This window comes from Astatotilapia calliptera, chromosome 3, assembly GCF_964374335.1.
Source record: "Astatotilapia calliptera chromosome 3, fAstCal68.1, whole genome shotgun sequence".
NCBI lineage: Eukaryota > Metazoa > Chordata > Actinopteri > Cichliformes > Cichlidae > Astatotilapia > Astatotilapia calliptera.
In genome coordinates, this window is record NC_137424.1 from 63,120,341 (window position 1) to 63,192,429 (window position 72,089).

General features: G+C 38.7%; 3 protein-coding genes and 2 long non-coding RNA genes across 6 annotated transcripts in view; 4 read left to right on the forward strand and 1 right to left on the reverse strand.

The window, feature by feature from the left end:
- The first annotated feature begins 2,704 nt into the window (after positions 1-2,704).
- On the forward strand, positions 2,705-3,420 carry LOC145422302 (uncharacterized). The gene is made up of 2 exons (XR_013903595.1): positions 2,705-2,845; positions 2,926-3,420. It is a non-coding gene; the product is annotated as an uncharacterized LOC145422302 (long non-coding RNA).
- A 27,249-nt stretch (positions 3,421-30,669) lies between these two features.
- LOC113015433 (uncharacterized) lies at positions 30,670-33,632 on the forward strand. The gene is made up of 5 exons (XM_080293631.1): positions 30,670-30,903; positions 31,160-31,330; positions 32,379-32,444; positions 32,600-32,678; positions 32,938-33,632. The coding sequence occupies exons 1-5, from the start codon at positions 30,699-30,701 to the stop codon at positions 32,960-32,962; spliced, it is 546 nt and encodes a 181-aa protein (XP_080149757.1). The 5' UTR covers positions 30,670-30,698; the 3' UTR covers positions 32,963-33,632.
- Positions 33,633-49,193: 15,561 nt separating this feature from the next.
- On the forward strand, positions 49,194-54,631 carry LOC113017452 (uncharacterized). Of its 2 annotated transcripts, XM_080293639.1 has the most exons (7): positions 49,194-49,336; positions 49,903-49,968; positions 51,820-51,882; positions 52,153-52,209; positions 52,298-52,363; positions 52,501-52,583; positions 54,439-54,631. In XM_080293639.1, the coding sequence occupies exons 1-7, from the start codon at positions 49,312-49,314 to the stop codon at positions 54,448-54,450; spliced, it is 372 nt and encodes a 123-aa protein (XP_080149765.1). In that variant the 5' UTR covers positions 49,194-49,311; the 3' UTR covers positions 54,451-54,631. The 2 variants fall into 2 exon arrangements, with proteins under 2 accessions (XP_080149765.1, XP_080149761.1); XM_080293635.1 differs by lacking the exon at positions 54,439-54,631 and having other exon boundaries at positions 52,501-52,971.
- An 8,136-nt stretch (positions 54,632-62,767) lies between these two features.
- On the reverse strand, positions 62,768-63,718 carry LOC145422363 (uncharacterized). Its single transcript, XR_013903645.1, has 2 exons — positions 63,596-63,718; positions 62,768-63,016 (listed from the first exon to the last, which is right to left on the reverse strand). It is a non-coding gene; the product is annotated as an uncharacterized LOC145422363 (long non-coding RNA).
- A 3,161-nt stretch (positions 63,719-66,879) lies between these two features.
- LOC113015458 (uncharacterized) overlaps positions 66,880-72,089 on the forward strand; it is a 6,842-nt gene continuing 1,632 nt past the window's right edge. The window contains exons 1-5 of the mRNA XM_080293499.1: positions 66,880-67,252; positions 67,340-67,585; positions 67,997-68,146; positions 68,330-68,370; positions 69,942-70,039. Coding sequence (XP_080149625.1) covers positions 66,928-67,252; positions 67,340-67,585; positions 67,997-68,146; positions 68,330-68,370; positions 69,942-70,007 — 828 coding nt within the window. The 5' untranslated portion in view covers positions 66,880-66,927 and the 3' untranslated portion in view covers positions 70,008-70,039. The remainder of the gene's footprint in view (positions 67,253-67,339; positions 67,586-67,996; positions 68,147-68,329; positions 68,371-69,941; positions 70,040-72,089) is intronic.

Below are 72,089 nucleotides of genomic sequence, written 5' to 3' on the forward strand. Positions count from 1 at the left end.
AGAGGCTGCACGTGACACGGCAGGATGACATCATCACCATGAATGGCCACGACTGGCTGAGATGAACCAATCACCTGAAGATAACCTGAGACACAGAGAGGAAGGGTGAAATATAAAATACTGTGTTTTTAGAACAGGGTGAAGCACAAATATTCACATATTCACTGAGCCTTCTGGCAGAGTCAAAGAGTCCTGCTACACATGTTCAAACACTCCTGCATATTTCATGTCATAGTGAAAATCTTCGTAACAAAGCATTAGAGGAGGTCATCACACGAAGAAAAAGCAGACAGAGAGTGTTTTCAGAGTTCATCTAAGACACCAACAAACTGTCTGGTGATCCATTTCCACTCTGCAGTAATCCTTTCTGTTCTCCACTACGATATCACTATTATTTTGGATCACCAAACAGGACAAGAACAGACAACAGCAGACAGTGAGGTCTGCAGAAAACACCACTGCTGCTGAACTGACCTCAGATCAGGAAACAAGCAAGGAACATCACTGCAGAGCCATCATACCCTTAACACTGTAACAGCTCCTAACCTCTGGCCAAAAATGGTAGCACTTTCTATTACAGCGCAGTAATAAGGGGTAATAGTAGGGTAACAAGCAGGAAACAAGATGGTAAGAGTGTGGTTACTTATTACTATGCAATTACCAAAGGAAAAACCAGGTAATATCCAGGTAATATCATAGTAGCAATAGTGGTTACAATTGAGTAATATTATGCTGGAATTAATGTAATTGGATAACAAAGGTCCCAAAACTGGGGGTAACAATGTGAAAATAGAGCTCTGTCATAAAGTGGGAACACGGAAGAAACAAGACCGTAATAATGTGGTAATTTCTAAGTTATTATACCTGTGGTAGTTTGTGTAATAAGCACAATAAAAACTGCAAAATGCAAAACAGTCTAGTTCTATTTAATAGCATATTAATAAACTATTAAAGCAAACTTAAAAACTGTGTGATTATTGCCTGGAAAAACCTGTGGTAGGTTCTGTATAATAAGCATAAATAGAAACAGCCTGCAACAAGCTGGCAGCCAGTCGGTGGCAGACTGCTGCCAACTGGGAGTCTGCACTTTCAATTTTATCCGTGGATAATGTGACTTTAGCTAACATTTGCCTCTTTTTTGGCTTGCCCTGTAGAGCCATGCTTGCATAAACCAATGAATTATAACAATACATTTGGAATCAAGTCCATATTATAGGTTCTGCTGTAGGACTGCAGGATAAGTAAAACCTTTTTTTATTTTTTAGTTGTATTTAGGACCATGTGTCTTGTAGTTTTTTTGTTTTCTTTAAAAATAACTCTCACTGAACCACCACAGTCAATCTGTCAACATGTTTGTACTCTCTTCTCAAATTGCCTTCATATTATTATTATTATTATTTTTTTGCTTTTTAAAGAACTTATTTTAACATTGCACTCATCAACAAACAAATCGTCCCTAACAAAAAAAAGTAACTTCAAGGACCAAATTAAATTATATTCATATTTTATTACATGTCATTTATTACATTTATTACAGGCCACAAGTAGGGGTGACATGGGCCTAAAGAGAGAAAGAGTTTGAGACACCTGCTTTAATTAGATGATCACATGACACAGATATAAAATGGTAGAATATGTTCTCAATTATAATTTACCATAAATGTATTGCTCAGGAATAGAACAACTTAAAAGACTACAAAGGCTGAACAGCTAAGTCCTACTTATTATTTCTCCATTATTCACTTTTAGTGTTGTTCCAGCGTACATGGTTCATGTCACAGTCCTGGTTTTGGTGACCTGGGCCCTGGTTCAGGAAGCCGGTTTAGTGGAAAAACTGAGTAAGTATACCCTGAGTTAACGAAAACTCTGGGTTTTCGGTTTCACAAAGCGAGTTCAGATGAAGCCTCAGTGAGTCACTATGACGACACACTCCGTGAAGCTAACCTGCCCCCTAGCAGGTTTACTACAACTAACCCTGACTGTCTCCGCCCCTTTGTCGGAAACCTGACAGTAGGAAGTGTCGGACATGGCGTGCCCCTTCCTTGAAGAGCCAGTAGATGTTGAAGCCCAAATTCTCCGCAGAGCTCTCCGCCGGGAGAGAGTGATTAGAGCGCGTTTGGACATTTTATCATTTCCTGATGATTTTCTGTGCGAACGTTACCGTTTCTCAGCACAATCTATAAGGTATTTGGATAACATCCTCAGGCCATATATTGCTCATGTGACACATCGTGGACATTCTCTCAGTTCTGTACATATTCTTTGTATTGCACTTCGGTTTTTTGCAAACGGGAGCTTTCTGTATAATATTGGTGACGCTGAGCACGTTTCCAAGGCTACCGTCTGTCGGGCAGTCAGGAATGTTACAGTTGCACTGAAACGTCTCCTGTACTCGTCTGTGGTGTTCCCCGGTCACAGACCCACAAGATTTATCAAAGAGAGATGCCACAAAATTGCAGGTATCAGGATGACCAAAACTTAATTTATGATGTGGTGATACTTGGACTACTACTTAAATTTTACATTTATTTTCAGGGTTCCCAGGCGTGATTGGCTGTATAGATGGCACTCACATTCCAATCATTGCTCCTTCAGTAAATGAAGGAGACTATGTGAACAGGAAGTCTTTCCACAGCATTAATGTGCAGGTACATAGTTCCCTGTAGCATTTCAAACTAACAAATTATTTCATTATAGTAATGGATGCTAATTTGTGTTCTCTGCACTGTGAAGATCATATATGATGCTGCCAACATTATCACAAATGTGGAAGCCAAGTGGCCAGGCTCTGTCCATGACTCACAAATATTCCGTGAATGTACACTGAGCACAAAATTTGGACATGGTGAGTTGAGAATACTTTAAAATATATAAAGACCAATTGCTTCAGGGACATTTGAACTGAAGTGTATCCTTCTGTCTTAGGAGAGTTCACTGGCTACTTGCTTGGTGATAGGGGGTATCCATGTTTACCCTATTTGCTTACCCCTTACTCTGACCCTGAACCGGGCCCACAGCAGCGATATAATCTGGCTAATTGCAGGACAAGAGCCAGAATTGAAATGACTATCGGAATGCTTAAGGCCCGGTTCCAGTGCCTGCAAAGACTCAGGGTCACCCCAGAAAGGGCATGTGACATTATTGTGGCATGTGTGATTCTTCACAACATTGCCACAATTAGAGGAGAACACTGTCCTTCTGAACCAAACATCAGCAGTGATCCAAACCATGAACATCCTGACCCTCCCACGGACATACAAGATGGAAGCGCAGTCAGAGACACCATATGTCACAATCATTTCTTTTGACCCATCACCTCAACATGTTGAAAGAAGAATAAACAGATTTTTTGTTCAACTGGCTTTATTGGTCGCCTGTATTTCCTGTACACAAAGTATTAAAAGATGTAAACCTCATAAAGTGTCTCTGTTGCTTCCTCCTCTGTAACAGCTGTCAATGTTTCTTCATTATTTTCCTAAAGAAATAAACAACATTGCTGTTCTACTGTAAACTCATATAATCTGTGGAGTATTACTCACAACTGCATGTTGGTCTGGCTCAACAGGAGGCTGCACCAGATGCAGTACACCACCACCATCAACTGATAGAATATGAGGTTTATACAGGTCACTTATAACTTACAAGGGACCAAATGGCAATTAACAAACATACCAATCACCTTACACTTCATTGTCATTATGCTCTCAAAGACAACCAAGACTGAGGGAAGGCAAAGTCAGTAGGAAAATAACTTCACTACAAAATAATCCATTATGGTAAAGAGTTTATCAAATGAATGAGTAGCACTGCGAAGGTGACTGTGAAGAAAGGATGTATGCACATCATGTATTATTTTGAATTTACCCCCTATGTAGGCACTTGTGTCTTGCGGGGTTATTGACTCAGAGGATGTCCCCGCAGACATGCCTTCGGCCACAGGGCGCCCACTGTTTTGGCTGAGGGCCAACTGCTCAGCCTCTGTGAGTGGTGGTGGTGGAGGACCCCCACCTGTCTTTCGGGCCTCCGCTTTTTTTCTGTTGGCTATAACAGGCCACATTTGAGCATACAGAGTAAGCAAATATGTACTTGTATGTGCTCAGATAATTTCAATAAGTGCTTACAGAAAGAAAATTAATGTAGCCTCTAACTGCAATTGATTTACATGGGACAAACAGACCAAGCACTATGGCTCATTACACCTTACCTGTTTGGACTATATTTTTATATTTCATTTTTACTTGCTGCCAGGAACGTTTGGGGCCTGTTGGGTTGCACCTGCGCTCACATCACATCACAACATAAAATGTATAAAATAACAAATAAAATAACATATGATAAAATAACGTGTTAAATGGGTGGAAATCCCTAGATCAATGTTTATATTAACACTCACGCATTGACTCTGTCGGCTATGTTTTGCCATGCATGCTCCCTGTCTTTTGCAGCTGTGGCTGTGTTACTTTTTTTTCCGCAAAATTTGCATGTTATAATAATAATAATGGATACTTTATTGATCCCCATGGGGAAATTACTTGTTTTTCTCTGCATTTGACCCATTCACTCAGTGAAGCAGTGGGCAGCCCACTAAGCAGGTGCCCAGGGAGCAGTGTGTAGGGACGGTACCTTGCTCAGGGGTACCTCAGGGTAGCCGTTAAGTGGATTCGAACCGCCGACCTTCCGATCATGGGACGACCACTTTACCTACTGAGCTATCCCTGCTGAGCTATCCCTACCTACTGAGCTATCCCTGCCCATTATCGGCATATGCTGCCATCAGAATTTCGGCGTCAAGCGCTGTAAAATACATTGACCGTGCCTTCTTTCCCTCCGTCTCCATGGTGACTCGCTTAATCTGTGCTCCGCTTATCAGGGCTTTATGTATCCTCGTCCGCGCGCTTCACTTGGGGTTAAAGCAACTCCGCGTTGACTGAACTACTTGTTATCAGCCTTTCTGAAACCGAATATTCCGAGTTGGACAGTTCGGGGTTACTAAACCCTGCGTATCGTTTTTCACTCTGAGTTTTCTAAACCGGCTTCCTGAAACAGGGCCCTGTAGTGTTTTGTGTATTGTTATTGTTTTTTTTTATGATTTCTTTGTGGTTTGTGATTTCTAGTGTTTTGTAGTGGTTTAGTTCTGTGCCTGTGTGTCTCCTGTTTTACTTTGAAGGTCCGTGTCTCATGTTAATGTTTCTGGTTTTGCTCCCTTGTCTCGTTAGATCGGATTTGTCCCAGCTGTGTTGCCCTCCTGTCTGTCATTCCCTGATTGCTCCATCTGTGTATTTAATCCCTGCGTTTCTCTTTGTCAGTGTCGTGTCGTACCCTTGTTCTGGCCTTTGTGTTTTGTTTCCAGTTCAGTTTCCAGCCCTCGTAGTTTTGTTCTGTTTTTTGACTAATTCCTGCAATAAAGCAGTGGAGTTAGAGTTTAAATTCTGCCTCCACGAGTCTGCATATTGGGTTCTTTTTCCTGCCTGGCTGCACACAGCCATAACAGTTCACACAGTCAGCTTGATATACTGTTGATAAAGAAATTCCCTCTCACAATGGGAGTACCTGTAATCATAACTCTATGATAGAATGCCAAAAATACATAATAATTTCTTGTAATACTGTGTGGTATGTGCCATATTTATGTAATGTTGATACTTCATTTGTAAAATATCACGTCACATATAAGATGTACCAATGAGAAAATACATAAATTATGTCAATACTCATATCTTAAATACACATTTATATAATTTTTTTGTGGTCTACTTTTCCCTAGCTCTCCAGTCACATGATCATATGACACATGACTTCAAGTACTCTTCCACCCTTTTGTATCCTCCTGTCAAGGTCTGTGTGCGATAGGCAGGAAGGGAGGAAACAAAAACTCCAGGATGCGCCTCTGTCAGTGTGCCCCGGGCAGCTGTGGCTACAATGTAGTTGCCATCACCAGTGTGTGAATGTGTGAATGACTGAATGTAGTGCAAAACGCTTTGGGCTCCTTAGGGACTAAATAAAGCGAGGCCATTTACTTAAACTCAAAAAAACCTCAGCTTTATTGCACGAGTTAAAACTAAACTAAACTAAACTAAACTGGAAAAAGTGAACAGAACACACAGGCAAGTAAAAGGATGTGACGCAACACTGAACAGAGGAAAACGCAGACAATAAATTAAAGGAGTAAATGAGGGCCAGGAGGGAAACACAGCTGACACTAATTAAACAAGAGACGCAACACTATAAACACAGACAGCTAAGGGAGCACAGAGACAGGAGTAACTTGAAACACGACTGACTGGGGAAGAATATAAACATAAAGACTGAACTAAACCTACACTAAACACGAGGAGACAGGAACAAAGCCTTGTATTTACAAAGTAAAGAAGAACTAGAGAACGGAAAATACAAAACAGAAAGAAAAACACAAGTAATCATAAACCACGATGAAATCACAGATTAATAATAAAACTAAAGTCAAAACACTGAGTCACCAGTGATTAAAGTGATTAAAGTTTTAGACATAATTTTTTTTTTTTTGGAGTGCCAAATACTACTACTACTACTACTACTTTCCCTTGTATAAAAATGCCCCATTCACTTCCACTAAAACCACATTTTTTTAATCTCTCTGCCATTGTAGTATAAAAACATGCTTTATTTAATTTCATTTTGAAGAAAAGTTGTGATATTTGACATTTTTACTTTACTTCACCAGATTTAACCATTTTGCCATTCTAGGCCAATTGAAAACATTTATTTTGGAAACTCCAACAACACCAAAAACTTAAACAACATAAGAACACCACTGAACATATGCAATGTGGAAAAATTTAAAATAATAATAATAATAATAATAATAATAATAATGGATTGCATTCATATAGCGCTTTTTGAGACCCTCAAAGTGCTTTATAATTCCACTATTCATTCACTCTCACATTCACACACTGGTGGAGGCAACTACAGTTGTAGCCACAGCTGCCCTGGGGCAGACTGACAGAAGGGAGGCTGCCATATTGCACCATCAGCCCCTCTGGCCAACACCAGTAGGTGGTAGGTGAAGTGTCTTGCCCAAGGACACAACGACCAGGACAGAGAGAGCAAGGGGATCAAACCGGCAACCTTCCGGTTACAGATGAGCTTCCCAATCCCCTGAGCCACGGTCGCCCCAAAATGAAAACATCCAGGCTTTGAATGAGAAAAAGTGTGTGTGTGTGTGTGTGTGTGGGGGGGGGGGGAGAGAGAGAGAGAGAGAGAGAGAGAGAGAGAGAGAGAGAGAGAGAGAGGATTTTATGGCAGATTTTATACACAAAGGTGTTAAAACAGAGTATGGATGGCATGTGAAAGACCCTAGATTTCAAAACTTGGACTGAAAAGAAGATTTCCTACTAAAATCTGTGCCACAAGCTATAACACAGCCAAAATGATCGCCAAATCAAAAGAAAAAAAGTTTTTAAAAAATGCACGTAACAATGCCTTCAGATCCGGAGACGCTCAGGCCTACAGTACGTTACAGGGGGGCATCAAAGAGGCCAAGCACAGCTACAAGCTGAAGGTGGAGGAACACTTTGTCCACACTGACCCACGATGCATGTGCCTGCGCATCCAGGTCATCTCTGGCCACAAGCCTAGCAATTCCAAGGAAAAGCAAAGCAACAAGGAAAAGTCTGCCTAAACCCTCCCCTTGATGACTGCCATAACGTCATTCTCACCACAATGCACGTCCATAACGCACTGAGCAGTATCAACCCTTGCAAAGCTGCTGGCCCTGACAGATTTAAACCCAATGGGAGTATCCCCCCCAAAGAGGGACAAAAGGACCCACTGACGATCCTCTAATCACCTGAGCCAAGGTGTGAAAGCGGGTGTGGGTCCCAATCAGCCAGGGTTTCAGGTGAATCCCTGGAAACAAGACAAGACAGTGGAATGCTAGACAGAATAGGAAAATACACACAAGAGCAAAAGTAACTTGGTGTGTGTTTGTGTGTGTGTATATGAGTGTGAGATACTGCAGATAAGTGCTTGGAAGTGACGTGTATGAAGGTGTGTGCGTGCGTGTGTCAGTCTAGTCACTCACTGACAAACACTTAATAAACAGGAGAAAACGTACACCAATATATAGCCAGTTCATCCCTTCTGCTTTATTGCTGTTTAAAAATGGTCACAACGATTTAAAATACTGTACACAAAGCCTAGGATTCTTAGATCAAACAAACAAACACACACACACACACGATTAAGCACTACAAGTTGGGAGGCTGAGGCTTCAGCAAACAGCCTGATTTAAAAATGATTTAAAAATTAAAAACATTTACATTGACAGGGCTCTAAAGAGTCTTCCATTAACGGAAGAACTTAAGCAACAAATTTGTGTTGAGGATTTTTCATACAGTTATTATAACTATAAATTGACTATTAATTGCTTTCACATCAATTCTTGATGTTTCTTTTGTGCCAACAAGAAAACAGTTTATTTTTCATTATGCATTCATTTGTTTGGATATCTTATTTAATATTGGGTTAATTTGGTACATAGTTTACAATCTGTATAGTCTACAGATTGTAAACTATGAACAAGATTAATATTTAAGTTTTTTTTCTTGTATTTCTGTAATGATACAACCATCAGTTACATTATTTTTGTATTAGTATGACAAAAGTCAAAGTAACAATGCGAGCATGGGAAACATGAACCAGCCTGCTAGTTGTGTCAGATGCAGCAAAAGTCTGAAGTGGTTACTTGTTCCACCCACTGATATGAACGTAATCACAGAGGCTTAAATTACCACAAGAGAAAATCGGTCTCAGTGGAAACTACTTTCGTAAAACTACTTCGTAGCATTGCAACATTTGATATTAAAACTGTTTGAGGACACTGCCGTAACACTTTAGTCTTCAGCAAAACAATATGGATATCAGAGCTCTCGATATCAGACTGTGTGAGTAATTTCCACATTTGAAAAAAATACATAGAAATAAATTAGATAAATAAATGCATAATTTACTTAAATTAATCTTGTAAAAAAAAGTATCAATGTTATTCATGTTTTGCTGCAAAGGACTGCATTTTTATGAAATGGTTATGAGATGTCAACTTTGTCACATATCTTTGTTCCACATTACAAAAAGGTTATAAAGTTAAAAATTTTTTAAAAAGTTAAAAATGTTGTCTAAAATATGTTTATTTCTGTTTGTTTTACTTAAAGACAAAGTAGCCTAGAGCATACGTGGGTCACGTATGATGAATTCATATATTAGTACCTGTAAGAGTCAGCAGATACCTTCATAAATCTGCCTTTATCTCTTCAGCGATGACCATTATGATTCTGCTGGGTGTTCAGGGTGAGAGAGTTGGTGAGTACCAGCGATGTTCTTGTTTATATAAATTTCATTTCATTTTTTCATTTCTGAGTAGCAAACAATTCAAGAAAGAAATGTAGGTAGCAGGTTCTTTGTCCTTGTCTTAATGATCATAGGTGTAATGATATATTTTGTGTTTAGCCTTTTATTTCTTGCAGTGATATTCTTTCATCAATGAATTTTGTTTTATTTATCTACAAATTTATGTATTTTAATGGCTGATATTAACTGAAACATGCACACAAAATGTCCCAGAGTGTTTTTTTAAAAGGCTTTTAAAACTGTTGGGTATTTTATCTTCCTCTTTCATTTGAACTCTTTTTACATATTCATTATTTAATCCAGACTGTTTTGAAGAGGCGGGCCTTTTCTCTTCTGATGGTACACCTTGGGTCATTGTCATTGTTTTATGGAGCGCTCTGGTGCTGTCGTTTGGAATCTACTTTGGCAACAATTGCTGGGACAGAGGTGAAGAACATGATGTTTTGCACACAACTTTGTGTTGATCACTTTTACTTTGTCACATGCTCTCATCATGCACATCAGCACGTAATTCAAGCTTAGCCAGGAGTCAGAACACGAATGTTGTTTGTTAATTGTTGTACTATGAAATACTATAATATTATATAACAAATTGGACAAAAGAAACAGAAATTTTGTGAATGTTCTGTTTTTGTTTTAATTGTAATGGGTGTAAGTTAAATGGCTTAAACTAAGAAATAGACTTTAGCTGTTTAGTGTGCTTCTCTTATCGTTATTTTATTATTTCTCTTGTTTTTTTAATTTCATCTTGTAAATTTGTTTATTTTCAGTCTTAACAGAAAATATGCAGAGCACTCCAAGAAAAGACATGAAGTAGAAAGAGATTTAATCAGTTCTTTTCAGTAATAATACAAAACAGGTTAAAAAGCAAGAGATAAATACATTTACTAAACACAATGTGCTGTTTTTCTGGTATCTGTAAACATGGATAAGGAAAGAGTAGGTGCTGGTGATAATACACTATGAGCTTTCTACACTTCTGCTTCAAATAAAAATAGTTTCATCATACAGATCAAAACTGTGGCCTGAAGTGCAACTTCTATTGTTCCATTTAGAATAAGCTTAGCTTAGCAGAATGCCCAAGAAACGCAATATTTTCAGCTTCATCTACAACCAGCCCGTTGCTATCACCTGTAATAAAGAAAAAAGCTTTGAAAAGCTGGTCAGAGCACTCCTAACCCACAGTTTTGACAACCAACATTGTGCTTACAGAGCAATTAGATCTACAGAGGACACCATAGACACAGGCACACTTAGAGCAACAGTGGAGCTGTGTGCAGATGCTCTTGGTTGACTTTAGCTCTGTATTTAATGCCACCCTTCCCCACAAACTGGCAGAAAAACTAAGACTTGGGTCTTTCACACGCCACTATAATGTGGGTCAGCAGCTTCTTGTCCAGCACCGGAGAGTGGGAAACCACACATTTTTGGGCCCAAGTCTTAGCATTGGCTCCCCACAGGGGAGACCCCCATATACCTACGACTCCACCTGTTCCCACAGGACAGCATGTCTGTGTCTATCATGTGTGAGCGTGATCGTCTTATTTTATTAATATTACTGCCAATTTTATATTTTTTTTTACCTAGTGTGCACTATTCTAGTGTAAAGTCTAGTGTACTTATTACAATGACAATAATAATAATAATAATAAATTTTATTTATGAGCACCTTTCAAGTCACCCAAGGACACTTTACAATAGGATAAAACACTTAGTAAAACAATGGCAGAATAAGAACAATAAAACAAAAGCACAAGATAAAATATACAAACAGTGGATTCACAGAGAATATGCAGATTTTAACAGAACAGAATTTGAGCAGAACTGGTAGTGGTTAACAGGTCAGAAAGGTAAGGAGCAGCGAGGTTATGAATGGGCTTGAAGGTGAGCAGAAGAAGTTTGAAAATTATCCGGAATTTCACAGGGAGCCAGTGAAGTTCCTGAAGAACAGGGTGATGTGCTGGTAGGAGGGGGTTCTGGTGATAATGCGAGCAGCAGAGTTCTGAACCAGTTGAAGCTTATGGAGGGATTTTTGGGGGAGACCATGCAGAACAGAATTGCAGTAGTCAATACGGGAGGTAACCAGACTGTGGACAAGAATGGACGTAGACTGGGTGGAAAGAGAAGGAATAAAGCTGTTCTATTCTATTCTATTCTAAAAATCAAGAAGCTCATCAGAACAGCTGACACTTTTGTCATCAAAATAAAACTGTCAGACTACAGTGAATAGCAAATAGTATTCTGATGTTACTGTGGATATCTGTCCTCTCACTCCTGCTGTATCTCTCCATTAGATGACAACATATTGTCTTCTACCGCCATTTACTACACCCTAAGCCTGGGTGAGACTGAACTTAAAGGTGAGATTAATGATTCCATATGTGCTCCATTTATTATGATTTGTTCTAAATATTAATTAAAAGCTTTATTAGGAAAGGGAAAACCACGCTTGACTAGCTATGCTAACAAACTATTAGGTACAAATCAAAAAGCTTTTTAGAGCAGCTGATGTTTATGTCATTAAGATGAAACTGCAGAAAAATAAGAATGACATTAATTTTTTCTGATTGACAAGATTTAAAATTAGATCTGATGAATACAGTAAATAGAAAATATTGTACATCATCACTGATGTCACTGTGGTCGTCTGTCCTCTCACTCCAGCTGTATCTCTCCATTAGATGATGACATGTTATCTTCTACTACATCTTACACCCAGGTGAAACTAAACTCAAAGGTGAGAGTAACTTTGACGAATGACTCCTTATGTATTGCATTCAGATAATATGTAATTTGTTATGGGTGGTAAATATTAAATACAAAATATAATATTAAGAAAACTAATGCTTCATGGCAAAATGTTCATAGTTGTTTTAGTAGCTGTCCTGTGAAGTTAATATTGGTATGTAATACAAACAATAGCATTTTTTCTTTTCCACCCAAAAAATACTGTTTTAGTTCTTTACTATTTGTATATTTGACAGGTCGCAGAAAGAGAGCTGACTAAAGACAAAATCACATCTGAGTGAAAATAAAGTCAATGAAGTAATCCACATTTATCACATATTGTTATTGCAATTGTAGAAGTTGTATATCATCTGCTGGGTTTGGTGTGAATGTCAGTGTGTAAAATGTCATGTCTAATGTATATTCAAAAATAGCTAGCTGTCAGATGTAGCTGATCGTAAGTACTCATAAAGTTCACATGCAAACAAACACTTCTGTCAGTTATTTAGATGTTTAATTTAAAGCACGTGTTGCTTTTCGTATTTTGCTTGTGCATGAATGGTGTTCAAAAGAAAAAAGCTGCTGCAGCTCATTTCTTCTAAACAGTAGGTACTCACTGTGGTCAACCACAAATGTAAATGTGTCGCTTTTTTTCCCCTCCAAAACAGATGAAGAAAATTTGTGGTAAGCAGTGAACTATAACTGCAAAGTTTGGTACTGAGCATGGCTCTGCATAAAATGTTATATAGTGCACAGACTGAATACAGTGGGGCAAAAAAGTATTTAGTCAGCCACCGATTGTGCAAGTTCCCCCACTTAAAATGATGACAGAGGTCAGTAATTTGCACCAGAGGTACACTTCAACTGTGAGAGACAGAATGTGAAAAAAAAATCCATGAATTCACATGGTAGGATTTGTAAAGAATTTTACGTCATTTACGTCCACTGTGAGCGACCATCTGTGAACAGAGGCAGTGGTTTACGACACCAACTATAATCCAGTTTTGAGATCCCTCCCCAGATGCCTTAACGCCCACTCACATCCTGGGCCATCTGACCTCAGGAAATCACATGATAGGGTGGGGCCAGGTTTCACAATGAGCTCACCTGAAACCCTGGCTGATTGTGACCCACACCCGCTTTCACACCTTGGCTCATGTGATTAGGAAGAGGATCATCAGGGGGTCCTTTTGTCCCTCTTTGGGGGGAAACTCCCACTAGGTTTATATCTGGGACTCTCCACCATTTGACCTTAGAACTGAAGAAGCTTCTCGGATGAGAGGTGAAACGTCTTCAAGCAACTCAAAGAAGTCCAGACGCTTTTCTTTCCGAGCTCCTTAGATCTCTTTATCTACTTATCAGATTATCACTAAAATTATATAAATATTGTAACTATTGATGGCTTTCATATATTCTTCAACAATGTTTCTCTTGTGCCTGCAAGAAAATTGTGTTCTTTTTTTATTATTTGTTTATAATTGTGTTGAAATATCTTAATAAATATAAATTTGGTGAATATTTTATACTCAATGAACTTTGAAGAAGATTTGAGTTTATCTTGTTTTTCAGCAACAATATTACTGTACCATCAGTTAAGTCATTACAAGCTAGTTATGAACATCAAAGTAACAATGCGAGTGTGGGAAACATGAACCAGCCTTCTAATTGTGTCAGATGCAGCAAAAGTCTGAGTGGTTTCTTGTTCCACCCACTGACAGTGAACTTGACTATCAGTGACGCTCGACTTGTCACAAAAGCAAATCGGTCTCACTGGAAACTACTTTCATTAAACTACTTTGTTGCATTGCATGAAGTTTTAAAATTATTGGATACTCAAAAGGTTTGAGCAGCAGAAAGACCCATGCTCACTGCCGTAACACCTCAGTCTTCAGTTTGCAGCAAAAAAACATGGATGCCGGAGCTCTCGGCATCAGACTGTGTGAGTAATTTCTCATTTTCATTAGAAAAAAAATAATTATATATATAAACAAATAAGATAAATACACATAAATAATAGATACATTTAATATATAATAGATAAAATTGGTAAATATAATTTACAATAAATAAATGCATTTTGATTTATCTCGATAAATGTATCAGTTTTGTTTTTTGTTCAGTCCTTTGTAACAGAAAGGACTGTATCTTTATGAAACATGAGATGTCATCTTTGTCATATCTTTATTCCATCTTAAAAAAGGTTAAAGCTATAAATTATGTCTAAAATGGAATGATTTAGTTTGTTTTACTTTAAAATGAAGTAGCTCATAGCCTAGTGGGCAAGTTATGATATGTAACAAAATGTTTTATTATTACCTGCAAAAGTCAGCAACTCTTTTATCTCTTCAGTGATGACCACTATGATTCTGCTGGGAGTTCAAGCTGAGAGAGTTGGTGAGTACCAGCTATGTTCTTGTGTATATAAACTTAATTTTTCCTTTTTGGAGGAGTAAATAATTCAATTAAATTTTTTTTTGTATTTTATTTAGCATTTCATTTATTTCATCAATCAAATACAGTCCAGAGTTTTCAGTAGTAAAATACTTTTTTCTGGTAATGGTTGATATAAGTAAGTTAATCAGATGCATAAAATATCCAAGATTTTTTATTTAAAAGCTTGTGTAATCTTCAAGTATTTTATCTTCACTCTTATCTTTTAAATTTTTTCCACATTCAACATTTAATCAAAACTGTTTCAAAGATGCAGACCTTTTCCCTTCTGAGGATGCACCATGGATCCTTGCCATTGCTTTATTGAGTGCTCTGGTGCTGTTGCTTGGAATGTATTTTGGCAACGATTGCTGGTACAGAAATAAAGGTAATATTTTGTAAACTAAGATACATGAAACTTTGTGTTCATTAATGTTGAAAAAAAATGTTATGTTGATTTATTTTTCATGGTCATATATATACACACACATGTATGAATAAATTACGTTTTAAACAAATACAATAAAAGCATAAAAACAGTCTTCTTTCTGGTGTTGTTTTTCCTACATTTTTAAAATGTGTACACAGTGGCGTGAATGTTCCATTCTAAATAATTTTAATAAAACTATTTAATTAGCCCAAGAGGCTCAAGAGACAAAATATCTAAAAACTATTTAAAAATTTTAGTATTGAGAAATAATATATATATTTTTTGCAATATAATTTTGTATTTCTGAGTTCTGCCAGGAAAGCAACACTGAAGCTTGACTAGCAGTGTTAATGAAATGTAGGATAAAAATCAAGAAGCTGTTTAGAGCATCAGATAATTATTTCATTAAGATGAAACTGCCAAAAAATAATGTTCGGATGTAAGAATACTATTATTTTCTTCTGATTGTCAAGAAAATTAAAATTAAAAATTAAAATTAGATCTAATGAATACAGAAAATAGTTTTCATCATCAGTGATGTTACTGTGATCGTCTGTCCTCTCACTCCGTCTGCATCTCTCCACTAGATGATGAGACGTTATCTTCTAGAGCCATTTACTATACCTTATGCCCGGTCAAGACTGAACTGAAAGGTAAGATTAACTTTGATTAGTGATTCTTTATGTATTGCATTCAGATAATACGTAATATGTGATGCGTGGTAAATATTAAATACTAGCAATAATAATAAAACTTTTGTTCATGGCAAAAAAATTACTGTTTTTTTAAGTAGCTGCTATATGGAGTTTATTTCTGGTGTGTGACACAAACAATAGCATTTTTTATCCTTTAAAGAAAATAAATACATGTTTTGTTCTGTACTTCTTTTTTATATGACAGGTCTCAAAAAAAGAGCTGATTGAAGACAAAATCACATCTGAGTGGAATTGAAGACGATGAAGTATCACATATTGTTATTGCGATTTAAGAAGCTGTACATGGTCTGCTGGGTATATAACTAAACAATAAAGAACTATAAGTACCAATAAAGTTCACATACTAACAAACGCTGTTATGTAGACTTTTAAATTAAACCACTTGTTGCATCTTCTCTTTTTGCTTGTGCATGAATGCTGTTCAAAACAAAAAAGCTGCTGCAGCTCATTTCTTGTAAACAGCAGGTTCTCACTGTGGTCAACCACTAATATAAATGTGCCGCATTGCTTTGTTTTCCAAAACAGATGAAACATATTTTTGGTAGGCAGTGAAATACACCTGCAAAGTTTGCTACTGAGCATGCCTTTATGTGTGGTCTAGTGCACAGGCTTGTTTCATGCTGCAGCAGAAACTGTTCAGTCGAGTCAAAGAATACAGGCTAATTTTGTAGGTCAAACTGTGTCTCTTGAGAAGTGAGAAGTAGATATGACTAAGATGCTGAGAGGTGGTGTTCAGCTGTTTTCTGCTTCAATATTTATAGTAAGCTTATAATTAATAGGCCAAATATCAGTTTAAGGATAAAAACCTTCGACATGCTTCATGATGAAGTGCAATATGGATTTTAACAATGTGCCAGCCTTAGGCTGTACCGAAATGGTAAATGGACTGGTTCTTATATAGTGGTTTTCTACGCTCTCATTCACTCATTCACACAAACACTTCCTTCTATACTTAAGTGCAATCTAAGCATTCACACTCTGATGGACTGAGAGCAACTTGGGGTTAGTATCTTGCCCGAGGATACTTGGCATGCAATCTGGGGAAGCCAAGGACTGAACCACCAACCTTCCAGTCAGTAGCTGAGCTGCTCTACCACCTGAACCACAGCCACCCAGAAGTACAAACTGGTAAGGCAGGCATTCAGACATATGCTGAGGCATTCGAAGCCATAGCTTCATCACATTAATTATTTATTTTGTATTATTTATGACTTAATTTATCTGTAGTATTCTTCTTATTCTTCCTAGATTATGCATTGCATTGCATACTTGAACCAGATGAGTTAAAGCCTGAACTTTCTCTGCCATCAGTGACTGTTGGCACTGAACAAGGAGCTGTTTTCAAAATAAACTTTTATAGAATAAATACTTAAATACTAAGCCTGCAAAGCATAATGAGATATCTTACTGTCAGGCTGATCACCACTTAATCTCCTGCTTTGAAATAGAAAAGAGAAAAAGATTCAATACATGTGTCCCAGGGCCAAGTAACAATATACAGCAGTTCATGTGAGGTAGAGGCTGACATGACACTGATTAATTTTTAACTCTTTTCTTTGGTATGTATATCAATTGGAATTGGGGTGAAGTAAACATGTGAAGAGTTTATGTAAACAGTTATGGCTGTACTGATACACCAGCATTGGTTGAGTATTAAAAATATGAACATTGAATACAATACTAATGCAGTTTCTTTAGCGCTTTTGGTGATGACTGATAATCTGTGGAAGAGCACTCATTATTATGTAATGAAGGGAAAACCTTTCCACTGCTGCAATCTAGTGGTTACTGTTGGTATTACAACGTGCTGCAGACTTATTAAACTCTGACAGTTTTCTGACTGATTCTGCTTCTTTTGGCGTCTGTCTGTTTGATTACTTATATGTTTTCACATACAGTTTCTCTTTGTTCTAAAAGCAAATAAAAATTGCATTTTTAAAAAAAAGAAATGAACTGTTGATGAAATGATCTGCTGTTTCTACAAATACAGTGGAACCTCGACTTCTGAAATTAATTTGTTCCTGACAGTCTTTCGTAAGTCGAAAAGTTTCATAACCCACACAGTGTGGTCTGTAAAGGTCAGTGGAAACTCAACTTGACGTAATGGGACTCCCAACTTAAAACCATCTGTCAGTCCAACTCATGGGCGTAGATTTGGCATGGACGGCAGGGACATGTCCCCACCAATATCCAGGGTTTATTGAATTGCCCCCACCAATAATTTGATCTCTTCGAGTAAAGAAAAAAAACCCGATAGAAAGAAAAAAAAAGATCTATCAGCGTCAGAGATGGGCAGTAACACGTTACTGTAATCTGATTACTTTGTCCAAGTAACGAGTAAAGTAAGGGATTACTATTGCAAAAACGGTAATTAGTTACTTTCCCACAGGAACGCTGCGTTACTGCGTTACTAAAACAGTGATCTTAATGCGAGAATGTCTCACAACAGTGACGTAAGCGAGTGTGACGTTTGTGACAACAGCTGTGTGCAGATCAACAATGGATAATATATCGAGTGCAGGAGAGAGTATGAGCGTGCAGCGTTTAAAGTGTGGAAGTACTGACCTTACTTTGAGTTTGATTCCATAAAAAGTGACAGTTAGTTACTGATTACTTTTTTCAAGTTACTTGACCAACACTGGTCAGCGTCTCATTCACCCAGCGGTGCAGAAACAGTTAAATTACTTCTGTACTGGAGTCCTACATCATGTGACATATATGGCCAATGTGATTGGCTGTGCCTTTCAGGGAGCTCTGTTTAGTTTTAGCAGCGGCAAACCTGCGCTGTGAGGAGGAGAGGAGGATGGCAGCAAAAAGGAAGAACCTGGATACAAGAAAGTATTTTTCAAAGAAACCTGTAAGTCTTTTAAAGCCAAATTAACTCATAAAATGTGTCCGTCATAATAACGTTACAGGCTATGCTAGGCTTTGGCCCACATCAGTCTAAAATTGTATGTAACCATGAATAATGTGTTTTGGAAACTAACTGCACAAGAGGCAGCACTATTAGTTATCTCAGTCTCCCAGAGTAGCATTTCTAATTTTGATTGAAACTTTCAGAGACAACGGCATTTTTGAGCAAGCCAGGATATTAGTTTACAGAGGCTGTTAAAATTATATGTCTAACGTTAAATGTTGGTGACACAATAATTTCATCCTAACGGCACTGACATATTCATAGGGTTAATTTTTGAGACAAAATATCATGAGGTAGTCATGATTTTGCAAATATCCACCTTGTAGTGCAGTTTGCACAACTTGTTTTAAAAATGCACTCAGCCTACAAACATTACTGAGTGACTCATCAGTAATGTTTGTATGGTGTCTAAAATGTTGCATAATTTTGCTGAGAGATCTTTTACTTTTGTGGTAATCTTAGATCAGTAGTTTTATGGTGTTAGATTATAATATTATTTTATGCCATGCTATACCCCTAATTAAAGATTGTGAATTATTATGTAGTTTTAGTTTGCATTATTCTCCTGAATTAGAAGAAGCTGATAACTATTGCATTAGTTAAACTGATTTGCATTATATTAAACTGTTGACTTATTGTGAATGAATGATATTGTTTTATGATGCATTATACTGCTGAGTTATAAGAAATACTGTTTGCAGAAAGTCATCGCCTTATTTGTCTGATTAGAAGAGAACAGAACATACTGGAGTTTTCTGCCCCATCTCAGCAGGAGCAGATAAACGGGGAGCCAAGGTCGTAGCTTAGGCGCTGTGTGAGAGAGAGCATGTGAATGTTTAGGTTTTATGATAAGGTGGAGACACCAGAGGCTATAAAAGTTTGAGCAATGCTCCACCATTTTGAGATCAGAGACTGTCTGCATCAGTGTCCATCTCCCACATGTGTGTGATCATTAAAAATCATCGTTTGACTCGACCCGACCGGACCAGTGTTGTTATTGTGGTTTTTCTCTTGTCTCCACCCCCAATAATTTTGGTAAATGGTAAATGGTAAATGGCCTGCATTTGTATAGCGCTTTTCTAGTCCATAGGACCCCAAAGCGCTTTACACTACATTCAGTCATTCACCCATTCACACACACATTCACACACTGGCGATAGCAAGCTACATTGTAGCCACAGCTGCCCTGGGGCGCACTGACAGAGGCGAGGCTGCCGGACACAGGCGCCACCGGGCCCTCTGACCACCACCAGTTTTGAACCTTAACAATGGACAAAACCCACTAGGTCATTCAGTGTTCCCTTAGTGCTAATGTATCAGAGATGTTGGTGTACTATAACTGAAGTAATGTTGTTAAGTCTTGCTGGACTTTATTGGACGCCCTGAAGCCTTCTTAACAAGAATTGAATCTCTTTCCTGGAAGTTCTCGATGATCCTATAAATTGTTGATTTAGGTGCAATCTTAGTAGCCACAATATCCTTGCCTGTGAAGCCATTTTTATGCAACGCAGTGATGGCTGCACGCGTTTCTTTGCAGGTCACCATGGTTAACAATGGAAGAACAATGATTTCAAGCATCACCCTCCTTTTAACATGTCAGCTCTGCCATTCTAACCCAATCAACCTGACATAATGATCTCCAGCCTTGTGCTCGTCAACATTCTCACCTGAGTTAACAAAAAGATTACTGAAATGGTCTCAGCAGGTCCTTTAATGACAGCAATGAAATGCAGTGCAAAGGGTTTTTTTTGGGATTAAGTTAATTTTCATGGCAAAGAAGGACTTTGCAATTCATCTGATCACTCTTCTTAACATTCTGGAGTATATGCAAATTGCTATTATGAAAAATTAAGCAGCAACTTTTCCAATTTCCAATATTTATGTGATTCTCAAAACTTTCTTCAGGATCTGAAGTTCTTATCTTACATTTCTTCAGTTCTATGGCTCTGCTGACATATGAGCTTTTTATAAAAAACAGAAAAAAAGTCTTATATACACTAACAGATTTTCCAATATAATATTTACCTCCCAAAAGTTCAACTTTGGTCTTGTCTGACCAGATCATCTTCTTCCACCTGTTTGCCATGTCCCCTACATGTGAACTAATTTTTTCACAACTTTTAGTTTGTGTCAGAAGACGAGCATTCTGGACCAACTGCAGTCTTGCAAGGCAGGTCGGACTAACTCCAACATATAAAGAGTGTCATGGAATTGCTATGTGGAGGCAAGAAAAGAACCAAGTGCAGACTCACGGAAAGATAACTAAACTCAAAAATCACTGCTTTATTGCAGGCCTAACGGCGAAACAGAATATCACACTAAACTAGGGAATGATAAACTGAGACACGAGGAAACACGGGGAAAATCACACAGCTCCAGGGATGAGACAGTGACGACATGACATGACACTAAGCACGGAGAACACAGGGCCTTAAATACAAAAGACAGTAAAGACACAGAGACCGAGGGAAACAGAACAGAATACATTAAACCGAGACATGGACCTTCAAAGTAAAACAGGAAATGCACAGACTGAACTTACAGACACAGACTCGGGGGGAAACACAGAGACATGGGACCAGGCCAGGCACAGAGAGACAGAACAGAAGGAGCTCAAAAATATAACCAAAACCCTACCGCAAAGAACATGTAAACAAGAATTAACCTGAAACATAAGATAATAATAACCGAAACCAAAAACCACTGAGTCAAAGACTCAGTACCATGACAAGGGGTTACAATTGTCGAACTGGGATATAATACCATATTTTTCGGACCATAAGGCACACCGGATTATAAGGCACATTAAGCAAAACAAAATAGTCAAATAAGCCGAACTTTACTCAACTCATTCTTCTTGCGTCCTCTTCTTCAGTACCATTGATTCATTAATGTTGAATTCTCTCGCAGCTGCTCTATTTCCATATTGTTGCAGTATATTACGACTACCAAAGTCGTACTTTGACAGATTTTTGAGATTTTTGCGCCTTCTTCACTGTTTTGTACACACAAACAAAACAGTGAAGAAGGCGCAGCAGCGCCTCTTCTTTCTCAGGAGACTGAAAAGATTCGGCATGAGCCCCCGCATCCTCAGGACCTTCTATCACTGTGCCATTGAGAGCATCCTCACTGGATGCATCACCACCTGGTTTGGCAACAGCACCGCCTACAACTACAAAGCTCTCCAGCGAGTAGTGCGGTGCTCTGAACGGATAATTGGAGGTGAGCTTCCCTCCCTCCAAGACATCTACAGGAAGCGGTGCCTGAGGAAAGCGGGGAGGATCATCAAGGACTCCAGTCACCCCAGCCATAAACTGTTAAGACTGCTTCCATCAGGAAGGAGGTTCTGCAGCATCCGGTCCCGTACCAGCAGACTGAGAGACAGCTTTTTCCATCAGGCCATCAGACTGATGAACACGTCATAGACACCTCAGCTTCACTACGGGAACTTCAACACTATGCACTCCACACTGTATATAAATGCCACTTGTTTTGCACATATTCAACTCTGTATATTTTTATATATTTTATTTATTATTTTTTTTACTATTTAATTTGTAAAATGTGTATACACACACACACACACACACACACACACACGTAGGATAATATTTAGTATACACATCCAGAAATGCATACACTATTATATATTGTACATATATTTATTAGTTTCAGATGTAGCCATTCTTGTATTTGCTGGTTTGTGTTGTTGTGTTTGCACATCTCTGTTGCTTGTGGGGCTCGCACACAAGAATTTCACTCGCATGTGCTGTGCCAGTGTGCCTGCACATGCGATGTGACAATAAAAGTGATTTGATTTGATTTGATTTGATAAAATCAGTTAGTAACCACAACCAGAATTCATACTTAAGGTGGACTGTGCATTTTTGATAAAATTAAAGTATTTTAAGTGTGCCTTATAGTGCGAAAAATATGGTCAAAGCATGTTCAAAGATAAAAATGATTTCACCTTAGATAAAAGCTTCAGTCTGAAAAAGGACCGCTGTACAACTGAGCTAATATGTTTTTCAAAGGTAATATTACTGTCAAATATAACTCCCAACAGGTGTTGATCAATGGGCAAGACCAAAACAAGTGGAAGTGTTTTATTCCTTGGGCCCCACAGTTTCTGCAGCAGCTAGAGTGATTAGAGTAGTGTTTACTTTGTGCAGGTGTAATAACAAACCTACAGAGACTCTTCCAACCAAAACATCTCCATATATTAGAAATTTTCCACTGAAAGGCACACACTGCTGATACCAGTTATCATTTGAAATTGCTATATTTGTTTCCCTTTCCCATTTTTGTTTAATGTAGATAGTGTTCAACTTCTTAACCTCTTGTAAACCCTTATACAATCTAGAAATCACCTTGAGGCCAGGATCTACATGGTAAGCCTTGACAAATATATTCAAAATGGGAAGAGAGAAAAGATCTGTTCTCTTAGGTATAAAGTTATGTAGATAATGCCTGATTTGAAGAAACATGAAAAAATCCATATTGCTTAACTGGTATTGATCTTTTACTGATTTGAAGTCCCTAAGAGTTCCCTTATCATAAAACATACAATATGCCATTAAGCCTTGCCCTGCCCATTTTTTTTATGTTCGTCTAACTCACAGGTGTCGAACTCCAGGCCTCGAGGGCCGGTGTCCTGCAGGTTTTAGATGTGTCCTTGAACCAACACAGCTGATTGAAATGGCTAAATGACCTCCTCAACATGTCTTGAAGTTCTCCAGAGACTGGTAATGAAATAATCATTTGATTCAGGTGCGGTGACCCAGGGTGAGATCTAAAAGTTGCAGGACACCGGCCCTCGAGGCCTGGAGTTCGACACCCCTGGTCTAACTTATTGGGTAAAAAATCAAGATCATAACCATCCTAAGATCCTGGCCTCTTCATTCCAATCATTCTTATTAAGACATTATAACCAGAGTTTTAAAGGCAAGTTAATCCATTGGTTTCCTTGATTAATTTGTTTTTTTAATAAGTGTCACGTCCCCTAAGCTTGCCTGAATCGGAAAATCTCTTGAGACAACTGTTTCTATTTCTTTCCATCTTGCTTGGTAGTCTACATTGCACCAACACACTAGGATCCTCAGTTGAGCTGAAATATAGTAATCTTTCAAACATGGAAACCCCAACCCCACTTTATCTTTAGCCAACTGGATAGTTTGGTACGTAATCCGTGGTCTTTTCCCCTGCCATATGAACCTAGAGATTATTTTATCCCACTCCTGAAATTGTTTATCAGTTATTTCAACTGGGAGTGTTAGGAACAGATAAAGCATCCTGGGCAAAATATTCACTTTGAAATTTAAAAATATGTATTAAGTTCCATCTTTTAATATCCTCATTTATTTTATAACACAAAGGTTTAAAATTTACATGATATATTTTAGACAGATCTTTAGTGATATTTACTCCAGGTTTGCTGTTTAGTTTTAGTTTTTCCCAGTTCAGGTTATCTTTAGTTCTGTTTTTGCCATCCCTGCCTTGTTTTCTGTTAATTACAATAAACCTCCCTCATGTCTCAGTAAGTGCCTGCATTCCTCCTTTTTCTTACACATCACATCAATGAAATCTTGATTATGGTGACCACAGAAGGATCAACAGACTGAAAAACTGCGAAGATGCAGGTAAAATGTCAAGAGTTTCACTGGGTCAAATAATTTTACAAGTAAAGAAACAGGTGAACAACCTTCTGATGGATAATACTACTTGTTACAATGCTGCTTTTTTCCCCTACAAAATATTAACAATCTATATTTGAAAAATTGTGATAGCAGGTGAGGCAGTCGTGATAGAATTAGAATTAAAAATTAATTAAAAATTAAAAGGGCAGCTCTCCGATCTTTAATTAAATTACCGGTAAACATTAATAATACGATTTTTAAATGATCTGCAGTAAATAATGAAGTAAGTCAATATTACATTTTTTTCTTTTTTCAGTTTTGATAAAGAGTTTAATGTTATTAAATGTATGTTAACATGCTAGTACATCAAAGTATGTATAAAAATACAGACTGCTTTCAGTGCAACTTGCACGTTGCACTGAAAGCAGTCTGTATTTTTCTCCTGATCTGTGGGTAACTTGAATGCAATGCAGCTTCTTTGAAAACTATTTTTGTTTAGCATCGCTTTAGCTGCAGAAAGAAACCACACAGTAGAATCCCCCATGCTCACTGTCAGTTGTCCACACAGTCAGCAGCAGAGCATCATGGATGTCACAGCTCCGTGCATCAGACTGTGTAAGTGTCTATTTCCACATGAAAAATAAGCTTCAGCTTATTTATTAATCATTATAGCCACCATTAAATAACAGTAATTATTAAATGCCAAATATTTAATAATTCATTTGTCTTTACAAATTTGTTGTACAACTTATAAGATGTTAAAATACATTTATCAGCAGCTGTAGGACTCAATAGAATATTTGTAACCTGTGGCTCTTTGGTCTCTTCAGTGATGAACCTCATGATCCTGCTGTGTGCACATGATCAAAAAGTTGGTGAGTGTCATAAGTTTCCTCATTGATCTGAACACTGTTCGTGGTTTTGTGTTTGTCGGAGCAGACAACGTATGAATGTATGAATAGTAGGAAAAAAGTATTTTTAGTGAACATGTAATTTTGCTCAAGTGATGTTTTTTCATTGTTTAACAAACAGTACTTTTATTACAAGTCTGAAACTTTCTTTTTTTTCTTTTTCTCAGATGCAGTTTCTCTTCGTATCGCTCCAAACAGATTGCAGTTCTTTGAATATGAATCAGTGATATTTTACTGTGAGGATGCTGTTTATTGGGAAGTTGTGCATAATTCCAAAGGGAAAATAAACTCATGCAGTCACAACAACCAGGGAAAAGCAGGATCATTGTGCATAATAAAAAGTGTGTATCCAGATGACGGTGGAGAGCGCTGGTGTGAGACTAAAGGAGCAAACAGAAGCGACAGCATCAACATTACTGTTACTGGTAAGTTTGCACCGGGACAACATTTTGTTTCAAACTTAGTTTAAATAAATTTCAATAAATCTCAGATTCTTGTCATTCAGCTGGATCTGTGGTCCTGGAGAGTCCTGCTGTTCCTGTGATGCAGGGTGAAGCTGTGACTCTTCGCTGCAGAAACAAAACTGCTTCCTCCAACTTCACCTCTAATTTTTATAAAGATGGAGCTCATGTTCACAGCAGCTCCACAGGATACATGATAATCCACAGAGTTTCAAAGTCAGATGAGGGACTTTACAAGTGCAACATCTCAGGAGGTGGACAGTCACCGGAGAGCTGGCTCAGTGTCACAGGTGACAAACAGCAATGTTTAATGTCCATATGACACAAAAATTCCATCAATACAGTAAAAATTCAAGATCTATAGATGCTGTCAGACAAACTCATGGTAAAAACCATGTTACCAACAATTTATCTTTAAACAGGGGTGAAAATCTTGGTTCACTGATGTCAAATTGTATTTTGTAACCATTCATTTTTATTCATGTGACAAAATCTGCATAATTACATTTGATTAACAATTGCTATAGTGCAAAAGTGTAAGCGGACAGGACACATTTACACAGACTATATTTTAAAGATGGTCTCAGATTCTGTGATTTTAAGGTTAATGTACGACTCTTGTAAAGCAACAAGTCTGGGATTTTGGCTGTCTCTGCCACCTTAACTAGATTAGTCTTTTGTTTAAATAATCATATGTCATATATATCATATATGATATATTATAAATGAGGATAGTACATAATTAGCCAGAAGAAGAAAGAAGTCACTTGGATGAGTGACAAAACATTTCTCCCATTTAAAACGTCCAGATGAACACAATCAACCTTTTGGGATATTTAACCAGAGCAGAGACAGTCATATTCAATCAGTCAGTCAATTCAGCAACAGTGTATTGAATATTGTTTCCAAACTGTTATACAAAATGCATTTAACACATTGAAAGTTCACTGTGTCTCACAAAGTAATTTCTGTCATCTCTGCATCCCATCACACAGCAACTGTAACCAACCACTCCTCAGAGCCCAGCTGTCATATTTACCTCATCTTACGAAATGTCTTCACTCTGATGATGGTGGCTCTGCTGCTGCTTTTTGTGGGACTTCTTCACTTTAGGAAACTCTGAGCTACAGCTAACTAATGGTTGCCCAACTATAAATGTCACTGTGACACAAGAGAAAATGATTCAGCTACTGAAGAAAAATAGAAACATCAAAGCTAAAGAGTTAACATCACATCATGATTCATCTGGATACTCAATGAAGAATTTTGCATGCTGTATTTTTAAGCTTTTAGCAGCAGGTGTATGATGTGCTGTGACATCTTTAAGAAGTTAAAACAATAAAAAACAAAATAAAAGTCATATATGTAGAAACATTTTTAAGACAACCACCATAATTCTGACAAACATCTGCAAAATTACTGCAATATTGCTACTTGTCTAGTAAGATACTTTCATATGTGTTTGTTTTTGTGGACACAAGTGAGAAGTTTTATGTACTAATACGTGTCTCACTTTTATCTGATTGTATTTTATATGCTAAAAATAATAAATACATTAAACAAAGATTTGGTCATATACTTAATTAATTGCTTTTGCAATGCAAGGCATGTTGGGCTGGACAGTAGATAACTTTAAAACATGCCTTTCAGGTGTTTTTTTTTTTTTTAATTCTTTTAAATTGGCTGTTATGCATTAATTTTAATGGTACAGTTAACTTGAGATCAAGTTGAGGTTGTGAGTGATTTTGATCCACAAACTACAATTTGTAAATGTTTCACAATAAATTTTAGCAAACAGCAAACCTTGCTGTTTTCAGAGGGAGAGTGCAATTGTTGTATTTCAGTGATTTATCTTCGGTTATACTGTCATACACCAGCATATGTGATCAAAGGTACAAACCAGAAGCATGAAAATGCCCATTGAAAGACAAAGGCCCACACTGCTTTCTGCTCTGAAGAACGTATTTGCATTTGGAGAGCTGCTTCCTCTGTCTCACATGCTTGCAAACAGTTATAAAAATCTCATTATTTTTACTTATAGGTGTCACGGCTGCAGTTATTTGTTCACTCAAACATAAACGTGAAATGTAAAGTTAAAGTTAAAAAACTAAGAGTAACAGTGAACTTTTAAATCTATGGTCAAGTGCTTTAACTGTGAAAGTTCTTAATAATTATTTATGAAATTGTCATCATCTTTTTATTTGAGGTTGCCAGAGAAAGAACTTTTGAAGAACCTGGTAGATCTGAAAAGATCTTAGCGTAATGGTGCAGGGGAGCATTTCTATGCACACTTTGCCCCCATTAGTACCAACTGAGAATATTTAAAAAATCACAGCCTACCTGAGTGTTGTTGCTGGTGTCCACCACTTTACGATCACAGTGTACCCATGTTGTGATGGTTTCTTACAAGAGCTCAAATCATCTCGCACTGGTTTCTTCAATATGAAGATGAATTAACTGTATATAAATGGTCTTCATAGTCGCCAGATCTCAGTCCAATAGAACACCTTTCAGATGTGGTGGAAGAGGAGAGTAATATCCCAAAGATGAATAAACATAACAATAATAATAACATTAAGGAGAAGAAAAAATAACTTTATTTATCAAAGGAAAGTCTGATACAGCTCATCCGCTATTTGTATGAGAACTAAAAAGCCTGATGGCTGCAGGGCCGAATGATTTTCTGCGTCTCTCTGTTTTAAATCAGAGAAAGAGAGGAGGATTCCAGTACTGATGTGTTTGTTGTTGTTTTCGTTCCATAAAGATATTATAAAGTAGTTCATCTGTATTCAGGGACCAGTCTAGTTTGTTTTTTAGGTCTCCAACCCACAAATTTGGGGATTGTGGATCTGTAGCTAATATGTCTGTTCAAAAGTTATACTACATTAAAGTGATGTTTTCAATGGTCATTGCCATAGGAACAACAAATCTTAAACAGATGTGTATTGAACATGCACAGATCCAGAATAGCATTTATTTATCTATAGCAATATTAAATGCCCTGTGACTGAGTGGCTTCAATGATTTTGGTGATTTTCTGAGTGCCTGGGCTAACCCTCAAAGAGGCTTAAAATGTTCACTATTTTTGTGATGCGTTTCTGCACAGTTCACCAAACTGAGCACAGGAAACAGGAACCAGTCTACAAGCTGCATCAAACACAGCATTAGTCTGAACTGGTTTGTTGTTCCACCCACTGACAGTGAACTGAAACAGTGAGGCTTGACTTGACACAAAAGACACTCAGCTTCTTTGGAAACAGCTTTTGTAAAACTAGATAATTGCACTAATCCCTAAAACATTATAATTAATATTAAAATACTTTTAGTAGGACAAACACACCCCTGCTCAGTACTGTTACGCTTCAGCAAGACAACATGGAGGTCAGAGCTCTCTGCATCAGACTGTGTGAGTATTTTCTCTATTTCCACAATACCAAAAGCTTTAAGTTATTCATGGTGATTAATAATATGACAGTTTTATATATTTTATATAGAAAATTAGGCTGTTGTATTTTTGTGGACTAGTTATGAGATTAGATTTTCACGATTCTGATTCCATTTTCGATTCTTTATCGATTCTCCGATCGATTCTTGTTTTTAAAAAAGGAGAACACTGAGGTCGATTAGCTTAGAACTTTGTTATATTTTTTCTTTTTAAACAAGATAGAAATTTAGGAGTAACATGGCCTTACAAACCCAACAGTGAGATCTTAAGAGATCCACAGCCTATGGCTCTTCAATAGGGTGTCACAGGGTCCCCACGAAAGAAATTGTAAATGTAAAACATTAATAAAATAAATATTCTTCTGTAGCAATAACAAAGTATAACATAAATTATTCTGTAGCAATTACACAAGAATATCCAGTAATGTCCCTGCCTACAATTAAACACATTCACTTACCGAAAATTGGGGCATCTGCTGTGGCAAATGGGTGCAAGCCTTTGACCACAAACTTAGTCACTGCTCGGTGACAGTCGTCTATCCTGCCAGCATCTGAGCCAGCCAGACTCTGTCTGTCTCTCTCATCATGATCACCTAAATGCACAGTAATGGCAGGTTTTGTAATAAGGCAGATCGCGCTAACATAATATGCACTGTTAGTTGATTTTTTACCTGCCGCATTAACGGGAGAGGACGTGCAGACGTTACCGCTGCTGCTGGGTTGAGATTCACGAGTCCGGAGCAGAATTAAAAACACGACATTTATTTAAGGTCATCGCGTGTTTTGTGAGCAAATGCTTTTGCATATTCGTAGTGTTTCCATCATTGCAAAAATGACAAGCAATTCCAATTAATTGAAACAGTGAGCACCGGTTCTCAACAAGAACTGGTTTTCAATTCCCAACGCTATATGAGATGTAATATTTTTTAGCATTACTTTCATATTTTTAGTATATTTAGTAATTATATGTGTCTTAATAACTCTGTAGCTTTTACATCTCTTTTCAGCAATCACTGTCATGATTCTGCTGCATGTGCAGGATCAGGAAGTTGGTGAGTGAGTTTTCTCTTCTATATCAACATTAGTTCACATTTTGGAGGAACAAGAATTTTTTTGAAAGAAAAATTTGGTTGTCATATTTTTAATGGGATTATTTACTTTTTTAATCTTTTACTGTTGACGTGCAGTATACCCATTTTAGCAGTAAAACTCTAAACTGAGTCTTTGATTTTTCTTTGTTTCAGATGCAGTTTCTCTTCGTGTTGTTCCAAACAGATTGCAGTTCTTTGAATATGAATCACTAACATTTCACTGTGAAGGAGTCGATTATTGTGCAGTTGTGCATAAATTCAAAGGGAAAGTAGAATCATGTAGTAAAGCTAACAAGAGGACACCAACAGGATCATCCTGCACCTTTAAAACTGTTTATACAGACGACAGCGGAGAGTACTGGTATGAGTCTGAGGAAGGAAAAGGAAGTAACATTATCAACCTCTCTGTCACTGGTACTTTTGAAAAAAAAAACCAACAGATTTTTTATAATAAATTGTAATTAAATGTAATTTCATGTATTTAATTATCAAATGTATTTCATTTAGCTGGTCCTGTGATCCTGGAGAGTCCTGCTGTTCCTGTGTTAATGGAAGGAACTGTGACTCTGAGCTGCAGAAGCAAAACAGCTTCCTCCAACTTCAAAGCTGATTTCTACAAAGATGGAGGTCAGATCCATAGAAGCTCCACAGGAAACATGACCATCCACAGAGTTTCAGAATCAGATGAAGGAGTTTACAAGTGTAGCATCTCAGGAGTTGGAGAATCACCAGAGAGCTGGCTGAAAGTCACAAGTGAGACACTGAGATGTTTTAAATGAAGGTGATCTGAATGACAGCTGATGCTTTTCAATGCTGGTATCTCTTTGTATTAGCATTTTTGAATGCTAAAACTAAATTGCAGATTACACCCATAATTTTGACAATAAAGGGCTATTCTATTCTATTCTATTCTATTTTTTTTTGGCAAGATTCTTCTCCATGTTGTTATGCAAGAGCTAAAATGATGGTTTACCATTCTTTTTTCATGTAAGCCTTTCTGTTTTTTCAGACCATCATTTAGTCACTCAAACTACAAAGTATACAGTCAATCCACACAGTCACAAAGAGGCATGCCATTCCTCCTCTGCTGCCACACCTTGGATCATTGTCACCATTTTAGTCAGTGCTCTGTTGGTGGTAGTGGGACTGCATCACTTTGGAAAAGATTGCTGGAAAAGAGGTAATGAAAATTATTATTAATGTTATTATTATCAGATGGAAAATGAGTCTATAAGGCAGATGCATTATCAGATTTTCTCATCCAACGTTTTTTAATACAATTGAATGTCATAAACTACTGGGCTTGAACTAAGAAATCCTCTATACCTGTTTAATGGGTTTTAAAACAACAACAACAAAATAAAACTTTTTTGAAATGTATTTCTTTAAACTTCATAGAGGCCGGCAAGGTGGATGCAGGTAGAGTAACATATGTTGTTATAAGAAAGACAGGAGATATTTTACTGAACAGTAGAACAAAATTACTTCTTTGAATAAACGGGTTGCTTTTTTTTTTTCTCAGGTGGTGATGTCTGTAGCTTTGGTAGAGTTGTATGTCATATTTATAAATGTATAGATGTGAGTGATAATTTGAGCCTTCAAAACATACGCCTCAAATGAAAACCACATAGAATATAATTTTAAAGCTACTGTATCTCAGACAGCTCAGAATAGTAAAATGCCGCATGAAGTACAATTTCAGACATGCATTCAGTTTCAAAATTAACTTTATATTAAACCCAATTACTTTCTTTTTTGATCAATAATATTCAGTGACTAGCATTCATTGTCTTTTTTTTTTGCCTATGGTGTGGTAATTGGTAATTAATTATTTCACATCTGCCAGGATATTTCACAGAGACCAAAATATTGCACATAAAAAGGGTAGAGCTGAGTGTAAAAGTGTAAAGTCTAATATTTTAGTTTAGTACAAAAATAGCAAAAAGCAAGAAGTTGAAGAGCAGCTGATATTTTTGCAGTCAAAGTAGAGTTGACTTGCAAACAGCAGAAATTCAATTAGAAATGTCAGTTTTTGTTAGCTCAGTAGCAACACCTTACATAATGGGCCCATGAATGGCTTCAATTTTCTTTCTAATCTTGAATGTCATTTTTTTTTTAAATTTAAAATCAAATCTAATAAATGCATTAAATAACAGACAGGGATCATGATCACTAATATTGCTGTGGTTATCATTCCCCTCACTCTCACTGTCCCTCTCCATCACAAGCTGAAGATGCATCACTCTCTAGACCAATTTCCAATAGCTTAGGACTCTGTGACACTCAACAGCAAGGTAAGACTACCTGTGATTAAAAGCTATTTTAACTTTAGCATTTAAAAATCCAAAACATCAGTAAGTAATTTGGTATAATCTAAGACAAATAAGTGTTTTATTATGTAAAATGCTTTGGATACCAACTGATTTCATTCCATCTGTTGTCAAAGCAGAAGCAGGAACCAGCAGAGAGATGCCCTCAACAGGTCCCTGCCAACCCATAGCAGAGGATCCCTTCTATTCTACAATACAGTAAGTAGAGATTATGCTTCATGTGCTGCAGTCAGGTAATAGTAATTAGTAAATTTGGGATTTTCTATATAGACAGTTACCTACTATTACCTGACAATGGAATATGTATAGTTTGTCATACATTTCACTCACACCCAAATTTGTGTATTAAAAGCCATGATATACTGTAAAAAGTATGCAGATTAATTCTTTGTTTTTTTGATGACATTTTTTTATGTTGTGCTTTACATTTTTTCTCCTACAATTCTTTTGTTTACAGGTTGCAGAGAGAGAGATGCACATAATCACATCTGAGTAAGAATGAAATCAAAGAAGCAACCCAGTTTTATCACAATGTTGTTGTTTTTTTTTTTTGTAATTAAACAAGATGTGCATTTTCTGACAGGTTTGGTTTACATGTCTATAAACTGTTAGAGTTTTTCTTCATTCAGTCAGTAACAGCTGCATGTCATTCCCACGGTGTTATACACATATAAAGTTTGAACATAAGCGTCTTTGCTAAAGCTGAACTTTAACCACCACGTTTGATCTTTCTGTTTTTACACATGTATGAATGTTGTTTCAATAAAAGAGATGCTGCAGCTTTCAATGACACCCACTGTGGTGAACCTCTAATCTCAAAGTGTCACATTACTTTTTTTCCAAAACAGACGCAATGAGTTTGTGGTCAGAAATGAGATATAACTGCCATGTTCGATACAGAGCATGACTGACTTTAAGTGTGGTCTGTTACCCAGACAAAATAAGTGGTGTTTTGTTTTATTGCTTCAGCTTCTTTTTTGGTCAGACTGTGTGAAAGCAGAATTTAGGAGCTAAGTGAGGGAGGCAACACTCAGCTCCTCTTGGTTTGGCCTTAACAGAATAGGTTACAGTCAGTTATTTTTTCAGTCAGTGAATATTAATTATTTCAGCAGAATTTACTTTCTCTGTGACATAATGCACTTACTAGTTACTTGTGTGTATACGAACTGGACACAATGGTTGCATCCTTCTGTGGATCACAAATTCAGTTATGAAGTGATTTGACAGTTTTAAGAAATGGGGATCTTAAAATACTTTTAAATGTCTGTAACATCGTACTATAACTCTGATAAAGTACCCACACTATTCTTCTCTATAGAAGACTGCAGTGCCTTTTGGGGACACACATGTGACCTATGACTTTGTTTGTATAAAACATATCATCTTAAATAGCAGATAGTACTTACATTTTATGTCTTTAACTTAAATTAGTCATAATCATCTGATAGATGCAATATTATCTACAGATTCTTTCACTGCCTTTCATATATATTTATTTAGTCTTTTTCTCAAAATGATCTTTGTGAGTTAACTTCTGTAATTACTTCCTCCAAACCATCAGAATGTCTTTTAGACCCCATTCCTACAGGACTGCTCAAAGAAGTCCTGCCATTAATGAATGCTTCAGTCTTAAATATGATCATTATATTATCCATATTGTCAGATTAATCTCTTTCTCTCTTCCACAACATGTATTTTATCCTGTTTTACTTCTCTCACCCTAACCTGTCGCAGCAGATGGCCGCCGCTCCCTGAGCCTGCTTCTGCTGGAGGTTTCTTCCTGTTAAAAGTAGAGATGGGTATTGTTTAGGTTTTATCTGATACCGGTGCCAAACCGGTACTTTTGAAACGGTGCCGGTGCTTAAACGGTGGTCAAACTGGTGCTTAAAGAATGGAGAACACAAAATTGGTCCAAAAACCTCTCATGTTCAGCTGTTTTTTTGTAAAAAGATAACAATGTTAGCCTTTTCTGCAGCTATGGGGCATATATGCTAACACTCTTGGCTGGAAGCAGTGCTTAAACAATGGGAAAAAACACCAACTTTGTCCAAAAACCTCTCATGTGTAACTGTTTTCCACTTTTTCTTTGGTCATTTTAGCCTTTTTGGCCAGGGTGAAGGGAGTATCTGCCATCAAACAAGAAGACAGCCGCATGTAGCTATGATGGTGTTTGCTAGTTCACCTTACTGCATTAATGTAATAACGTGGTTAGCCTACTCAACGTAAATTAAACACGAACAACATTAAGCTACTGACCCAGAGAAGAACGGCTGCTGCTGCCATCATCATCCATCATTATTTCTGCTACACTGGCAGGGCTAGGGGCCAGGACTCTACTCTTCGGGTTTTGGGGGGATGTTGCAAACTCCGATAACAGGCAACCCACCCGCAGTAGATGTGCTCGGTGTGAGGTCTCGCAGCAAATACGGCGCATTTCTCGGCTTTTAAAAAAAAACGCTATGCGTCGCCAGGTGTTTCATCGGATTTGAGGTGTTACCTCCTTTGACAGTATCACAGTATCACCTTAAATCACATGTTGCAGGCTGCTGAGTTTGCATATTTTGCTGTGAAGTACAGCCAGAATTTTGACCGCTTCGCTTTGGGCATTTTTAATCTGTAGCTCTGCTCTAAAAGAACGTACGTACCTGGACCCGCCTACTATCCTTGGAAACGTAAAATGATTGGCTAGAATCTAAAGTGTATCACAGCTCAGGAAAAAAACCCCCACAGAAATAAAGCACCGAAATGTGCGCTGCTTTTCGGTCAGTTTAGTAGTAACCAGACCGGTATCCGGTGCCATGATGGCACTGGATACCGGTACCCATCCCTAGTTAAAAGGGAGTTTCTCCTTCCCACTGTCGCCAAAGTGATTGCTCATAAGTGGTCAAATGATCAGTGGTTTTTTCTTTGTATGTATTATTGTAGAGTCTAGCTTACAATATAAAGCACCTTGAGTTGTGTTCAAATAAAAGTGAGCACAGATGAATTGAGTCATTGTTTTGCATTTGTGCCTTTCTTTGGTGTACTTTGATGTACATCCCAACAAACAGTTATGTGTCATTGTTGCTGTTTTTACCTTCAGTTTAACATGAGTGTATTCACTGCTACCAGCAACAAGGATTACTGTAGGATATGATATGATACTTGCTGCTCAACTTTTGGCAGTAGTCAAAAATAAAATCCCTCTACAGCAAAAGGGTAACTTCCTTACTTACCAGCCAAGCCTGTACTCTGGGCTTAGTAGTAATACACATATTTTAGCATATTAATACATTAAAGTCAGAGTGGACATAGAGAATAAAAAATGATTACAAGATTTCTGTAAGACAGGATTTGTTTGTTTCCTCCCCCTCTGAAAGAGAACTGTACACCAAAGCTATTTTTTTAAAGTGTTGTTTCAGCAGCAGAAATGAGTCACAGTGGTTTAACTCAAAAAGACATCATGGAGGTGAGAACTCTCTGCATCAGATTGTGTGAATATTTTTCTGAATTAAAAGAAAATTATGGAGTTCAATTTTTTTAAAACATACATGAGTAATTCTCAAATGTGATATTAATGTGTTTTTCATGCAGAGGAATCACTTGGTGACGACTCAGAGAAAGGTCAAGTAGAAGTGCTGCAGCGCCCCCTGTTGCAAAAAGCAGGCATTACAGCACTCCTTGTAAAAAAAGAAAAAGAAAAAAAAAGGAAACCTCTTTATGAGCTAATACTGTATGATAATAAACCTCGCTTGTCACAATCGGTCTCCATGTGATTTAACTGAAAGATTTTTAGGCCAGAAAGATGCCCTTCCCAATACAACAACAAAGGAACTTGTGTCTCCTTCTGCACAAATAAATAAATCAAATTCAAGAATAATGGAATGACTCATAGCATCTTGTTTAAATAATATTACACAGTAGTTACTGTTGGTGTAGTAGTAGTAGAAGTTTGTACTGTAATGGACTGTAATGTACTGGAAGTATAGTTAAAAAAAACCAAAACAACAACAACGGAATCCTAACTCAGGCTCTGACTGTTCTCATTTCCCTCTTTATGTGTTGAGGTAAAGGTCATCTACAATGTAGGCAACAGAAAATAGAGCAATTAAAAAAATCATTGTTTTTTTTCCACTTATGCGTTAAAAAAAACGATTCAAGCTGAGTGCCTTCATTAGAATTAAAATGTAGAATGAAATAAATTTGAACATGTACTAATAATATTATTTTATTACATTATCATATTACATTATATATGCCTATACTTTCTTGTGAAAGTACAGAATATCTATACTTTTGCCAAATCTGACTCAGTGTCAAACTGCATGTAACCTTTTTTGCCTAAAGAAAATGAATGTTCTAATGTTTTGTGATGCACTGCAGGTGGCAGAGTTGTACAATGAACTGCAAAGGACTCGCCCAAAAACTGAACACACACATACACTTACTGGCTTCTCCATAGATCCAAACAAGCATTGTGACTTTAATCTCGGGATTCAGAATTAAAGTCAGAAAAAACACACTTTTTTCCCAGTGGCCTCTGGAAGTGGTCCCTCTTGGAAGTTGGAAAAACAAAAGTTATATCAGTAACACTGATATAACCTTGCCTCCAGCAAAACCCCACGCAGCATTGCCAAGGCATTCAAATTGTTTTGACCATGAAGCATTTATCCGATACTAATTTAATTAGTCATTTTAGTTCATTGTTGTTAAAGGAGTTGGTAGCCTTTTGAAGAACCTGTCATCATCTTGTCTCATTGAGCAACCTGGTTACTGTTATTACATTTTATATGATTTAATGTTATATAAAATTGCAACATACAGTGTTTATTCTAGCTCCATAGAAGATTAATACAAAATTTGATTCCTTTTTTTTTGTTTTTTTGCTCGTCAGTCACTTCATTGGGTACACTTGTTCAACTGCTCATTAATGCAAACATCTAATGAGCCTACTATATGTTAGAAAATCAGTGTTTTTAGGGAGACATCAAGACGGCCTGCTGGAGTTCAAACTGAATATAACAACAAGGGAGAAAGTTGAGACTTGATAAGTTGAGAAAGTCGTGCATAGAACTAACATAAGGACACCAACAGGATCATCCTGCAAAATGAGAACTCTTTATACAGATGAAAGTGGAGGTACTGGTATGAGACTGAAGGAAAAATAAGAAGCAATATTATCAGCATTTGTGTCACTAGTACACAGTGTTGGTCAAGTTACTTGAAAAAAGTAATCAGTAACTAATTACTGATTACTTCCCCAAAAAAGTAATCCTGTTACTTTACTGATTACTTATTTTCAAAAGTAATTAATTAGTTAGTTAGCTAGTTACTTTTTAAAAACACAATTTACAACCTGAATAAGTAATAAAACAATAGTCAAAGGAGCTTGCAAAGAAAAGCATCTGGACTTCTTTAAGTTGCTTGAAGACGTTTCACCTCTCATCCGAGAAGCTTCTTCAGTTCTAAGGTCAAATGGTGGAGAGTCCCAGATTTAAACCTAGTGGGAGTGACCCCCCACAGAGGGACAAAAGGACCCCCTGATGATCCTCTAATCGCCTGAGCCAAGGTGGGAAACTGGGTGTGGGTCCCAATCAGCCAGAGTTTCGGGTGTGTTCATTGTGAAACCTGGCCCCACCTTATCATGCGAATTCCTGAGGTCAGATGGCCCAGGATGTGAGTGGGCGTTAAGGCGTCTGGGAAGGGATCTCAAAACTGGATTATAGATGGCAGACAGTTGGTGTCGTAAACCCCCGCCTCTGTTCAAAGATGGTCGCTCACAGTGGACATAGATGGCTTCTTTCACTCCTCTTTCAAACCATCTGTCCTCTCTGTCCAAAATGTGAACATTGGCATCCTCGAAAGAGTGTCCTTTATCCTTAAGATGCAGATGGACTGCTGAGTCTTGTCCTGTGGAGGTGGCTCTTCTTTGTTGTGCCATGCGCTTGTGAAGTGGTTGTTTGGTCTCTCCAATGTAGAGGTCTGAGCATTCCTCGCTGCACTGTACAGCATACACCACATTGTTAAGTTTGTGTTTTGGCGTTTTGTCTTTCGGGTGAACCAGTTTCTGTCTGAGCATGTTGCTGGGTCTGAAATACACTGGGATGTCATGCTTGGAGAAAACTCTCCTGAGTTTCTCTGATACACCGGCTACATAGGGGATGACAATGTTGTTGCGTCTGTCCTTCTTATCCTCCCTCGCTGGTGTCTGGTCTTCTTTTCTGTGCCTCTTTGCTGACTTTAAGAACGCCCATTTAGGATAGCCACACGTTTTGAGTGCTTCCTTTACATGTGTGTGTTCCTTCTTTTTCCCTTCAGGCTGTTCCACCAGTTTCCCACCTTGGCTCAGGCGATTAGAGGATCATCAGGGGGTCCTTTTGTCCCTCTGTGGGGGGTCACTCCCACTAGGTTTATATCTGGGACTCTCCACCATTTGACCTTAGAACTGAAGAAGCTTCTCGGATGAGAGGTGTAACGTCTTCAAGCAACTTAAAGAAGTCCAGACGCTTTTCTTTGCAAGCTCCTTTGACTACGATGACCTGGATGACTGAGAACCTTCACAGACATAATAAAACAATAGATCCTCTGGATGCTCTGGATGCTGTAAAATGTGCCCACCCCCAAGGCCCTATATGTCTCTTTTTAAAACTTGTTTTTTTAGTTTTGGAGTTAGACCTGTTACAGATTGTCAACTTTTCTTTAATGTCAGGTGTGTTTCCAGAACCACTAAAAGCTGCTGTAATTAAACCTATACTGAAAAAGGACAATCTTGAAAAGACACAAATGAACAACTACAGGCCGATCTCAAATCTCCCATTGTTAAGTAAGATCATTGAAAAAGCAGTTTCTCAACAGCTCAGTTACTTCTTAAAACAGAATAACTGCTATGATGCCTTCCAGTCAGGTTTTCAACAGAACCACAGCACTGAAACCGCTCTGACCAAAGTGTTTAATGACATATGTCTGAATACAGACAGTGGAAAAACTTCAGTCTTAGTTTTACTGGATCTCAGTGCAGCATTTGATACAGTTGACCACAACATATTACTGAAACGACTGGAGAACTTGGCAGGTCTTTCAGGAACTGTACTAAACTGGTTCAAAACACACTTAGAAAACAGGAAATACTTTGTATCAATAGGTAACTTCACATCTGAGCAGACAAGTATCACATGTGGAGTTCCCCAAGGTTCCATCTTGGGACCCCTTGTGTTTAACATTTACATGCTCCCACTGGCACAGATTATAAAGAACAACAAAATAAACTACCACAGCTATGCAAATGACACACAAATATATATCACAATGTCACCAGGAGACCGAGGCCCTGTACAGGCTCTTGGTAAATGCATTGAGGAAATTAATGACTGGTTGTGCCACAATTTTCTCCAGCTAAACAAAAACAAAACTGAGGTAATAGTCTTTGGTGCCAAAGAAAAATGATTACAGGTCACCAGAGAACTTCAATCTATACACTTAAAAACCACAAACCAGGCGAGAAATTTGGGTGTAGTGATGGATGCAGACCTAAACTTAGAAAAACACATTAAGACAATAACAAAATCAGCTTAGTAGGCTTGATTACTGTAACAGCATCTTTACAGGTCTACCTAAAAAATCAGTCAGACAGCTACAGCTCATTCAGTACTCTGCTGCTCGAGTCCTCACTAAGACCAAAAAAGTGGACCACATCAGTCCAGCTCTGAGGTCTTTACACTGGCTGCCTGTCCGTCAGAGGATAGACTTTAAAGTTCTGATGCTGGCCTATAAAGCTCTGAATGGTTTAGGACCAAAATACATCAATGACCTCCTGACCCAGTATGAACCTTCCAGATCCCTCAGGTCCTCTGGATCGGATTTTTATCAGTTCCCAGAGTCAGAACCAGACACAGAGAAGCTGCATTCAGCTTTTATTCTCCATATATCTGGAACAAACTCCCGGAAAACCTCAGATCAGCTGAAACACTCAGTTTATTTAAATCCAGGTTGAAGACTCACCTGTTCTCAGCTGCATTTGAATAAAACACCAAATCCACACTTTTAAGCTTAAATTTCAAAACTTATATTTTAACTCCTGATTTTATCTATTGTTCTGATTTTATCTACTGCTTTTTAATCAATTTTAAATAATGCTTTTATTTGTTTTTGTTTTTAATGTCTCTGTAATTCACTTTGAATCACCTTGCTGTTGAATTGTGCTATATAAATAAACTTGCCTTGCCTTTAATCTTTTAACTTCATGCATCAAGCAAAAATTTAATTATATGCAACATTCTCTGACTGGAAGAAATTTGTTTAACATTTAAACCTATTTTCTGCATATTCCAGCACATAAATTTTTTTTTTTTGTGTTCACACTCACTCTTTCAAATAGATGCAAGTGAAACACAGCAGAAAATAAATAAAATCAAAGACTAGCGATCCTGTTGCTCTATTTTCACCTGTAAAGCAGGACTGGGGTAGGAGGAGGTTTACCCTGGTGCAGGTGTGCCGCAGAGGTCAGTGGAAGAGTCCGTGAGTTTCTCTGTGAATTTCCCATTACGTGGTAGCGCACTCGGTGCTTGCTTGGAAATTTTGGGTTTTTTTTCGCTGTAAAACTAAGTTTTTTTCCCACGCACAACAGACGCTAATGTTTTTGTCACTTTTTATGGAATCAAACTCAAAGTAAGGTCAGTACTTCCACGCTTTAAACGCTGCACGCTCATACTCTCTCCCACACTCCATATATTATCCATTGTTGATCTGCACACAGCTATTGCCATGAACGTCGCACTCGCTTACGTTATTGTCATGAGACATTCTCACAAAAAATCACGGTTTTAGTAACGCAGTAACGCAGCGTGCTTACGGGAAAGTAACGGTAATCCAATTACCGTTTTTGCAATAGTAATCCCTTACATTAGTCGTTACTTGAAAAAAAGTAATCGGATTACAGTAACGCCTTACTGCCCATCTCTGCTAGTACATTTGAAGAAAAATAAAGAAAGAACAACAGTCTTTGATACATTTTAATTACCTAATATTGCTTCCTATTTAATTAAAATTTAGTAAATAAATATCAAATGTTTGTTGTTTCAGATGGTTCTGTTATCCTGGAGAGTCCTGTATACCTGTGTGTAACGTTGGACCCAAGAAACATACGCTGGAGCGAATATGATGACAGCAGAACTTTTATTTAATACTGTGGTTTGTTTACTGGGACACAGACACTCCCGCTCTCTCTCTGCTGTCACGTCCGCTTCTCCCCTCCGACTGTCACTGCCAACATATAAAGAGACACAATCACTGTCAGATCCCAGCACACCTGTTCACCCCGCCCCTGCGCCGCCCCGGGAGCTCACTGCGTCACCCCTCCTCTGCAGCTGGCCAGAGACCACACCCACGCCACACAGTGTTTCTTTGCAAGCTCCTTTGAATGGAAGAAACTGTAACTCTTTGCTGCAAAAACAAAACTTCTTCCTACAAATTACAGCTGATTTTTACAAAAACAGAGGTCAATTCTATAGAAACTCCACAGGAAACATGATCATTCGCAGAGTTTCAAAATCAAATGAGGGACTTTACAAGTGTAACATCCCAGAAGCTGGACAGTCCCTAGAGAGCTGGCTAAAAATCTCAGGTGAAACGCAAGGATATATGAAAATGAAGCAAAGCTGTTGAGCCTCACACATAGCTATTTAAAATGTGTCAGTGTTGGGTCTGCACTTGCAGGCCCTGCTGGTTCAGAGACTTATCACCTCTTAACAAAGCAAGACAAACAGCCATCCATATTAACTTGCAAGCGAAGCCTGGTCGGAACAGACCTCGGAGGTGAAAGCTCCTCCACCTGTTTCCAGCCAACTCCAAAGAACCAGCCTTCCCTGCACCTGTAACATATGTGTTAAATACTTGTGAATTTCACCCAAAACACATTTTTTTGGATTAAATATGTCATTTTTGCATCTCACTCTCCTACCTGTGTGATCTGAGTCTGTGTGGGTGTGCGCTGCGTGATGACGTAGGCGCGTGCATGTGTGCCCCAGTCACAGCTCCTTTCAGCATGGCCGGAGGTAAGTCACTGCCACGTTGCTCTCAGCTAATTAAATCAGAATCAGAATCAGAATCAGAATGGGTTTATTGCCAGATGTTGAGGTTTACAACATTAGGAAATTGCTGCGGTGCTTCAGTGCAGACAATAAGAATTAAAGTGCTATGTAGAAAGAAAGATATGTGCATGAGATATACATGAGAATAAGAATTATGAGTGCTACGTAGAAAGATATATACATGAGTGCAGGTGGTGATCAGTGCCAAACATATATACATGAGAATAAGAATTATGAGTGCTACGTAGAAAGATATATACATGAGTGCAGGTGGTGATCAGTGCAAACATGGAATGATGCAGTGACACAGCGTAGGGTCATGTGTTAGTGGTGGGAACAGTCGTACGTTTATTGTTCATGAGTCCAACAGCAGAGGGGAAGAAACTGTTCTTATGGCGAGAGGTTCTGGTGCGAATGGACCGGAGCCTCCTGCCTGAGGGGAGCAGGTCAAACAGACTGTGTCCAGGGTGAGAAGGGTCAGCTGAGATCCGAGCTGCACGCCGCAGTGTCCTGGAGGTGTACAGGTCCTGCAGAGATGGGAGTCTGCAGCCAATCACCTTCTCAGCAGAGCGCACAACACGCTGCAGTCTCTGTTTGTCCCTGATAGTGGCTCCAGCGTACCACACGGTGATGGAGGAGGTGAGGATGGACTCGATGATTGCAGTGTAGAATTGCATCATCGTCCGTGTTGGCAGGTTGAATTTCTTCAGCTGCCTCAGGAAGTACATCCTCTGCTGGGCTTTCTTAATGACGGAGGTGATGGTGGGCTCCCACTTCAGGTCCTGGGTGATGGTGGTACCCAGGAAGCGGAATGAGTCCACAGAGGTGATGGGGGTGTCAGTCAGGATGATGGGGGGGAGTGGGGCTGTGTGCTTCCTGAAGTCCACAATAATCTCCACTGTCTTCTGGGCATTCAGCACCAGGTTGTTGTGGCTGCACCAGGACACCAGACGTTCAACCTCCCTCCTGTAGGCAGACTCATCCCCGTCAGAGATGAGCCCAATGACGGTGGTGTCATCTGCGAACTTGATTAGCTTGACAGACTGGTGGGTGGAGGTGCAGCAGTTGGTGTACAGGGAGAAGAGCAGAGGAGAAAGAACACAGCCCTGAGGGGAGCCGGTGCTGATGGTCCGGGAGTCCGAGACATTCTTCCCCAGCCTCACGTGCTGCTTCCTGTCCGACAGGAAGTCAGTGATCCACCGGCAGATGGGATCAGGCACATTCATCTGGGAAAGCTTGCCTCGGAGATGGTCTGGAAGGATGGTATTGAAGGCAGAGCTGAAGTCCACAAACAGGATCCTGGCGTAGGTTCCTGGGGAGTCCAGATGCTGCAGGATGAAGTGTAGGGCCATGTTGATGGCGTCGTCTACAGACCTGTTGGCTCTATATGCAAACTGCAGGGGGTCCAGGAGGGGGGCCGTGAGGGTCCTGAGATGGGAGAGAACCAGGCGCTCAAAAGACTTCATGACTACAGATGTCAGAGCCACGGGTCTGTAGTCATTTAGTCCAGTGATCCTAGGTTTCTTGGGGACAGGGATTATGGTAGAGGACTTGAAGCAGGCGGGCACATGACATGCCTGCAGTGAGGAGTTGAAGATGCCAGAAAACACTGGGGCCAGCTCGTTTGCACAGTGTCTGAGGGTGGCAGGAGACACACCGTCTGGGCCGGGAGCTTTCCGAGCATTCAGACTCCTGAACTGCTTCCTCACATCTGCTTCATGAATATGAAGAGTTGTGGTCGGAGGAGGTGGTGTGAAATCCTCTTTTGTGTGGGGTGAGGGGGCGGGTGTTGCAGGTGAACAGTTTGAAGGTGGTGATGGCTCTATGGAGGGGGGAGAGGTGGGGGAATGAGTGTCCAAAGTGCCTCTATTGTTGGGGCCGTTGGAGGTGTGAAGGCTGCCTGATGGCTCGTCAAAACGACAGTAGAAGTCGTTAAGGGTGTTGGCTAAGAGCAAGTCATCAGTGGAGTGGGGGGTTTTAGGCTTGTAGTTGGTGATATTCCTAAAACCTTTCCACACAGAGGCCGAGTCATTCTCTGAGATCTGCTGCTGCATCTTCTCAGAGTGCTGATGTTTGGCAATGTCCACTTCCTTAGTGAACCTGTACTTGGCCTCTCTGTAGCAGTCCCTGTCTCCGCTTCTGAACGCCTTACTCTTTTCCAGCCACAGCTTTTTGAGTTTAGGAGTAAACCAGGGTTTGTCATTGTTATAACTCACCCTGGTGCGTGATGGCACAATGCTGTCCTCACAGAAGTGGATATAGGAGGTGACAGTGTCCGTAAACTCGTCCAAGCTGTTAGAAGCAGCCTTCATTGTGTCCCAGTCTGTGGTCTCCAAACACGTGCGAAGCTCCTCCACAGCCTCGTTGCTCCACAGTTTTTTGGTCCTAACGACAGGTTTGGAGAGCTTCAGCCTCTGTCTGTACGCGGGGATTAGGTGGATCATGACGTGATCAGAAAGTCCGAGTGAAGCGCGCGGCACCGCGCGATAGGCCCCGCTGATCGTGCTGTAGCAGTGGTCCAATGTCCTCTCCTCTCTGGTCGGGCATTTAATATACTGCTTGTATTTCGGAAGCTCATGGCTCAGATTGGCTTTGTTAAAGTCCCCAAGAGCAATGATGAGAGAGTCCGGGTATGTCCGCTCCGTGTGGAGAATCTGCTCCGCGAGTGCGCACTGAGCTGCTTGCGCATCCGCGTCTGGCGGGATGTAAACAGCGGCCAGGATGAATGAGGCAAACTCCCGCGGAGAATAAAACGGTTTGCAGTGGATAAAAAGATATTCCAGAGAGTTTGTTCAGATCCCAAGCTGCAATGTGAACACATCCGAACCGCCGCATTTTTGTTTGTCATTAAGAGACTCATTCGGGATACGTTTTGTGGAGGGCGGAGTTCGCTAATATACACTTATAATGAGTTTTAGCCGAGAACACAGCTGAAATGCTAGCATGCTAAGTTAGCCTGATCGCTAGCGGCTTGAGAGCGTACTCGCGGCAGTCTTTTTTTTTAACAGCATGCACTCTTTTTTTCCTTCGTCAGGAGAGGTGTACTGGCAGTCGCGTCACACACACAGATCAGACACATATTTCTGTGTTGCAGGTATGGAGATGTTCTTGTGTTTTGGAGATGCAGTCTTTCATTCATTGTTTTTATAATTACAGTGTTGTATTGCCTGTTAGATGGCGGTTATTAATATGATTGTACTGAAGTATAATGTTTGAACTATAAGCACTAGAATATTGGGTCCTGGTTATTGAATTGTATTTATCTGACTGTTTATTTGTTTTTGAATTATTTTGTTTAGTCTTATAAGTTGTTTTTAATGGTTTTTCAGTGACATATTATTTATTTTGTGCTTTTTGTTTTTGAGAGCTTAAGTTAATGTGTTGTATTTGATTTATTATATTATTATAGTATTAATGAAGCTGCAGGCACAGCTCCTTTCAGCATGGCCAGAGGAGAGGTGTACTGGCAGTCGCGTGACACACACAGATCAGACACATATTTCTGTGTTGCAGATGTGCAGTAAACAGCCAAAGACCCAGTACTGTCTCCTGCCTCTTACTTTCATGCCAGAACACAACGCAAGAACAACAGGCGTAACACTTGAACGGGTTACACAGCCTTTATTGAAATGACACAACTCCCATTTTAAAACCATAAATGGTGTGTCGTAACAGTTAAAGCAGTGTGTGTGTGTGTGAGCATGTGTGTGATCGCTAGCGGCTTGAGAGCGTACTCGCGGCAGTCTTTTTTTTTAACAGCATGCACTCTTTTTTTCCTTCCTTCCAATCAGCAAATTAAGTGATTGCATCACTCTGAACGAGTTGAGCTACTGCAGAAAACTAGCACTGGGCACAACAGCCTCAATTTTTCTTCACTGATATGTGATTTTGACATTACATTTACTCATGTTAAGGGTTTTAATGAATTTCAATTTAATGTGATGATGCTTAGATTCACCTTCATATGACTTTTACTGTCCAGTATAAAGAAAGTATAAACTGTCAACCTGCAACCTATTTTAGTTTTACCGCACCAGAATCCTACGTCAAGCTTTGACTGTTCTCATTTCCCTCTTTATTTGTGAAGGTAAAGTTCATCTACAATGTAGGCAACAGAAAATAGAGCAATACAAAAAAACATTTTTTTTCCCACGTATGCTGGGAAAAAAACGATTCAAGCTGAGTGACTTCATTAGAATTGAAATTTAGAAAATAAGTAACACTGAATTTTTTAAAACATTGCCCCCAGCAAAATGTTTGACCTTTTTTGACTTTTTTTTTTTGACCCTGAAGCATTTCTACAATTCCAATTTAACTAAGGATTTTAGTTCATGGTTGTCAAAGGAGTTGGTAGCCTTTTGAAGAACCTGTCATCATCTTGTCTCATTGAGCAACCTGGTTACTACTAGTATATTTTATAACATTTAATGTTATATAAAATTGCAACATACAGTGTTTACTCTAGCTCCACAGAAAATTATTACCAAATTGGATTGTTTTGTTTTTGTTTTGTTTTTGTTTTTTTGCTCGTCAGTCACTTCATTAGGTACACTTGTTCAACTGCTCATTAATGCAAACATCTAATGAGCCTACAACATGATAGCAAATCAATGTTTTTAGGCAGACATCAGGATGACCTGCTGGAGTTCAAGCTGAATATAACAACAGGAAAGAATTTTTCAACCAAAATTTAGAAATAATGAGGCACCACTTTTGTGGACATCATTTTGATGAAAAGAGAAGATATTTCACATTTCACTTTCTAACTAAATGAAATCATTATGTACGCTCATGTGTACATGAACTATGTTTAAATAGCAGAGTGCATTATTTTATGTTCTCTGTCTTATCTGTCTTATGGCTGAAAGAACTTCAGTGATTTGCTGAATGCCAGAAAAGATTTAAAATGTTCACTACTTCTGTGATATATCTCAGCATTTTACTTATTTAACCTTTATTTTTACAAGTAATCGCACTGACACTCAGTGTCGCCTTTACAAGAGAGAAATCTAAAATTAACAAAAAATGTTTCCCGTCTTATTAAAAACAAGAACAAGTTCCCAGTGATGCACATACTACACCTAAACTGAGGATGTGAGCATAACAAACCAGCCTACAAGTTGCACCGAACAGAGCCTTAACTGGTTTCATGTTCCACCCACTGATAGTGAACTGAAACAAGGTGGCTTGACTTGACACAGAAGCCATTCAACTTCTTTGGATTATCGCATTCAACGTCACAAAAATATTTAATGTTAAAATAGATTTATTAGCAAGAAGATACCTCTGCTCACTGCTGTAACACTTCAGTTTACTCTGCAGTGTTTAGTCTGCAGCAAGACAACATGGACGTCAGAGCTCTGTGCATCAGACTGTGTGAGTACTTTCTCATTTCCACTTGACCATTTTGCTTTTTTTTTTCTTTTTACCTTAAGATACAGTAACCGAATGCATTTTTGTGATCCAGATATAAAATGTGATGACACGTTTACTCTTAGCTGTAAAAGTCAAAAAGAAAATATGAAACTTTGTTGTGTCTCTTTAGTGATGTCCAGCATGATTCTGCTGGGTGCACAGGATATGAAAATTGGTGTGTACATGCTATTTTCTCATCTATATTAAAATTGTTAAACATTTTGGAGGAGAGAGAGCAATTCAGAAGAAAAGTTGTTGTTTCTTGTTCTTTTGTGATTTTAGCGAAACGCGTTCTGTGATGATTAATCATCATATGACTTATGATACACATTAAAAAATATATATATATTTTACTTTGTCATTATTAAAGTCTAGTACATCAGTTTAAGTAATAAGAATCTAAACTGAATCTTTCTTTATTCTGTGTTTCAGATGCAGTTTCTCTTCATATTGTTCCAAACAGATTGCAGTTCTTTGAATATGATGCAGTGACATTTTACTGTGAAGAAGTCGGTTATTGTGAAGTTCTGCATAAATTTAAAAGGAAAATAAATGCATGTAACAAAACTAACATGAGGACACCAACAGGATCATCCTGCAAAATGAGAACTCTTTATACAGACGACAGTGGAGAGTACTGGTATGAGACTGAAGGAGGAATAAGGAGCAACAGTATCAACATTTGTGTCACTAGTACGTTTGAAGAAAAATAAAGAAAGAACAACAACTTTTGATAAATTTTAATTACTTAATATTGGTTATAATTTAATATTGCTTTCTATTTAATGAAATTACATTAAATAAATATCAAATGTTTGTTGTTTCAGATGGTTCTGTTATCCTGGAGAGTCCTGCTGTTTCTGTGTTAATGGAAGAAACTGTGACTCTGGGCTGCAGAAACAAAACTGCTTCCTCCAACTTTACAGCTGATTTCTACAAAGATGGACGTCACATCCATAGAAGCTCCACAGGAAACATGACCATCCACAGAGTTTCAAAATCAAACGAGGGACTTTACAAGTGCAGCATCTCAGGAGTTGGAGAATCACCAGAGAGCTGGCTAAAAGTCTCAGGTGAAACACAAAGAAATATGAAAATGAAGCAAAACTGTTGAGCCTGACACACTATTTAAAATGTGTCAGTCTGAATAAACACTGAACATCTGAAAATGAACATTTGGGGTTTTTTTGTCTTAACTGAACCCTTCTCTCTTTTCAAACTGTCATTTAGACTCTCAAATTGTGAATTCAACTACTAATCCAGACAGTCACATAGAGACAAGCCACGCTTCCTCTGCTGCCACACCTTGGATCACTGCTACGATTTTATTTCTTTTTCTCTTGATTGTGACCATGGGACTGTATCACTTTAGCAAAGGTTAGTGTGACAGAGGTAATGAAAATACTGAAAATATTTTCTTTTCATGCAAAACTTTGGATTCAATGCTTTTGCTTTGCTGTACATACTAAACATATATGTTTCCTTTGCAACATTAATCTGGAATCGAGGCACCTTAAGTGTTCTGACATGGAAAAATTAAAAGTGATAATTGCATGTCACATATAATGTTTGAAAAATATCTTTGTTCATTTTTCTAAACGTAGATGGTTAAGGCAAAACTGAAGCTCTAACAGGTCAGAACAGAGATACTGTGTTAATATTTTCTGTTCATTTTTATTGTTCAGTGGAACAAATTTAATAATTATAATAAATACTTTCTGTACCTTATATTTGAGAAATTATTTTATGTCAGAACTTGAAATAATAATTATGATGATAGCATTTAGGAGTTTATTCTCAGCCCAAGAGATGTATTGCCTAATTAGATTATGCATTGTTTTGAAATCAACATGCCTGTTGTGCACTACACTAACAGCGTTACTCTAAAACGTAGTTTATCAGCATTTTAATGATTTTTATGTTTTGTGTTTCCATGTCCATAGAGGCCAGTAGAGTGAACACAGGTAGAGCAACATGTGTTGCTGCAAGAAGAAACAGGAAGAAGAAAGGTATGTTTCCGAGGAGTCGTTTAACCACAGTAGCACAATAGTTTTTCTATGAAGTCGTAAGCAGAAAAAAAGTGCACTGTCTGAATGTTTTGTCAGTGTGTATGTGTTATTTATAAATGTGCAGATGCTAGTGTTAATTTGAGCTTAGTGAACTTACGCCTCAAATGAAAACCACATAGACTCTAAGTCTCTTTCAGATATGAACTGTATCTACAGTGAGAGCTTTGAGTTTTCTCATACAGCTCAGAAAGGTTACATGTGGCAAGAAGTACAACTTCTGACATGCATATCATTTCAACATAAATATTTAACACAGCTTTTAATTGAGCACTTAAAAAGTATAGGAGTTAAAAACTCAATGAAAGGTGAAAACATGAACACATATAACATAATTAATTTTAATTCAATTTTCAATTTTATTTATACAGCACCAAATCACAACAATAGTCACCTGAAGGTGCTTTATATTGTAAGGTAGACCCTACAATAATACATAGAGAGAAAAACCCAACAATCATATGACCCCCTATGAGCAAGCACTTTGGCGACAGTGGGAAGGAAAAACTCCCTTTTAACAGGAAGAAACCTCCGGCAGAACCAGGCTCAGGGAGGGGCGGGGCCATCTGCTGTGACCGGTTGAGGTGAGAGAAGGAAAACAGGACAAAGACATGCTGTGGAAGAGAGACAGAGGTTAATAACAATCATTCAATGCAGAGAGGTCTCAGTGCATCATGGGAATCCCCCAGCAGTCTACACCTTTTGCAGCATAACTTTTCTTCTGCCTGTCCTGTTTGGCTCTTTTGCCATCAGAATTGTTGTCTAAAGGCAAAGAAAGATGCCCAACGGATTTACTTTACCAAACTGACCATCCCAGCCTTGCCGTAATGGTCCATTTGATTCACCTTTTATTGTTTATTTTATTTTCACTTACTGAATACGGGACAGACTTGACTGGAGGAAAGAAGGGGAGAAAGAAAGAGGGAAAGAAAAACAGCTGAGAAGAGGGACGGGGGAGAAGGGCAAAAAACAAAAACCAACAGAATGGGCAGAAAAAAAAAGAAAAAAAAATGCATCTATCGATCACCTGGATCACCTGTTGAGAAAGAAAAAAGACAACAAGCAGAAGAGAACAAGAGTAATAGAATAAACAACATCACAATGATATATGGGAATATGGCAGTAAATACTAAATATTAAACATTATTGTGCAGCATAACTAAGGGAGGATTCAGGGTCACCTGACCCAGCCCTTAATATATGTTTTAGCAAAAAGGAAAGTTTTAAGCCTGATCTGAAAAGTAGAGTGTTAGTTTAATATGTGCATTGAAGACTATCCTGTTGAAAAATGACTCCAAGATTCCTCACAGTGTCACTGGAGGCCAAAATAATGGTATCCAGAGAATAAAAGGAAGGTTAGAGATTTGGCAGTAATTAATTATGACCACTGGGTCTAGAGATGGCTTTTTAAGTAACGGTTAAACTACTGCCAGCCTGAAGACCTGTGGTACATAGCGTGGTACACAGTCAAATTTATGTCATAAAGTGACACAAAAGCAATAAAATAATGTCAACGTCCATTTGTGTGTGTGTCTGTGTGTATGTGCGAGAGAGAGAGAGAGAGAGAGAGAGGGAGAGAGAGAGAGAGAGAGAGAGAGAGCGTGTGTGTGTAACTATTAGTTATTTTATTTCTAACTAACCAAAAAGCTGCATTCTTATCTAACTGTGAATGTGAAATTTTGCTAAATTCAAATGAAAATCTATGAATATATTAAAAAGCAAACACGGATTATTGTTATTGATATTACTGTGGTTATTCATCCTCTCACTCTTATTGTTTCTCTCTGATGAAAGAAGATGCACTGTCGTCTACATCCATTTACTACAGCTTTGTCCCGAGTGACACTCAACCACAAGGTACGATTCAGTGTTATTAAAAGTAATTTGTTATTGACACTAAGATTAAGCAAAGCAGAAATATCACGTAGTATTTGAAACAATCGAAGGTAAATAAGTGTTTTATTACATAAGAAATTGGCTTCAAACTAATTTAATTTTATTATAGAACATATTCAACATTTTTCTTAAATTTAAACCACTGAATATAGAGGTTAGCAATCCTTGGTCATTGTCACTGATATTACTTTGGTCCTCTATTCTTTCACTCTCACTGTTTCTCTCCATCAGATGCACGGTCCAATAGACCTATTTACAGCTTAGCCCAGGGTGAAACTCAGCCACAAAGTAAGACTCATTGTGATTAAAAGCCATAATGTTATCATGGTTACCTATCTTTTCACTCCCACTGTTTCTTTCGGTTTTATTCTATTAGATGAAGGTGAACTGTCTTCTAGAAGCTTTTACTACAGTTTAGCCCAGGGTGACACTCAGCCACAAGGTGAGACTCATTGTGATTGAAAGCCATTTAATAGTGATGTTTAGAATAAGCAACAGCAGAAACATCACCTAACAAGTGTTTTATTATATAGAAATATGGGTTACCAACTAATTTATTTCCATCTATTATCAAAGCAGAATCAGAACCCACCACAAAAATCCTCTCACCAGGTATAAACCAGCCAATAGCAGAGGATCCCTTTTATTCTCCAATCCAGACGGTAAGACTGGGGGCAGTTATGCCTTACGTGTTGCATTCAGATAATATGTGATGAAGATGAATAAATGGGTTTCATAGTGTAGACACTCCAATGCTAACTCCAGTGTTATAATATAGATATACAGTGGTGTGAATAAGTGTTGGCCCCGTCCTGATTTCAAATCAAATCAAATCAAATCAAATCAAATCACTTTTATTGTCACATCACATGTGCAGGCACACTGGCACAGCACATGCGAGTGCAATTCTTGTGTGCGAGCCCCACAAGCAACAGAGATATGCAAAACACAACAACACAAACGAGCAAAATACAAGAATGGCCAACCTGAAACTAATAAATATATGTACAATATATAATAGTGTATGCATTCCTGGATGTGTATACTAAATATTATAATAATTTCCTAGTGTTTTGTATTTTCATAATAACATGTTTCAGATTATCAAACACATTTTAGTAACATACAAACTCAAGTAAATAACTCAAGTAAATACAAAATGCGGTTTTTAATTAACGATTACATTGATTGAGGGAGAAAAGTTATACAAACCTGGTCCTGTGTGAAAAAATGATTGCCCTTTTTGTTAAATCAGGAATTAACTGTGATTAATCACATTGTTCGGAAAGCTTGGAAAGCTCAGTTTCACTAACAGTACTCAGGCCTGATTACTGGCAGACCTGTTGAATCAAGAAATCACTTAAACAGAACCTGTCTGACAAAGTGAATCTGCTTAAAATATGTCAAAAAAACAATATCATCATCATCTAAAGAAACACCTGAGAAACAATGTCACTGAAATCTATCAGTCTGGAAAGGTAACAAAGCCATTTCTAATGCTTTGGCACGCTAATGAACCACGGAGAGAGCCATTGTACACAAATGGAAAAAACCTGGAACAGTGGTGAATCTTCCCAGGAGTTACTGGTCTACCAAAATTACTTCAAGAGCACATCAACGAATCATCCAGGAAGTCACAAAAGAACTCAAAGAACAACATTAAAGAACCACAGGCCTTGTGTTTCAGTTAAGGTCGGAGTTCGTGATTCAACAATAAGAAAGAGACTGGGCATAAATGATGGAAGAATTCAAGGAGAAAACCACTTCTGAACAAAAAGAACATAAAGACATGTCTCACATTTGCCAAAAACATCTTCAAGACTTTTAGGAAAATATTCGTGGACTGACAAAACAAAAGTTAATTTTTTTGGAAGGTTTCAGTCACATGACATCTGTAATAAAACCTACAGCATTTCAGAAAAGAAACATCATAGCAACTGTAAAATATGGTGGTAGTAGTGTGATGGTCTGGGCTGTTTTCCTGTCTCAGGACCTCTACCAAAACATCCCGAAGGAGAATGTCAGGTCATCTGTTCAGGACCTCCAGCAAAGCAGACTTGCATTTTACAGCCGGACAATGGTCCAAAACACACAAGTCCAAATGAAGATTTTGGAGTGGCCCAGTCAAAGTCCTGACCTCAATACTGACCTAAACTGAGTTGCTGTTGCATGACCTTAAAAAGGCGCAATACCATGTAGGTTTGGATTTTTTTCATCCTTAAAATGAACACCTGTATTTAGGAACAGCATTTTGTGTTTACTTGTGTTATCTAGCTCTAATATTTAAATTTCTTTGATATTCAGGTGTAACAAAAATACAAAAAAAACAACTCAAAAATCTGGAAGAGTGCAAACACTTTTCACATCACTGTATATAGCGTATTTACTCATTCCCAAACTTGTGTTAAATAATGCTGCCATGAAATAATACGTATGTAGAAAAGAAACCTTGATACAGTACAGAGTACAAGAAAAATATACTTGTTTTTGTTTTTTGTATTCCATTCTATCTTGCAGGTTGCAGAGTGATCTGATTGAAGACATAATCACATCTCAGTGAGAGATTTTGTAATTGAAGATTTTTCATTTGGTTTTGGTTTCTACATTTATAAATCGTGATAACTTTTGTCTAGTTAGTTAGACACAGCTGGCTGCCAGACCCACATGGTTATAAGTAGATATGAGGCTGAATGCTAATAAAAGCACCTGAATGCTAATAAAAGCACACTTGACCTGTCTGTTGTCTTCTATGTGTATGAATACTGTTTACAAGAAAAGAGTCATTACAGCTTGTAACACACACACTCACTGTGGTCAACCACTAATCTAAAATTGTTGCATTACATTTTTTCCCCAAACAGACGCATCACCTTCTGGGTGAGCCTAACAAGCTTGTCTCTAACTGAAATATGGTCTAGTACAAGATAAAACACAGTGTTGTACAAAAAAAACTTTACAACAAATGATTCATTAAATTTAAACAGGATTTGCGTTTACATGACGCACCCATCCCTCATTGCAGTTAGACCTGGTGACTCACTTAAACAGAACTCATCTGATGAAGTGAAATACGCTAAAAGATCTCAACAAGCAGTAATAGACAAGGGAAAAGAAGGAGGACACTCAAAGCAACAAAGTCATTGACATCAAAATAAAGATTTTGGAGTGGTCTAGTCAAACTCTGGATCTAAGCAAACAAGAGTGGGCCAATTTCTTTTTTGCATAGGGCCAGGTAAGTTTGGATATTTCCATTAATAATCTAATCATCTTTTAAAAACTACATTTTTACTTTGGTTATTTTTGTGTTTTTCAGATTCACCACAGCCCTACCATAATGTTTACCTCATCTTGCAGACTGTGTTCATCAAGATGATGGTGGCTCTGCTGCTGATGATGGGTCTACTTCACTATGGGAAAGTTGGAGCTACAACAACTAACTCATGTTCAACATCATGTAATTGTAACTGTCAGTAAATCAAAGATGGCGGTGTGCTTTGATGCAGTGGTTTTCTGCTCTTCACGTTCGGTGCTTTGTTTTCTATATTTTCTACATATACAGTGGCTTGCAAAAGTGTTCGGCCCCCTTGAATTTTTCCACATTTTGTCACATTACAGCCACAAACATGAATCAATTTTATTGGAATTCCACGTGAAAGACCAACACAAAGTGGTGTACATGTGAGAAGTGGAACGGAAATCATACATGATTCCAAACACTTTTTACAAATAAATAACTGCAAAGTGGGGTGTGCGTAATTATTCAGCCCCCTGAGTAAATACTTTATAGAGCCACCTTTTGCTGCAATTGCAGCTGCCAGTCTTTTAGGGTATGTCTCTACTAGCTTTGCACATCTAGAGACTGAAATTCTTGCCCATTCTTCTTTGCAAAACAGCTCCAGCTCAGTCAGATTAGATGGACAGCGTTTGTGAACAGCAACTTTCAGATCTTGCCACATATTCTCGATTGCAAAGACGCTTACACACATGGATAATGGTTAGAATAAGTCTCTGGGTCAGAGAGTCCCAAACATGATATTCTAAACCAACTTTGAATCACTAGAAGAAAAATGGATAATAGTATTCAATTATCAAGGCTAGGCAGAGAGGTGTTTTCCTTTTCTGTCTCTTACAGAGAAAGACGAAGACACCAGACGAGGTCATAGAAATATGAGGATGCTTCGCAGCAGACACCAAGACTGCCACATCCGTGCAGTAGGAGGATAGTTGCTATAATCTATGCTTTTGTCTCACTATATAATGTTGTGCAGCGCACTTGAGCGTTGTCCTTTTTATGAAGCATGCTGCCGATTCACACAGAGGTCACCAGCACTGTGTAAACTTATAATTTCAACTGCCAATGCAAACAAAATCTTTTTTTAAATGACAGATCTTTCTCCTGAGATTCCTTCCAAAAAAAGTCTGAAGCTTAAATCTCCAACCTGATTGCCTCAATCAGCTTCAGGTGAGGGAGGCTGTAGGCCCTGCCCATGCGTGGATACCAGGGAGGTCCAGACCTTCAATGGAATTTTACAGCCACACACCCAGACCATGACACTTATGTGTGTTTAATTGATTTTCTTTTATTCTGTGTTCCCTTCCTCCTTTTTCAATTTCTTGTATTTAGTCTATGCATGTTTGTGTGTCTCCATATGAAGTCTGTTTACTTTTTTGTCCGTGTCAAGCTCTTGTGTTGTAGTCAGTCTGGGTTTCCTGTTTTATTTATCCATCATTCCATTCAGCTGTGTTCAGGTGTTTTCTCTCATCCCTGAGCTCATTTGTGCATTTAAGTTTTCAGTTTTCCTTTGTTCATCGACTCATTGTGATCTGTCCGAACCCAGGCTGTGTGCTCTCTCCTAGTATTAGTGTTCTTAGTTTCTATCAGTTGATGGCTGAGTTTTGTGCTTCAGCAAGCTGCTATTTACATTTAGTCTGCATTTAGTTCTTCCCTCTAGAACCACACAGCGCTTCCATGTGTCAGGTGTAAGGGAGCAGATGCTGTTGGCCCCTACCCACCACCCACCCTTACATGCATCGTAACCAGACATTTCTATGTTTAATTTAAAAGCAGATCCTGACAACACAATCGTTGTTTTGGATAACTAAACTAAAAAAACTAAACTTGTCGCGCTGACCTAGTAGGTGTGGCTGTTACTCCTCTCTTCCTCCTCCTGCCCACTACCTGCTCTGTGCTGCTGCTTGCACGTGGCCGCTGATTAGACCTTGTGTGCAATCTACAACTAAGCGCAGCCTGGTGCGCGCCGCTCTGCCAGGTGAGCTGAATTAGAGCAATCAAGGGCTGGCGTGCCTAGTAGACCATAAAATGCATGCAGCAGTCATTTGACCTGGGTGCGACATACTGAGAGGACAGCAAATGAAGCACAATCCACTTTCCACTGTGAGGAAGACTTTGAGCTAGACGGGCTATCGGTAAACGCTTGGACTTGTATTTGCTGCTTATATGTTTGGGATCTATGGAAGCTCAATTGTGGAAATGTATTTATGCTTTGGGAAATAGTTACTGCATTTAAGTTTAAAAAATTATATTGATATTAAAATGAATGTTTAAGTTTGAGTAAATTGTTTATGTAGATAGTAGTGATGGCCAAATGAAGCTTTCTGAAGCACTGAAGCTTGTATTGAAAAACGGTTCATTACTCGAAGCTTTTCAACACAGTCCTCTCTGGTGACATCTGGTGGCCAAAAATATGAAGAGCAGCTTGAATCCACAAAATAAAACCAACCGCTTCATTATGATTGCTCACTACAGAGTGGAATTCTGTCTGATATTGGGCCTCCGTTGTATGGAACGCCAGTATGGAGTGCCAGGACTGCCATAATGAATTAATTAAATGTGGCAATAATTAATTAAATAAATAGTTATGACACATGTAATTAAATTATTGACACATTTAATTATGTATGTAGTTCACATTTTAATTAATTTTGACACAATTAATTATTTAATGATTTATTTATTTCATTTTGGCAGTCCTGGCGCCTGGCTCTCATCATGAAATTTTATCTGTCAGCCTCACCCATCAAACTCAGGGGGCGGGGTTAACGCTGCCCATGCAGCTTCTCTAACATTTGATTGGTTGCCGTGCAAAGTAAGTCAAAACAGGTCGATCCTAGATAATCGATTGCTTGTGTAGACTTGGGGCAGCCAGGTATCCCAGAATGCAGATCAAATCACAAGCAGCAATGGTGGTGGTGTAGTTTCAGCTCTGCACAGGAGCTGAAGCAGGATGCAGCCTGTTGCTTTTACAGTATAATACTTGTAATAAAAGTACAGTAATTAGTGACTGAGTAGCCCGGAGCGTTTCTCTTGATTTCTTTAGTCGGTGTAAATTCATTCACCTGCACAGATTAGCTAAACGAACCCTGACAGCAGAGTCCTCATCTTAGCTAGCTAGGTCTCAGGACCGAGATAAGGACGGTAGTTACGGATTAGCTGACAAACACGTTTAACTTACCGAAAAAGTGCAGCAGGGCCTCGGGTCCTTCTGTCGGGGAGTCCAGTTTACTGAAGAACACCTCAGGCTGTCAGGTTAAAACACTCGGTCGTGTTTTCGTAGCGTAAACGCTGGCCCTCCTCTCAGAGCCTACGTTCTATCTGCTATTCCCGAACAGAGATACGCAAGTTTCTCCGTGACTGCAGCTGCCAGTCAAAGCTGTTATGATGACGTTTCACCCCAATTTAACATCACCGCGGTAGGAATTAGAATCAAACTTATGGGAGAGGAGACCCCTTGAACATCAATAAGCGTGATGAGAACTATTGATAACAAAAGAAAGAATCTTTGGAAAAAAATTATCTGAGGAGAATAAATTTATTTTAGTCTGACCCCAGTCCCATCCGCTAACGTGGGGGAGGCGGGGTTTATGACGTATATACTGCAGCCAGACACCAGGGGGCGATAGAGACGTTTTGGCTTCATTTTTGGGGAGCTGTCGTGTCGTCCAGCTTTTATACAGTCATTGGGTGGGACATGACAACACCGCCACCTGCAAGAAGATTTTCTCTCTGTATGGTACCTTGTGTTCTGATACCTGACAACTTTTTTCTTGAGAACTGAGACCTGACAATTTTTTGTCTGATACCTGACAATTTTTTTTTTTGAGAACTGAGACCTGACAATTTTTTTTCTGATACCTGACAACTTTTTTCTTGAGAACTGAGACCTGACAATTTTTTGTCTGATACCTGACAACTTTTTTCTTGAGAACTGAGACTTGACAATTTTTTGTCTGATACCTGACAACTTTTTTTCTTGAGAACTGAGACCTGACAATTTTTTTGTCTGATACCTGACAACTTTTTTCTTGAGACCTGACGATGTCCTAAAATGTACACCGTACCAGAGGTCCCTTTACTATGGTTCGGAGCCGCAGACCTGTTTTATATACGCGCGGAATAGTTTTCTATAAGAGATCACTGCAAAAAGTGCAGCCTTACCTAATGTCCACCCTACTGTTACTCATTTTATATTAAGATTTAAAAATCGAGTTCATATTGGTATGGTGAGTAACCTTCAATAATAGTAATAAACCACACAGCAATAGTAGCTGTGTGCATGATAACATATTAAGTATTCCAAAGTATTCAGAATACGATACTCTCATTGAGTAACATAACGGAATCCGTTACAAAATACATTTTTGGGACATGTATTCTGTAATCTGTAGTGGAATACATTTTAAAAGTAACCTTCCCAACACTGGGTGTTATCTTATAATATTAAGCCTCTTAGGGTGACTTGAAATGAAGTTTGTAAAGCTGTTGGACACCACCTACCAACCTATTTAGTGATGAAATATCACCATGAAACAGCATAGATAGAGATTTTCTAGTTCTTAATGCGGGCCCTTTTCAAAGATCCACCTTTAGTTCACGATCAGTGAACAATGGAAAGTGTTACTGTATTGAGTCCAGGGTAATGCTGCTATAATGACATGAAATATAGGGATGCATGTATTTCCAATTTCATCTTAAAAGAGGTGACATATTACAGGGTCTAGCTTACAATAAAAAGCGCCTTGAGGTGACTGTCATTGCAATTTTGTGCTGTATAAATAAAACTGATATATGACAAACCTTCCGAGACCATCTTGATCACATAGCAGCACCATGCAGTACAGAAACAGTAGCAAACAGAGTATCTGCTTGCTTGCTTCAATGAAAAAGACAAACCAAAAGATCAAAGTTTTGATCACACTACATTAAAATTGTGTTTTGAATAGTTATAACTATGAATTCAACAAATCTTAAGCAGGTATTCCAAATGCATTCTTATGGAATTCAGACTATAAGAAGAGTACTTTAAAATGGTCATACCTGTTTGCGAACTACTTTTTGAAGATAATATTGGAATATAATATTAAGAAAACAAAATTGTTTCTATGTGTGTTTGTTCTTTTAAATGCTGTTTTTTTTTTTTTTATTCTATACCATAATACCTTACATGTTGCAGAGTGAACTGACTGAAGGCATAATTACATCTCAATGAGTATGAGAAGAATAAAGTAATCTAGATGTATTACATATTGTTTTTGTTTATTGAACATTTGTCACTTGGTCTTGGTTTGCATGTTCATAAATTGCAATAACTTGTGTCTTGTCAGTTAGAAACAACTGGCTGCCAGACCCAGATGGTTAATAGTACATATGAGGTCTCGCCTGGCTGGTCTCTGGCTGGCTCACACTGGCTACAGGTTTTGTTTACATTTTGCTTCTCTCTCTCTCTCTCTGCTGCCTGGCTGGGCGGAGCTCGTTAAGGGCTCTTGATCTTGGCACACGCACCTGTGATGATTGCCACCACCTGATGATCTGTCCGGGTTTGTCTGTAACTATTTAACGCAGTTCACCACTGGAACGTTGAACCTCCCGTGGTCCTACTCTTAGCTCTTTCTAAGAAATCTCCCTGTTGGAGTAACCTATGCTGTCTGTATATAGATTTCCCTGGACCTTGTTATGGACCCTCCCTTTGACTCCTGTGTGTCGCTGGCAAGAACTCTGTCTGAGTCCATCCGTTAGCCATGACAGAACATTCCAGCCAGAATATGGACTCAGCAGACCAAGACCAGGACCCGACCCAGTGAGCCCTGGCAGCACAGGAGGCGCTGCTGGTCCATCACGAGGAGATGTTTTTGCATCTCCTAGGCGAAATTGTTACCCTGATCTAGGCAGCAGCCCAGCTTATGCCACTGGTGAGAATGCCTCTTGTGGCTGATCTTCAAGAATATTTATACAGTTGAGAGTGGAGAGTACTGGTATTAGACTGAAGAAGGGAACAGAAGCAACAGCATCAACTCTATCACTTGTATGTTTACAACAAGGAAACAATATTTGGGGATTTTAAATTATTTTAATAGATGAATACATCTGACTATTCAGATACAGCTGATTTTATAGTTTAATACTCTTAACAGCAATAAAATACCATCCATAAATATTCAGGCTACCCACAGAGAGTCTTCGTCTCCTTCACGAATGCTCCCGGGTACTGCACCATCCACTGGACCAGATCTGGGGCACCCTTTCTGCACAGGCACCAACAAGGAGTAGTAAAAACCAACTCCAAAAACCTTTTTGTTTTTTGTTCGGTTTTGTTGTTGTTGATGTTTTTGTTTGTTTGTGTGGGTGTGGGCAAGATGCGATGGCTGCTGTTTTGTCCATCCATCCAACCGCACACTTCTTTGGCTTGGCCGTGAGCCCCACCTGCATCAAGGATTCCAGGTTGACGGCCACTTGCTGCACATGCTCTGCCCATGTGTTGCTGTAGATAATAATGTTGTCCAGGTGGTAATCAGCATATGTTGCATGTGGACGTATCCTGTCCATGAGGCACTGGAAGGTGGTTGTGACTCCAAACAACGGAAGTGAGACAAATTGGTACAAACCATAGGGAGGCCATTTTATTTTCCTTGGACTCTGCAGACAAGGGAGTCTGCTGGTTGCCATTGATTAAATCCAGTGTCATTAAAAAGGAACAGTACCTAAAAGGTCCAGGTATTCGCATTTTAAATCTCAGTATTTTTGCACATCTGCAAAGTTGTTTTCAATTTTGATGGGAGACCTGTAGTGTTACTAAGACCTCAATACAAATTTTATCCCCTCAAATTTTATCTCATTAACTTTCTCTTGTTTTGCAAAATGATAAAGACATTAAATACTTTCATCAATACTTTTATTTTATTACCACCCCAACACAAAAGCAACCTCTATTTCTTGGATCATTTTTTAGGCCAGAGGCATCTGTTTCTCTTATCCTAGAGCATCACCATGGAGTGCACTCAGTGACAAAGATGGAAATAAATGTTCAAAAGTTACACTAAATTAAAGTAATGTTTTTTATCATGTATTGAGATCAGAAATACAAATTTTAGAATAGAAAAGAATAGAATTCAACTTTATTGTCATTGCATATGCACAGGTACAGGGCAACGAAATGCAGTTTGCATCCATCCAGAAGTGCTTTAGTGATATAGGTATATTACAATATATATTAGCAATAATATACACAGCAAATCCAGCATGTCCAAATTAACACTGTCGGATTTGATTTCAACACTATTAAAGTGTCTATATGGGTCCACACCAGAGAGTGTTAATTTAACTCTTTTTGGAGAGTTGGTACGTTAACTCTGATTTAGTGTTAAACACCAAATCTGTCTGGAGTTGATCATTTAACACTTGGTGTTAAGAGTTTATATATTAACTCTCAAAGAGTATTTTAGTTTAACTACGTAAGAGTTATCTTCTAATTCATTCTAAAAAGCGGGAATTTTACTGTTCTGAACTTCTAGAAATTTCTTTTGGAAATAAACATTTACTAAAAAGATGCAATGGTTTTTGAAAAACATTTATTCTGAACTGTGCACCACAATTTCAAAACATTTTCTGAAAGATGTAACAGTATACATGTTCTCACTTTCATTAGAATTTTGTTTATCAAAAGGTCTGACATGGTAAATGCAAATAACAGCATTCTCATCACTTATTTCTTCAATACAATATGCATGTCCTTCATTCATCCCTTTGTGGAACTTCAACGCACTTCTGCTCTCCCCCATATTCCATCTTCACAAGCATATCCTGTGCGGAGATTGAATAAAAATTAGTTGACATTAATTAATGGCACAAATAATCCAGTAAACAATTGCAGCACAGTAAAAAAAAAAGGAATCCTCTTTGAGCCATTACTTGTGTAAAGTATTTTCCCAAAAGACAAAGACACAGGCAACAGGTAATACTGAACTAAATGTAAAACCTCAACCTTTTTCATTTTTACCTAAACCGTGTGCACAAAACTCTGGAGGGATCTATGCTAACGTAGAATCCAGTCAGGACGTCAGCTACTGCTGTTTGCTCGTGTTTTTTATGGGCGATCGTTTTCAGGCTTCAAGTAGCACCATTATACCAACATTTCACATTCTAGACATTGTTTTATTTGTATTTGACCAAAGGTTTGACTGAAAATTCACATGCAAGCTTTTTTTCAAGGCTGTGGTATTTGCCCGCAGACAATACCTTTCAGCTAGCTAAAACAGAATATTATGCTATCACCGAGCAACATGGCTAATGCCTTTCACACAGCTTTGTCTCAACTCCAAAGAGCCACAGGAGTAAAAGCTAATAGAAATAATTGAAACAATCTTTGAAAAAATGACTTACCAAGCATGGCAAACAACTCAAATATGTAGAGCAAAATGTTCTGAAACGGCTTCACTTCAGCTTCGATTGGAGGCGTGCTGGGGGCGGAGTCTGTGAATTTACTCTGTTGGTGTCATAGCCCCTCTAGGAGTTCAGAGTTGAGAGGTCAGGAGTTAATGTTTCCATTGTAACACCTCCAGATTTGACATAGAAACACTCATTTTTAACACTCGATTTTAACTACTTCATTTTACACCTCAGAGTTACATTAAAAGAATGTGACTCTGCTTAGAGTAAAATTAACTCTACTTTTGCAAGAAGACTATTAACACCAAAACATTTAACACTTTTGAATTTGCTGTGTAGATATGTAAGTATATTACAGAAATGGGTCTATTATGGTATGTTATAATGTACACGGTATGAAGTATGTTGTGAATATTCTATAACTAAGTATGTACAAGTGAGTACAAGCTATGTACATGTTATGAACAGGATACAAATATGAAAAACTATACAGAATATGAAATAAATAACTTTACAGAAATCTGAGATATACAGCTATACAGAAATGGGAACTATGCAAGTTGTAAACAGTTGTAGGATTAAAGATTATTGAATGTACAGAATGATTATTTACACAGAGCTATACAGTAGTGCAGTTAAGATAAGTGAGGGTGTAGATAGTTTCTACAGAGGCTATATAAAGTGCTAGTGGTTGTGAGTGGTGGTTCACTCCATGTTATTATTGTGTGTTTGAGGGTACAGTTGTCCATTGTGGGGGTGTGTATGTTCAGTCCATGAGTTTAACGTGGGTCAGATGTCAGGAGGCAGAGTTCAGGAGTCTGACAGCTGTAGGGAAGAAGCTGTTCCGGTACCTGGTGGTCTTAGTCCGGAGGCTCCTGTAGCGCCTCCCAGAGGGCAGGAGGGTGAAGAGTCCATGTGATGGGTGACTGGGGTCTTTGATGATTTTCCCAGCCCTTTTCAGACACCGCTTCCTGTAGATGTCTTTTATGGCAGGAAGTGGTGCTCCGGCGATGCGCTGGGCAGTTTTCACGACCCTCTGCAACGCCTTCCGGTCCGAGGCAGAGCAGTTCCCGTACCAGACTGTTATACAGTTGGTCAGGATGCTCTCGATGGTGCAGCGATAGAAGTTCACCAGGATGTCTGAGGACAGGTGGTTCTTCCTCAGAGTCCTCAAGAAGAAGAGGCGCTGGTGAGCCTTCTTGACCAGCTTGGAGCAGTTGGTCGTCCAGGTGAGATCCTCGGAGATGTGGACTCCCAGGAACTTGAAGCTGCTCACACGCTCCACAGCCGTCCCCTTAATGTGGATGGGTGGATGTGGGTCAGCATTCCTCCTGTAGTCCACGATGAGCTCCTTGGTCTTCTCGGTGTTAAGCAGCAGGTTGTTTGTGTCGCACCACTCAGCCAGACGATCCACCTCCTCCCTGTAGGCGGCCTCATCGTTGTCACTGATGAGGCCAATCACCGTGGTGTCATCTGCAAACTTGATGGTGTTGGAACCATCAGCAGGTCTGCAGTCGTGGGTGAAGAGGGAGTAGAGGAAAGGGCTCATCACACAGCCTTGTGGTACACCGGTGTTCATTGTGATGGTAGATGAGCAGCGGTTATCCAGCCGGACATGTTGGGGGCGGTTGGTCAGGAAGTCCAGTAACCATTTGCAGATGAGGGAACTGATGCCCAGGTCTGTCAGTTTCCTGATGAGTTGTGAGGGGTGGATTGTATTGAATGCTGAACTGAAGTCTATAAACAGCATTCTGGCGTAGGTGTTGTTGTTGTCCAGGTGTGAGAGGACAGAGTGCAGTGCGATGGAAATTGCATCCTCTGTGCTCCTGTTCTGGCGGTATGCGAATTGGTGGGGGTCCAGGGTGGGGGGGAGACAGGATTTGAAGTGTGCTAGGACCAGCTGCTCTAAGCACTTAGTGATGATGGGGGTGAGTGCTACTGGGCGGTAGTCATTGAGGCAAGATGGGTTGGAGTTTTTGGTTATCGGGACGATGGAGGTGATTTGAAGCAGGCCGGTACCACAGCGTGGGCCAAGGACAGATTGAATATGTCTGTGAGCACTCCTGCAAGCTCCCCAGAACACGCTCTGAGAACACGCCCGGGGATGCCATGCCATCAGGACCTGCAGCCTTGTGGACATTGATCCTGCTCAGCACCGCTCCTACATCGGTGGGGGAGAGAGTCAGAGGTTGGTGGTCTGGCGTCACGTCTGCTTTGGTTGTGGTTGTGGGGTTCCCTCGCTCAAAACGAGCATAAAAGTTGTTGAGCTCGTTGAGGAAGGAGACATCAGAGGATGCGGGGGAGGGTTTGGTGGTCCTGTAGTCTGTAATGGTCTGGAGTCCTTGCCACATGCCAAGCAGGACTCCAGACCATTACATTTAAGCAGAAATGGCAATTATCATACATGAACAGATTCTCTCCCTGACATTTTTGGAGTATATCTGAGTTAAATCATTGGGCAGATAAATATCTACTATGTTTGAATTACAGAATACTTTATCTATAATAGCATTTACTGTCCTGTAACTGAAAATAACTTCAGTGACTTGACTTCAGACATGACCCCTAGAAAATGTTTAAAATGTTCACTACTTTTGAGACATATCTCAGCACAGTTCACCAAACTGAGCACAGGAAACAGGAACCAGTCTACAAGCTGCATCAAACACAGCATTAGTCTGAACTGGTTTGTTGTTCCGCCCACTGACAGTGAACTGAAACAGTGAGGCTTGACTTGACACAAAAACAGCTCAGCTTCTTTGGGAACGCTTCTTTTGTAAAACTATATAATAGCATTAAGTCTGAAAACTATTTAATTATTTTAAAAATACTTTTAGTAGCAAAGAGTCACCTGTGCTCACTATTGTTAAGTCTTCCATCTACATCAAGACGACATGGAGATCAGAGCTCTCTGCATCAGACTGTGTGAGTAGTTGCTCTAGTTCTACATTATTAATAGATTTAGGTTATTCATTCTGATTAAAAATATGACAGTTTACTTTGTTTTATATTTTAGGCTAGAAAAGTAGTATTTTTGTGGACATATGAGATGTAATAATACTTTTAAACTTTTAGTACATTTAGCAATTTTACAGTACATGTGTTAGTTACTCTGTACCTCGTTTATCTCTGTTCAGTGATGACCATCATGATTATCTTGGGTGTACAGGATGAGAAAGTTGGTGAGTACCAGCTGTTTGCTTGTCCATATCAATGTTCACATTTTGGACAAGGAATTTAGCAGAAAAAAAATAACTTGTGAGAGAAAAAAATGTTTCTGTGATATTTGTTATTGTTTTATTTACTGTTTTATTCATTCACTGTTGATGTGTGGGATGCCAGATTTAGTAGTAAACTTTAAACTGAGTCTTTCTTTTTTCTTTGTTTCAGATGCAGTTTCTCTTCGTGTTGTTCCAAACAGATTGCAGTTCTTTGAATATGAATCAGTGACATTTTATTGTGAAGGGGTCGATTATTGTGAAGTTTTGCATAAATTCAAAGGAAAAATAAAATCATGTAGTAAAACTAATAAGATGACACCAACAGGATCATCCTGCTCCATTCAAACTGTTTATGCAGACAACAGTGGAGAGTACTGGTATGAGCTTGAAGGAGGGAGAAGAAGCAACATTATCAACCTCTCTGTCACTGGTAGCTTTGAATAAACAAAACTTTTATGACATTCATTTTAATAGAATTTAATTTCATGTATTTAATTATCAAATGCATCTCATTTAGCTGGTCCTGTGATCCTGGAGAGTCCTGCTGTTCCTGTGTTGATGGAAGAAACTGTGACTCTGAGCTGCAGAAACAAAACTCATTCCTCCAACTTTAAGGCTGAGTTCTACAAAAATAGACGCTCCATCCATAAAACCTCCACAGGAAACATGACCATCCAGAGAGTTTCCAAGTCAGATGAAGGACATTACAAGTGTAGCATCTCGGGAGCTGGGGAATCACCAGACAGCTGGCTGAACATCACAGGTGAGACACTGAGATGTTTTAAGATAAGATTTAGACATACATATTATATGAATGACAGTTGATTTGGGGGAGGCTGTTGCTCAGGAGGTAAGAGCAGGTTATCTGCTGATCGGAAGGTTGGTGGTTTCATTCCTACCTCCCACAGTCTGTTTTTAAGTAGATCTTCGATGCATGCTTCGGAGTATGAATGGGTGTGAATGTGTGTGTGTACATGTTTTGAATACTGATAACTTTCCAGCTTCCAAACCTAAAATGCAGATTTTAATAACTAAAACAGGTGTGTGGTGTTTTAGAAGCTTTAATTTCATTGGAAAGATTTTTAATGTCATTATGAAGAGCGAAAATTAACTTTTGATGGTTTACCATTCTTGTCTCATTTAAACCTTCCTGTTTTTTCTAACCACCATTTAGAGTCTCAAAATAAAAAATCCAAATCTAATCCAGACGAAGAGGCGTGCCATTTTTCCTCTGCTGCCACACGGATCATTTCTACCATTTTAGTTAGTGCCCTGTTGGTGGTAGTGGGACTGTATCACATTTGCAAAGCTTGCTGTAAGAGAGGTAATGACAATTATTATTATTTCTATTATTATTTTTTAAAAAACTTTAAACAACTTTTTAAAAAATAAAAGTGAATGTCATAAACTAATTGGCTTGAACTAAAAAAAAACATTTATACCTTTTATATGTGTTTAAAAAGCAAATTAAAAATTATTTTGTCATTTATTCCTTTAATCTTCATAGAGGCCGACACAGTGGATGCAGGCAAAGCAACACCTGCTGCTGTAAGAGAGACGGAGGGTTCTTTACTCAGCAACAGTAGCACAATATTACTTCTGTCAAAAGGATTTTTTTTCTCTTGTGGTGTTGTCTGTATCTTTGTTAGACGTGTATGTAATATTTTTGTATGTAATATATAGATGCGAGTGATAATTTGAGCATCCAAAACTTACGCCCCAAATGGAAACCACTTAGAAACAATTTTAAACCTCTTCTTTTAGACACGAACTGTGTCTCATACGTCTCAAAATGTGAAGTTCATCTTCAGACATCCATTCTGTTTCAAAATTAACTTTAAACGTAATTAGTGTTTTTTAACAATAACATTCAGTGACTAGCATTAACTGTCTCATAAAGTACACTACTGCAGGAGAAGAAAATGCAAAATAATAATTTTACCATTTGACAACACAAACAACAAAGTAATATATAATGGAGTAGTATAGTACAAGACATTAAAAAATTTAACAAAAAAATGTTTAGAGCTGTAAAGTGTGATATCTTGGTTTTGTGCAAAGGCAGGATCAAAAGTAGCGCAACTGATATTGTTGTCAAATTATCAGGCAAGCAGCAAAAATTCAATTTGAAAAGGAAGTTTTTAGTTAGCTCAGTGTTCCGTATGCCATCGCCTTACATAACAGGCCCATCTAGGAATGACATCGATTTTCTTTCTAAAATTGAATTTCAGATTTTCCCCAAAATGTTAATGAATACATTAAAAAACAAACAGGAATCATTATCACTAATATTGCTGTGCTTATTATCGCCACTATCCTGCTTCATTACTATATTACTATATGAATAATATAGCAACATATTACTATTACTTCCTTATTATATGAAGATGCATTGACCTGTATCTACTAACAATTAGGCCTTGGTGATGCTCAACTACAAGGTAATATTAATTGTGATAAAAAGGCATGCCCATGATAGCGGAGATAAGAGATGGACGCAAAATGCAGGCACCGGCTTGATGCGAGTGAGTGTTCATTTACAAAGGTGAGGACACAAACAGAAGTGGGCATGGCACAAACAGAAACTAAGGGAAACCTGAACTGGAAAAACTAAGGAACAACAAACCAAACTAACAAACCTGAAATGCAGGAGACAGAGAGCAGAGATGCAGGGCAACATGGAGAATGAAATGCATGAATACACAGACGGACCAACAGGAAGCAAAGGCAAATACACAATATAGACGCAGGTGAACCTACTTGGGCAAAGGACACAGACCTTTAAAGTAAAACAGGAAACCCACAGACTGAACTTACAGACGCAGACTCAGTGACAAAAAACAGAGGGAGCACAGAGTACAGGGACCAGAGTGACATGAGGAGCAGAGGAAACCAAAACCTAAGAACTAGAAACAGAAACCAAACCAAACCGGAATACTAACAAACGTGAACCAAGAAGAAACCACAGACTAAGAAACATAATACTACAAAATCAAAAACTGGGTCACAGAACTAGGAACGTGACAATCAGAAACATCACCAAGTAAGTGTTAATGAACTAAGAAGAATTTGTGTTTTTTTATTTAAAATTTCTTGTCTACCAATTTATTTAATTGTAGCATTCGTCCGAGGAGAAGCAGGAACCAGCAGAGCAATGTCTTCAGCAGGTCCCCAGCAACCCGTAGCAGTGGATTCCTTCTATTCTACTAAACAAAAGGTAAAACTATATGGACACGGATGCCTTATGTGCTGCATTAAGGCATCCGTTAAGGATTGGTAAAATTGACAACTTCATACATGGAATATTTATACTTTTTCACACATATAACACTGCTAGATTTGCATATGTAAAACTCTGATTTCACTAATGTTTCACACTGAACATATTTTTTGGGAACTCCTCAAAGACCTGAATATTGGCGTGGAATATGCACCATAGTCATTCTTTTTTCTATTCTATGTTTTACATGTATGAGCAAAGATGGTGGCGTGCACAGATGCAGCGGCTCACTGCTCCTCACGTTTGGTGCTTTGTTTTTTACTTTTTATACGGATATATGTGTGGGTGCATGTGTTTTCTATTACTATACATTGAGTAGTCAACTTACAGTCGTCAAGACCTTCTGAATTTGGAATTAGTCTGACATAATATTCATTGCGTAGCATGTCACCAATTCCACGGCATTCCAGAAGAAATAATAAGAACTCCAGGGTCTTCCCAGCGGCAAGCCAAAGAAGAAATGTAAACAAAGAAGGCAAAAGTTTGTCTGCAGGGTAAGCCTGCTAGTATGGCTAACAAAACAACGATTTAAGCCACTGCTTCCAAGTATCTTTCTCTCAAACGTCAGGCCCATAACCAACAAAAGTATGTACAGGACAGCAGCATTGTACAGAGACTTGGCGGCAGTCATTAATTCTGGATTCGGCTATTGAGCTTGCAGGTTCCAGTTCCGAAACAGTCCTAGGGGGGTGCAGTTAGCCACTACTTCTACCTTGCTAGGGTCTGTGGAAACACCCTGATCAGAGATGACGTGGCCCAAGTAGCAAACCTCCCGCTAGAAAAAGGCAGGTTTACCAAACTTTGCTTTTAAACTTTTAAACCTCCAGCTGGAGCTGACCTAGCACTACATACAGTCGCTCAAGACGTTGCTGTACTGTTGATGAGAAGATTACAATGCCATCAAGATAGAGAAGCAGAGACTGGCATTGTTGATCACCAAAAATGCATAGCTTTAGTTTCTGGAAGGTGCTAGGTGCATTAAAGAGCCCAAACGGCATTTGGTTCCATTCAAATAACCCAAAGGGAGTGCAGAACGCAGTCTTGGGTCTATCCTCTTCCGTAACTGGGACTTGATTCAATCAATCAATCAATCAATCTTTATTTATAAAGCACTTTTCATACAGAGAAAATGTAGCACAAAGTGCTTTACATAGTTAAAAGCAGCCCACCCCACCCTCCAACTCACTCCCCACACTCTCAATACACATATATCCCCCCACCCACACACACATACACACACGCGCACACTTAAAGAGTAAAAATTGGGCTGGGCTCGCATGAGCCAAGTGAGGAAACACTATAACAGGGAGCCGTCTGCACCGGGAGCCGGTCACAGACCGCAGCCTCCAGGCTGGGCACACAGCAGGAGGGAGGCAAAGGAGCCCCCCAGCCAGGCTGAGAGGACCCCAGAGACCCAGCAGCCACGGTCAATAACAGCCCCGGTGCAGAGAGCGCCCTCCGAGGAAACACTGGAGATATGACGCAATACAATATATATAGGGTAAAATGATAAAATAAATAAGAACAGGATACAATATAAATATAAATAGAATAAGAAGATTAAAAAATGAATAAGAATAAAATCAAACAAATATTAGGTAAATCCTAAATTAATAACAGGATAGAATAAATAAGCATAAAGTAAATAAACGCTAAGTAAAAGCTAAATTAAAAAGGTGGGTCTTGAGCCTGTTCTTGAAACTAACCACTGGCTAAATCCATGGTGGAAAATCAACAGGCACCAGTCAGAGCATCTAGGGATTCCTCAATGTGCAGCAGGTGGAATGCATCTATCCTCGTTTTGCACGGGCTGCCACCCCGAGCAGTCATGTCATGGGAGATCAAGTTAGTGCAACCCAAGTCAGTCTCTTAAGCAGAAAAGACAGAGCTGTATTTCTTAAGGAGAGACCTCACCTACTCCTGTTCCTTTGCTGACAGTTTAGACAAATCAATTCCTTGAATCTGATCCAATTATCACTGATCTTAT

What these genes read in the sequence shown, in the direction of transcription:
- LOC113015433 (XM_080293631.1), top strand. Translation starts at nt 30,699, where the DNA reads ATGGAAGGAACTGTGACTCTGAGCTGCAGAAGCAAAACAGCTTCCTCC. An exon ending in CTGTGACACTCAACAGCAAG is followed by an intron (nt 32,445 to 32,599) that starts GTAAGACTACCT and finishes TTGTCAAAGCAG; the next exon opens with AAGCAGGAACCAGCAGAGAG. An exon ending in CCCTTCTATTCTACAATACA is followed by an intron (nt 32,679 to 32,937) that starts GTAAGTAGAGAT and finishes TTTTGTTTACAG; the next exon opens with GTTGCAGAGAGAGAGATGCA.
- LOC113017452 (XM_080293635.1), top strand. Translation starts at nt 49,312, where the DNA reads ATGGGACTGTATCACTTTAGCAAAG. An exon ending in AAGAAACAGGAAGAAGAAAG is followed by an intron (nt 49,969 to 51,819) that starts GTATGTTTCCGA and finishes CTCTGATGAAAG; the next exon opens with AAGATGCACTGTCGTCTACA. An exon ending in GGGTGAAACTCAGCCACAAA is followed by an intron (nt 52,210 to 52,297) that starts GTAAGACTCATT and finishes TTATTCTATTAG; the next exon opens with ATGAAGGTGAACTGTCTTCT.